Raw genomic sequence first — 72089 nt, forward strand, 5'->3', positions numbered from 1 at the left:
TGGCGGACGGCAGGTCACATGACTCCTAAAGAGCAATAATAATAAATTATGGTAATCTACAAACCCACTGCCCCATCAATGAAGGATTCGGTGACCGCCAGGCGGCGATGGATCCTGCTGGGTGCGGCGCTCCGGCTCTTTGTGTAGAAATAATCTGCAGTCGGTATTTGTGACAAGGACGTGATAGATAACAAGAGTCAGGACAGAACGCCGCCAAGACTTTATTACATGTTTTATTTATTTATTGCAGGAAAACTCACACGAATATAAAAAAAATCTTTTCTTTTTTTTTGGAGTTTCCTCAAGGACGGCGATGGAAACCAAAGGTAGAAAAACGGCCGTGAAATCAAGGACTGAATAAATATCTGTAGGAGACTGGACGTGTAAACTCTGAGCACATATATATATATATATATATATATATATATATACATACATAGCAAATAAACATATAACATAGCGATCTATATAGTTTATTATTATTTTCTTTACCAAATTTTCCACATATGTTCCATGTATCAGTTCTACCGGGACCCCCCCCCCCCAAACACTTGAGTCCGATACTAAATTCTACATCTCCAGTGAATTGTACATGTAAGTCTATGGGCAGATAGTCTAGGCCTTGTTGCCCTTAGCAACCAAACGGCTCCAGAATAAAGGCTGGGAATGGTGGCTAAGGACAACTAGGCCGCCATTGAGCGCCAATGATTCAGGTTGTATCTGTGAATGCGCTAGAGAGACAATAAAACTAGTGTAGGGTTTAGGACAAGGATAGGGAACCTCCGGCCCTCCAGCTGCTGCCCTTGGCTCTCCGGGCATGATGGGAATTGTAGTTATGCAACAGCTGGAGGACTGGAGGTTCCCAAACCCTGGATCAAGAAGTAGATTACATAGAGGCCCAGATTTATCATTCTAGTTGTATGAGGACCAAACGTCTCCCTGTATAGACGCATCAAGGACCCCTTTGAGGTTGCCATGGTGACGGGGGGGGGGGAGGATTTATTCGGAGCAGAGCCTGGAATCTATGAAAGTCATGAGTTGGTGTCAATCTCTGCTATAAATAATTTTTTTTGTATAAATTACAGTAAATTTCTTTAGGCTCCTCCTACTAAGCCCCACCCACTTGTCACGCCAAAATGGACAACTTTTTGACATCACAAAGCTGGAGTAATAGCGAAGTCTCTCTGAGTGTGTGATCTCGGCCTTACATTCTGTATTATCACACGTCTGCAGAGCTGATCATTGGGCCCCACAGTCATATAGTCAGGGCCCTTTTCCTTCTTGTCGTCTGTTTTTACCCCGATATATGATGTATATGTGGAAGAGGTGACAGGACCATGTGACCCCTGTGGACGGGAACGTATGGGGAGCGACATTATCCATCTATACAAGGCCCAGATTTACTATTTTCTTCCTGACAGTTTAGTGTCAGTATTTGCAACATGATTTTGGCGCACGTCTTCACGTTACAAGAAGAAACCTGAACCCATGGTGCCTTTACACAGACAGATTATCTGACAGACTATAGAAGTCAAAGCCAGGAATGGATGTGAGAGGAGGAGAAATCTCTGTCTTTCTTGCATGACCTGTTCTCTGTTTATAGTCTGTTCCTGGCTTTGGCTTCAATGATCTGTCAGTGTACACGCACCATTACACTCTGGAGAATTTGTTTCTGCAATGAGACCTGACTGCACAATACCCGGTGTGACGGGCACCATCCCAGAACGAGATCACCGGACAAGGCACTAAAAGGGTTAAAATCAGAGGCCTGCAGAATTGTGAATGCAGCTCTGGATGTGACTGGAGTGCAGGCTATAGATGAGCTTTTACCTATGTTTGTTCCCGTCCTCATATAGATTATGTTAAGACACTGAAGACGATGCTTCACGTAGCTCACAGCAGCAGAATTCAGGAAAATCTAGTGCAAAAAAAAGCTGCATACAATGCTCAGCCAAGGGAACTCCAGAATCTCTCACACTATTAGGCTATGTTCTCACATTGTACGAACAACGGCCGTTCTTGTCATAAAAAATACACTGTGTGAACATAGCCGTAGGATGTGTCCCCACTACGGGATCTTAGGGAGAAACAACGTCCGTCAATTGATCATGACCATTATTTGCGCCCGTCGTCATTATTAATAGACGTCTGCCTTTGCCGTTAAGTGACGTCCATTCCGGTAGTGGGGACACGGCCTTGTGCTGGGATTTTTATCACTTTTAGTCCCAAAATGATGCAGATAATATAAACTGTACAGGAATCTTTTCTCTCAGTGCAAATTCAGTACAATAATAACACTGGCTTATATATCACATATACAGCAAAGAACGCCCCGAGGTCGGCCAGCAACGGCCAGCCCCCTCCTGCAGGCTGGATACAATATATCACCTGTATTTACAAAATATTATCTGTAAAAATTGCATCCGGCCGCCTGTCGAAAAAGATTTATATGACTTAAAGCCGGGATAGGAGAACATAGAGGAGGACACAGCTCCATTCAGTATAATAGGGACCCTCCAGATGTGCGGATGAGATAGGAGAACATAGAGGAGGACACAGCTTCTGCTGCATAGCTCCATTCAGTATAATAGGGGAGGTCCAGGTGTGCGGCCGGGATAGGAGAACATAGAGGAGGACACAGCTCCATTCAGTATAATAGGGACCCTCCAGATGTGCGGATGGGATAGGAGAACATAGAGGAGGACACAGCTTCTGCTGCATAGCTCCATTCAGTATAATAGGGACCCTCCAGATGTGCGGATGAGATAGGAGAACATAGAGGAGGACAAAGCTTCTGCTGCATAGCTCCATTCAGTATAATAGGGGAGGTCCAGGTGTGCGGCCGGGATAGGAGAACATAGAGGAGGACAAAGCTTCTGCTGCATAGCTCCATTCAGTATAATAGGGGAGGTCCAGGTGTGCGGCCGGGATAGGAGAACATAGAGGAGGACAAAGCTTCTGCTGCATAGCTCCATTCAGTATAATAGGGGAGGTCCAGGTGTGCGGCCGGGATAGGAGAACATAGAGGAGGACAAAGCTTCTGCTGCATAGCTCCATTCAGTATAATAGGGGAGATCCAGGTGTGCGGCCGGGATAGGAGAACAGAGAGGAGGACAAAGCTTCTGCTGCATAGCTCCATTCAGTATAATAGGGGAGGTCCAGGTGTGCGGCCGGGATAGGAGAACATAGAGGAGGACAAAGCTTCTGCTGCATAGCTCCATTCAGTATAATGGGGGAGGTCCAGGTGTGTGTCAGGGATAGGAGAACATAGAGGAGGACACAGAATTATACCAGGGTCGTGCCTCCTTCATTCTTGAGATTGTTGGGTGTCCAAGAGGTGGAGCTCCCACTGATCATACTACATTTCCCAGCATTCTATCATCTCTTATAGGATTGGAAAGCCGCTTTATCTATGTCAGTGCAAAATTTATTTGCAACCATTTTAGGTCCGACACCTTGTGGCTTCACAGCTTCTGTGTCAGATACAAAAACCTGTCGGTTCACATAATATTGGAGCCAAACCACTAACCTCACCTCCTCATATAACATGTATACAGTTCTGATGGTGCACAGTACAGAGGACACATAACATGTATACAGGTCTGATGGTGCACAGTACAGAGGACACATAACATGTATACAGGTCTGATGGTGCACAGTACAGAGGACACATAACACGTATACAGGTCTGATGGTGCACAGTACAGAGGACACATAACACGTATACAGGTCTGATGGTGCACAGTACAGAGGAGGACACATAACACGTATACAGGTCTGATGGTGCACAGTACAGAGGACACATAACATGTATACAGGTCTGATGGTGCACAGTACAGAGGACACATAACACGTATACAGGTCTGATGGTGCACAGTACAGAGGACACATAACACGTATACAGGTCTAATGGTGCACAGTACAGAGGACACATAACATGTATACAGGTCTGATGGTGCACAGTACAGAGGACACATAACACGTATACAGGTCTGATGGTGCACAGTACAGAGGACACATAACACGTATACAGGTCTGATGGTGCACAGTACAGAGGAGGACACATAACACGTATACAGGTCTGATGGTGCACAGTACAGAGGACACATAACACGTATACAGGTCTGATGGTGCACAGTACAGAGGAAGACACATAACACGTATACAGGTCTGATGGTGCACAGTACAGAGGACACATAACATGTATACAGGTCTGATGGTGCACAGTACAGAGGACACATAACATGTATACAGGTCTGATGGTGCACAGTACAGAGGACACATAACATGTATACAGGTCTGATGGTGCACAGTACAGAGGACACATAACATGTATACAGGTCTGATGGTGCACAGTACAGAGGACACATAACATGTATACAGGTCTGATGGTGCACAGTACAGAGGACACATAACACGTATACAGGTCTGATGGTGCACAGTACAGAGGACACATAACATGTATACAGGTCTGATGGTGCACAGTACAGAGGTCACATAACATGTATACAGGTCTGATGGTGCACAGTACAGGACACATAACACGTATACAGGTCTGATGGTGCACAGTACAGAGGACACATAACATGTATACAGGTCTAATGGTGCACAGTACAGAGGACACATAACATGTATACAGGTCTGATGGTGCACAGTACAGAGGACACATAACACGTATACAGGTCTGATGGTGCACAGTACAGAGGACACATAACATGTATACAGGTCTGATGGTGCACAGTACAGAGGACACATAACACGTATACAGGTCTGATGGTGCACAGTACAGAGGACACATAACATGTATACAGGTCTGATGGTGCACAGTACAGAGGACACATAACACGTATACAGGTCTGATGGTGCACAGTACAGAGGACACATAACATGTATACAGGTCTAATGGTGCACAGTACAGAGGACACATAACATGTATACAGGTCTGATGGTGCACAGTACAGGGGACACATAACACGTATACAGGTCTGATGGTGCACAGTACAGAGGACACATAACATGTATACAGGTCTGATGGTGCACAGTACAGAGGACACATAACACGTATACAGGTCTGATGGTGCACAGTACAGAGGACACATAACATGTATACAGGTCTAATGGTGCACAGTACAGAGGACACATAACATGTATACAGGTCTGATGGTGCACAGTACAGGGGACACATAACACGTATACAGGTCTGATGGTGCACAGTACAGAGGACACATAACATGTATACAGGTCTGATGGTGCACAGTACAGAGGACACATAACACGTATACAGGTCTGATGGTGCACAGTACAGAGGACACATAACATGTATACAGGTCTGATGGTGCACAGTACAGAGGACACATAACATGTATACAGGTCTGATGGTGCACAGTACAGGGGACACATAACACGTATACAGGTCTGATGGTGCACAGTACAGAGGACACATAACATGTATACAGGTCTGATGGTGCACAGTACAGGGGACACATAACATGTATACAGGTCTGATGGTGCACAGTACAGAGGACACATAACACGTATACAGGTCTGATGGTGCACAGTACAGAGGACACATAACATGTATACAGGTCTGATGGTGCACAGTACAGAGGACACATAACACGTATACAGGTCTGATGGTGCACAGTACAGAGGACACATAACATGTATACAGGTCTAATGGTGCACAGTACAGAGGACACATAACATGTATACAGGTCTGATGGTGCACAGTACAGGGGACACATAACACGTATACAGGTCTGATGGTGCACAGTACAGAGGACACATAACATGTATACAGGTCTGATGGTGCACAGTACAGAGGACACATAACATGTATACAGGTCTGATGGTGCACAGTACAGGGGACACATAACACGTATACAGGTCTGATGGTGCACAGTACAGAGGACACATAACATGTATACAGGTCTGATGGTGCACAGTACAGAGGACACATAACATGTATACAGGTCTGATGGTGCACAGTACAGAGGACACATAACACGTATACAGGTCTGATGGTGCACAGTACAGAGGAGGACACATAACATGTATACAGGTCTGATGGTGCACAGTACAGAGGACACATAACACGTATACAGGTCTGATGGTGCACAGTACAGAGGACACATAACATGTATACAGGTCTGATGGTGCACAGTACAGAGGACACATAACACGTATACAGGTCTGATGGTGCACAGTACAGAGGACACATAACACGTATACAGGTCTGATGGTGCACAGTACAGAGGACACATAACATGTATACAGGTCTGATGGTGCACAGTACAGAGGACACATAACACGTATACAGGTCTGATGGTGCACAGTACAGAGGACACATAACACGTATACAGGTCTGATGGTGCACAGTACAGAGGACACATAACACGTATACAGGTCTGATGGTGCACAGTACAGAGGACACCTCCTCACCCTCCATTCATCCTGTCCCCCCCCCTCATCTATTCCGCACATTCAGTAACATTGTACTTATAAGTTGGTCACTAAGAGAAGAAATCGCTCTATTCCCCCGAACAGATTTTTGCTTTTCTTTCTTTTTTTATTTTTTATTTCGGGAATCAGAAGCGTCGTCTTTTTCCCTTAGTTACAGCCTGACCTTTCACCATTATTATGCTGTGAGTTCTTTTTATATTAAAACTCTGCGACCTTTCTGTGACCTCATCGAGTTCGTCCCACGGTTAAATATTATAAGATGAAACACAAAATAATAATTGGAATAATTAAAAAATACGATAAGTGGTAGGAGGAAAGAGAGCGCTCCATGTACATGAGGTTAGGAGAACACCAGGGGGCGCTGCAACAATTGCAGATAACCAGGGGGCGCCACAACAATTGCAGATAACCAGGGGGCGCCACAACAATTGCAGATAACCAGGGGGCGCCACAACAATTGCAGAACACCAGGGGGTGCCAAAACAAGAACAGAAAACCCGGGGGGGAGGGGGGTACCACAACGAGTACAGAAAACCGTAGGGCGCCACAACAAGTACTGAACACCAGGGGGCGCCACAACATGTGCAGAACACTGGGGGGGGGGGGCACCGCAACAAGTGCAGAACACCAGGGGGCGCCAGAACAAGTACAGAACACCAGGGGGCATCGCAACAAGTACAGAACACCAGGGGGCGCCACAACAATTGCAAAACACCAGGGGGCGCCAGAACAAGTACAGAACAACAGGGGGCACCGCAACAAGTACAGAACACCAGGGGGTGCCACAACAATTGCAGAACACCAGGGGGTGCCAAAACAAGAACAGAAAACCGGGGGGGGGCAGGGGGTGCCAAAACAAGTACAGAAAACCGTAGGGCGCCACAACAAGTACAGAACACCAGGGGGCGCCACAAGTGCAGAACACCAGGGGGCGCCACAACAAGTACAGAACAAGAAGTACATAACACCACCATTTAGATTCTGGGCGAAGAAACATTTTTGAAAGATCTTTTTTATATAAATATATTATTCCATAGTGGGATCGGCCCTTATTCCTTTGTTTTTCAGGTGGCAATAGAGGAGCATCCCTTTGGCTTGGTTCACACTACGATTTTGCACTTTGATCAGTACGGGTCTGAACACTGAAAGGTTTTTTTTAAACAACAGTAATACTTTTATAAGGGTGCGTTCACACGTACAGGATCTGCAGCAGATTTGAAGTTGCAGATTCAATGCAAAGTAACTCTGGGCCATCAAATCTTCTGCAGATCCTGTACGTGTGAACGCACCCTGAAGAGGTTTCCTAGGAGGGATTTTTTTTCTTTAAAGAGGTCAGGCTGCCTTAAAGGTAAAAAAGGATACAGAATGCCGGGGTCCCTGGTGAGATGCCATATAGGACATGCCCTCTCGGTCCCTCGCAGTAGTGACCCCCGCTGAGGGAGCTTTGCCTATATGTTGGCACATCACTAGGAGATGGCGAGCATAGGACTTGGACACTATTAGAGAGGCAGAGGAGGGGAATCGGGCAGGATTGTATTGCATTGTGATTTGCAGGGAACACTGACCCATATACAAATATATTTATTACAGCTCAGGGACATATGAGAAGTTTTGATAATTTGGGGTCTCCCTGCTGTGACCCCTTTCTTCCCATCTCTGTATAATGGAGATTGCAGTGTAATGCTCCTGTGGCTCCTCGGGACCCTGATTGGTGGGTGAGGGTCCCTGTGTCAGACGTATGACGGTGCCCATGTAAGCGCTATTCTCCTTTGCAGGGGGGTAACCAGAGGACCCCGGCTTCAGCATCTGAACCCCCCCCCCAGGTGCCATTTATAATACTGGAGTGGTCTTATGTGATGAAGGTGCAGGACCTGGGCCGGGGGCGCCCACCACCTCAGCCCCCCACAACTTTGCCCCTTTTATCTTTCCCTTTTCGTAGCCTCAGGCTTCTTGTGCTCTAAATGATTTATCCTCCGCTTGTTGGCGATTGGTATAAAATGGGCAGCACTGACAGCACAGTCCCACCAGTCCCCATTACTGGACCTAGCTGCATGGAGATGCCCACTGGAGACGCTCCCTGAAGCTTCCCCATACCATGGCGGTGTACACAGCTCTTTGTCCATAGTAATGGGAATGCATATTTGTTCCTGCTTGTTGAGTCCTGGCCGGGTAGGAGCGCGGGTTGTCCGTCCTCATACAGCGTGCTGGTGTAGCTTGCGGCAGAACACATGACGGACGCTTAGCATTCAGCTCCAGCAGGTAAGCAGGCCTCACTCTCACCTCCCCCACAGCTATACAGAAAATGATGGCACCTTCTCCAGCATGATGGACTTGGCTTGTGGACTTGGGATCCAGAAATCCTCTTCGCCATTTTTCTTCTTTTTCTTTGGCGCGGGTTTCAGCGTTTCACCTTTTCTGGTCCGACAACAGCAAAAGTGACAACAGATGAAGGTGGTGATAAGTAAGAGGAGTAAGGGGAGGGCGAGCAGCACCCCCAGGCAGATGCTGTTGTATATCCCCTGCTCGTGCTTATCCTGGATCATCCGATAGATCCTCTGGAAGAAGGCGCTGATCGGCTCCATGGTGGGAGAGGAATCCCGAGGCCTGAGAGTCTCTGACCGGGCTGAGCAGATGATAGGCAGGCGATGCAAACATATGCAGTCATCCGGTCATTGGAAGAGATGTCACAGTTATTGCTCCATACGGAGACTTCACCCTGAGGGGTTAAAAGGAGAAGACGGATCAATGTTACATGAAGAAGAGCGATGAGCATGTTATGTATAGTGTGGCCGACATTGTGCAGCCGCATGTACCGCAGGTGGCATGTGCTGCGGGTGGCATGTGCTGCGGGTGGCGTGTGCCGCAGGTGATGTGTGCCGCGGGTGAGGTGTGCCTCGGCGGCGTGTGCCGGAGGTGTCGTGTGCCAGAGGTGGAGTGTGCCGCAGGTGGCGTGTGCCGGAGGTGGCGTGTGTCGGAGCTGGCGTGTGCCGGAGCTGGCGTGTGCCGCAGGTGACGTGTGCCGCAGGTGACGTGTGCCGGAGTTGGCGTGTGCCGCAGGTGGTGTGTGCCAGAGGTGGTGGGTGCCAAAGGTGGCGTGTGTCAGAGGTGGCGTGTGCCGCAGAAGGCGTGTACCGCAGGTGACGTGTGCCAGAGGTGGAGTGTGCCGCAGGTGACGTGTGCCGCAGGTGGCGTGTACCACAGGTGGCGTGTACTGTAGGTGGCGTGTGCCGGAGGTGGCGTGTACCACAGGTGGCGTGTACTGTAGGTGGCGCTTATTGCTTTTATAGACACTTTGGGGGGCACAGATCATCAGGTGCCTCTGGCATACACCACAGAAAAGGGTCAGATTCACCCTTCTTTGTGGCGTACATCTGGAAAGGGGGAGGCCACACCTCCTTCCCTCTTGCCACTCCCTCTGCCCGCCCATTAGGAGGCAGGGAGGAGGCGTGGCAGATTTATCATGATTTATGCCGCTCCTGAGCAGGTGTAGATTTGTTCGGCAGTGCCACAGGGCCGGCCAGCCGTACTAAGAAGTGTGCGCCTCTTAGTAATTCTAGATGAGGAAAAGAGGGCGGAGTTTTATTTAAAGGAGAAATCCGGCCTCCTGTTTTTTTTAAGCAGGGGCGCAGGGGAAAATAACAAAGGGTATTAACTCATCTCTCCCTGTGTCTCTTCCAGGTTCTGGGTTCTCCAGCGTTGCAGACATCACCACCCGGCTTATGGACTGGCTCCTCAGCCAGTCAGTGACTGGGGCGGGACAGTGCTTCAGTCACCGAATGGCTGAGCGGCCAGTCCATCAGCCGGGATGGGTATTTCCCCCTGAGTTGTGATTACACCGCCCGGCCAGGGTCCCAGGGCTGGTCAGGCGGCGATGCTTCATTGTTACTCTCTCCTCTGCCACCTGTTAACAGTTAGATGAGGGCGGACTTCTTCTTTAAGTCTTATAAATGTCCCCCCTTACGGTGCAGATCTCCACTCCAGAAAGACAGGTGCAACAGGCGCAGCCAACGCCAATAGGATTGCTAGAGCTTGTTTTCCCAGGAAGCAAACAATATTGATAGGGACTAGAGACGAGCACAATTCAAGCATCCTCCAGTCTGTCCGACATTTCATCATCGATGGCTGAAGACATTGGATGTCGCCCTAGGGCGTCCTGGTGGATATAGTCATAGGCCATAGGCTGTATCCATGTTTTCCAGGACTCCCTCGGGCCGCTTCTCCAACAGACGGTAATCACATGCCGCACGCTCGGGTTCAGACAGTTTATAGTAACCCTCTCTGGTGCCCCCTACTGACCATAGCATCTCCAACCTCTGTCTCTAAGGCTGAGCAACCTGCTATAGGTGGTGAGTGCAAGGAGGCTACTCTGCCTGTCTCTATCTCTGTGGAGCATTGCATGGCCTGTAATACCCCCCTCACCTTAGTAACTTCTCACTGCAAACTTCAATGATTGTGACCAGGACGGAGCAGTATATGGCGGTATCACCCTGTGTAATATGCGGAGCGCTTCCTGTTTATAAGTGTTCCCCATTCTTACTGAGGTCTGGGAGTATTACACATCCTGTTTGTGTCGGGGCTGGCAGGGAACCAGCGCTCTCATGTTTACTCACCAGCTGGAATCTGTCTATGAGGGGAAAGAGAAGTCAAGTGCTCCTAGAGATCTGACAGCGATCCGGGAGACTCGGTAACGTTACATTACTGAGCGGCTCTGAGAATCACAAGGTCTTACAAGATGCTCATTATTTTGCAGGGTTTTTTGTTTTTACTTTGTTGCAATGAAAAAAAAATGTTAAGAGCTGAAAGACATCAGATTGTAGGTGACTGCGGATGACAGAATGGTCGCCAATTAATCCACAAATTAACAGAATGGTCATCAATTAACTCCTCAACAACCTGAGCATTTTTTCTTCCTTTTTTTTTCATCAACTCGAATCATAAATGTATGATCTGTATGATCTGAATAGACATTTCACTGGGGAAAGCTGTCTTTGTCACTAGTGCTGCAGTGTCCCCTGATGTCTATATATCACATGTTACTATTAGAATAGACATAACACTGGGAGATGGGGGGGGTACCTGTCTGTGTCACTAGTGCTGCAGCCTCCCCTGATGTCTATATAATAGATGTTACCATTAGAATTGACATTACACTGGGGGAGCTGTCTGTGTCACTAGTGCTGCAGCCTCCCCTAATGTCTATATAATACATGTTACCATTAGAATAGACATTACACTGGGGGAGCTGTCTGTGTCACTAGTGTTGTAGCCTCCCCTGATACCTATATATTACATGTTATCATTAGAATAGACATTACTCTGGGGGAGCTGTCTGTGTCACTAGTGCTGCAGCCTCCCCTGATGTCTACTTAACACGTTACCATTAGAATAGACATTGCACTGGGGGAGCTATCTGTGCCACTAGTGCTGCAGCCTCCCCTGATTTTTATAGAAATTAGAGTAGGCTGCAGTGCTTGTGACATGGACAGCTCTCCCCAGTGTAATGTCTATTCTACTGGTGACATTTATTATGTAGATATTAGTGGAGGCTGCAGCACTAGTGACACAGACAGCTCCCCCAGTGTAATGTCTATTCTAATGGTAACATTTATTATATAGACATAAGGGGAGGCTGAAGCACTAGTGACACAGACAGCTTCCCCCAGTGTAATGTCTATTCTAATGGTAACATGTATAATATAGACATCAGAGGAGGCTGCAGCACTAGTGACACAGACAGCTTCCCCCAGTGTAATGACTATTCTAATGGTAACATGTAATATATACACATCAGGGGAGGCTGCAGCACTAGTGACACAGACAGCTCCCCCCAGTGTAATGTCTAGTCTAATGGTAACATGTAATATATACACATCAGGGGAGGCTGCAGCACTAGTGGCACAGACAGCTTCCCCCAGTGTAATGTCTAGTCTAATGGTAACATGTAATATATAGACATCAGGGGAGGCTGCAGCACTAGTGACACAGACAGCTTCCCCCAGTGTAATGTCTATATAATACATGTTACCATTAGAATAGACATTACACTGGGGGGAGCTGTCTGTGTCACTAGTGCTGCAGCCTCTCCTGATGTCTATATAATACATGTTACCATTAGAATAGACATCAGGAGAGGCTGCAGCACTAGTGATACAGACAGCTCCCCCCAGTGTAATGTCTATTCTAATGGTAACATGTATTATATAGACATCAGGAGAGGCTGCAGCACTAGTGACACAGACAGCTCCCCCCAGTGTAATGTCTATTCTAATGGTAACATGTATTATATAGACATCAGAGGAAGCTGCAGCACTAGTGGCACAGACAGCTTCCCCAAGTGAAATGTCTGTGGGTTTATTAAATCGTATAGTTATAAGGATTATGAGAACAGCCTGGGTCCCGGGTGCCATACTTCTCTATTTGGAATTCCTGTCTGGCACAATACAGAGAACAATATGTAATAGTAGCTGATACAAGGGGCTTATTCATGTATGATCTCCTAACACAGTAACTGCCCCTCTATTTCTCCCTCCTCTCTTTGCCTCATGTCGGAGCTCCTATCCCCTGCTGGAACGCTGCACAAAATAAGTTTAGTTTTGCAGAACATTCTAAGAAAAACACTAAAGATCTATGGGGCTTCACCGTCATGCGGCGGCCCGGCACCACGGCGCTGCCTTTCATGCCTCTCTGGGGCCGTTATAAAACATAGATGCGTCTCAGTGGTTCTAAACTTGTAACAACCGGTATAAATAAGATGGAGGGAAGTGATTCAGCTCTTATTGAGTCAATGCTTCACTGCTTACAGAGTGTAAATAACACCTTATACAGAGGCAGAAGAGGGGCGCAACGCTCTGCAGACCGCAAATAAAAATTCATTTTGCTTTCCCAGCCTGAGGCCTGTTAGCCTGTGCTTAAAAGGGTTGTTCACATAAAAAAAACTTTATTTCAAATCAACTGGTCCCAGCAAGTGCCAGAGATCTGTAATTCACTTCTATTAAAAAAGTATTCCAGTACTTATTAGCTGCTGTATGCCCTGCAGGTAGTGGTTTATTCTCTCCAGTCTGACACAGTGCTCTCTGCTGCCACCTCTGTTCATGTCAGGAACTGTCCAGAGCAGGAGACATTTTCTATGGGGATTTGCTGCTGCTCTGGACAGTTCCTGACATGGACAGAGGTGGCAGCAGAGAGCACTCTGTCAGACTGGAGAGAATTCACCACTTCCTGCAGGACATACAGCAGCTGATAAGTATGGGAAGACTGGAAATTTTTTAATAGAAGTAAATTACAAATCTCTAGCACTTGCTGGGACCAGTTGATTTCAAACAATTTTTTTTTAAACACAACTCCTTTAAATCCAGGTCTGACTGCTATGGGGCTCAGCATCACTGAGGGGCAGGACGCCTGGAAAGAACATTTAACTACTCAGCAATAGAGATTAGCAAAAAATACGAGAGTTAAAGGAAATCTCCACCTTCAGGGACATTTCCTTTGCAGGCAGCTAAGATCCTGGGCTTTCTGTAGTGGTAGCGTGGGCTGCGGTGCTAATGGGCTCTGCCGAGGCTACAGACAGGAAGGGCCATAGTTTAAAGGGATGCTAATAACAGGATTAAAGGGATTCATGTAAACAGCGCTACTCTTATCCTTAGTATTGCAGATCAGTTCCATTGAAGTGAATAGAGCTGCTCTGTGATGCCATACACAACCTGAAGACAGGGGTGGTGCTGTTTTTGGGAAGAAAGCTGCCATGTTTATCTAATCCTGGATAACTCCTTTAAACTACCAGTCTACTCAGCCACAGATGACAGCAGAGGCCAATCCCCATTTAAACCTATAGCGCTGCCGGCTAAAGCGATAACCTTTACAGAGCAGTGTTAGAGGACTCCCTTATGTTGGGGGAGCCTTAGGGCCCTATTCCACCGGACGATTATCGTTCAGATTATCGTTAAATCGTTCGAATCTAAACGATAATCGTTCGGTTGAAATGCAGTAACGATTAACGACCGAACGAGAAATCGTTGATCGCTTTATAAGACCTGGACCTATTTTTATCGTTGCTCGTTTGCAAAACGTTCGCAAATCGTTCGCATTGAATAAGACATCGTTCGGTCGTTCGCAATAGATACGAACGCAATAGCGAATAAATACGGAAGAAGAAACGATCGCAATTACGATCATAAGTAACGATTATCGTTCCATGGAAATGAGTGAACGTTTTCAGGTCTTTCGCAATAGCGGTCGTTTGAGATCGTTAATCGTTAACGATTATGCTAACGATAATCGTCCGGTGGAATAGGGCCCTTAGACTCTGCCTATTCTATCAGCAGACTGTACGGAGAAGGATTCACTGATCCCTGCTGAAGGTCGCTACATCGTATGCAAAACCCGCTGAGAACCCGCTCACCCTCCGCAGCAGAAAGGTCAGAGCTTTTCGATGTTTTCCTTCCACTCGTAATAAACTCAAAGTTTTGAAATGATTATGTTTGGGGAACGGAGCAATAAAAGGTCGTAAAGGAAACATTGGCGAATTTGATCAATTTTTCCAGAAAGCCGATACATAATCTGGACGTCAGGCGGCCGTGAAGAATTGCTTCTCCGTGTATTTTAATTGCCGCTCGATAGTAATGGTTATTTTATAGCATCAATGTAAAACCAGTCAGAGCAGAGGCCTGGTTATTAGAACCTACAGATCAGCGGATGAAGACGGCGGCAATAAGGAGGAGAAGTGTGCGGAGCCCTACCTGCATCTCCAAAGGTCTCCCAGAAACCCCCTCAGTATTTAAAGGAGACAAACACACTTTCCTTGGATGCTGTAAAAGCTGAATGCTGCCAGACAGATCCTCAGATGAACGGAAAGTCATCAACTCTATTCTCTACAGTTTTCTAGTACTTATCAGCTGTTGTATGTCCTGCAGGAAGTGGTGTATTCTCTCCAGTCTGACACGGTCTGCTCTCTGCTGCCACCTCTGTCCATGTCAGGAACTGTCCAGAGCAGGAGAGGTGGAGCCTCTAGCACACAGTGTAGGTTATAGGCAGTTCAGTGGCTGTGCCCTCCGCCATGGACCATCCCCATTTATTCGTGAAAACTTCTTTAGTAAATTCTCATAATCTCTTTATCCAGCCGTGGTTGTTCCAAATAAGCTCATAACATGGTTGTGTTCTACAGGGGCCCAGTATTGTGTACAGTGTCGGACTGGCCCACCAGAGGATCCCCCGGTGGGCCCCCAGCTTTAGAACCTGCACTGACACTGACTGACAAGTTGTTTCTCACTGGTTCTTCATTGGTGGGCCCCCAGGTACCCCAGTCCGACACTGATTGTGTACGATCATTGAATGTCTATTGCCTTGCTTTTTGTATAGGGGTTTTTGTAACTTTTAAAAAAAATTTTATTGATGCCCTGTGGATAAAACATCTGGTAAATGGGGGTCCGACACCTGGCACCTATCCGGTGTCTGTCAGTGCCATGGTGTCTGCATACATAGTGGAGCAGCAGACAGCTCCGTACATTGTATAGTGGCCGTACTGGGTAACTGCAGCTCTGCTTCCATTTGCTTCAATGGGAAAAGAGGAAATGGAGACGCTAGTTTTTCTTTCTGGCAGAATCTTACGCAGTGTAAGGACACCCATGAAAACATAGGTTATCCTTCTTCCTCTGACCTCCCAGTTATCCTCACAGGATCCTTCTTCCTCTGACCTCCCAGTTATCCTCACAGGATCCTTCTTCCTCTGACCTCCCAGTCTTCCTCACCGGATCCTTCTTCCTCTGACCTCCCAGTTATCCTCACAGGATCCTTCTTCCTCTGACCTCCCAGTTATCCTCACCGGATCCTTCTTCCTCTGACCTCCCAGTTATCCTCACAGGATCCTTCTTCCTCTGACCTCCCAGTTATCCTCACAGGATCCTTCTTCCTCTGACCTCCCAGTTATCCTCACAGGATCCTTCTTCCTCTGACCTCCCAGTTATCCTCACAGGATCCTTCTTCCTCTGACCTCCCAGTCTTCCTCACAGGATCCTTCTTCCTCTGACCTCCCAGTTATCCTCACAGGATCCTTCTTCCTCTGACCTCCCAGTCTTCCTCACAGGATCCTTCTTCCTCTGACCTCCCAGTTATCCTCACAGGATCCTTCTTCCTCTGACCTCCCAGTCTTCCTCACAGGATCCTTCTTCCTCTGACTTCCCAGTTATCCTCACAAGATCCTTCTTCCTCTGACCTCCCAGTCTTCCTCACAGGATCCTTCTTCCTCTGACCTCCCAGTCATCCTCACAGGATCCTTCTTCCTCTGACCTCCCAGTCTTCCTCACAGGATCCTTCTTCCTCTGACCTCCCAGTTATCCTCACAGGATCCTTCTTCCTCTGACCTCCCAGTCTTCCTCACAGGATCCTTCTTCCTCTGACCTCCCAGTTATCCTCACAGGATCCTTCTTCCTCTGACCTCCCAGTTATCCTCACAGGATCCTTCTTCCTCTGACCTTCCAGTTATCCTCACAGGATCCTTCTTCCTCTGACCTCCCAGTTATCCTCACAGGTTCCTTCTTCCTCTTACCTCACAATTATCCTCACAGGATCCTTCTTCCTCTGACCTCAGGAACAGTCGGCTCTAGGTTTCGCTTGTGAGGAGCCGTGTAATAGAAACGTGTCCTTGCTGCCTTGGGATTGGAGGCTCCTTGATCTGGATCTGGCTGCATCACCCGGCTCATTCATCACATGATTTCTCACAGTCCTTATAGCCGGTGTTCCTTCTCTATAATATAACCCACGGCTGGACCGCCACCAAGGCCGTGAATGTTATAACTCGGACACATTGTGGTCATAGCCATAGACTATGCTCAGGACTACTCTCCTGAATGTGTATGGGGGTTTATGGAGGGAAGGAGACAGGTGGCCGCTCAATGCGATTATTAAAACTTCATCATTCAGGAAAGTTGCGCTGTATTTACTTTTAATGAGTTCCTCTGTTTATTGCCCGGGGCGCCGTGCGAATCCTGATGACGGCTGCTTTATTAATAACTATGATCAAGACTTATTACTATTCTAAAGTGACAAAAACTGCACACCATGTGCTTGGATGACAGCGGCAACTGAAGGCGAGGACTAGGAGTCATTACAGGATAGGCAGCAATAGAAGGAACATTACTGAGGACCCCGTACATACAGCGACATACAGCGATCACAGGGGGGTATATAAAGGTACTGTACATACAGTGACATATCACACAGGGTATATATATAAAGGTCCTGTACATACAGCGACATATCACACGGGGGGGGGGGGTATATAAAGGTCCTGTACATACAGCGACATATCACACAGGGGGTATATAAAGGTCCTGTACATACAACGACATATCACACGGGGGGGGGTATATAAAGGTCCTGTACATACAGCGACATATCACACAGGGGGTATATAAAGGTCCTGTACATACAACGACATATCACACGGGGGGGGGTATATAAAGGTCCTGTACATACAGCGACATATCACACAGGGGGTATATAAAGGTCCTGTACATACAATGACATATCACACGGGGGGGGGGGTATATAAAGGTCCTGTACATACAGTGACATATCACACAGGGGTATATAAAGGTCCTGTACATACAACGACATATCACACGGGGGGGGGGGTATATAAAGGTCCTGTACATACAGCGACATATCACACAGGGGGTATATAACGGTCCTGTGCATACAGCGACGTATCACATGGGGGGTATATAAAGGTCCTGTACATACAGCGACATGTCACACAGGGGTATATGGATAAAAGACCCTGTACACACAGCAACCTATCACACAGGAAGTATATGGAGAAAGGACCCCGTACATACAGCAACCTATCACATGGGGTATATAAAGGCCCCCATACATACAAAGGATGGCACAAAGGGTATATTGATTAAGGACCCAGTACAGCATTGATATGTCACTCAGGGGATATATGCCATCTCCCATCCCCCCGAACATACAGTGACCTATCACACAGGGGGTATATAAAGGACCCCGTACATACAGTGACATATCCCACTGGGGGTATATGGAAAAAAAAACCCGTACAGCAGTGACATGTCACTCAGGGGGTATATAAAGGTCCGCATACATACAGTGATATATCACACTGGGGTATATGGATAAAGGACCCTGTATATACAGTGACCTATCACACTGGGGTATATGGATAAAGGTCCCCATATATACAGTGACCTATCACACTGGGGTATATGGATAAAGGTCCCCGTACTTACAAAGGATGTCACACAGGGGGTATATGCTGTCTCCCGTCCTCGCCGTACAGTGCATAGGAACATTAAGCATGGCTCTGGCTGCGGCCTATCCCAACCAGAATAAAAGGCTTGGTTAGGGCTTTTCCATAATTTGTCGGTGGATGATCGGGAGAGCCCCATACATCTTATCCTTACCTACCCACTTGTGGCCAGTATGGCTGACAAATGTATAAGGTGTATAGGGACCTTAAAGGGGAACTACCAGCAGGTGAGATGAAACTAACCTGCTGATATGTCCCTATTGCACAGGAGACGCCAAGGAGGAAGCTATGTCTCTTATAGTATGTCTCTTATAGTGTGTCTCTTATAGGGTGTCTCTTATAGGATGTCTCTTATAGTGTGTCTCTTATAGTGTGTCTCTTATAGTGTGTCTCTTATAGTATGTCTCTTATAGCATGTCTCCTATAGTATGTCTCTTATAATGTGTCTCTTATAGTATATGTCTCTTATAGTATGTCTCTTATAGAATGTCTCCTATAGTATGTCTCTTATAGAATGTCTCTTATAGAATGTCTCCTATAGTATGTCTCTTATAGCGTGTCTCTTATAGTATGTCTCCTATAGTATGTCTCTTATAGTGTGTCTCTTATAGCATGTCTCTTATAGCGTGTCTCTTATAGCGTGTCTCTTATAGTATGTCTCTTATAGTATGTCTCTTATAGTATGTCTCTTATAGTGTGTCTCTTATAGTGTGTCTTTTAGAGTGTGTCTCTTATAGTATGTCTGTTATACTGTGTCTCTTATACTGTGTCTCTTATAGTGTGTCTCTTATACTGTGTCTCTTATACTGTGTCTCTTATAGTATGTGTCTCTTATATAGAGGAACATGGCTACTTTCCTCCAGAAACAGCACCACAGCTGCCCCATAGGTCGTATCTAGTACTCCACTATAATGAATGGGATGCAATACCCACACCCGACCAGGGGAGGCGCTATGTGTGGAATAATTGTTTTTGTAATCCAAATCAGTCTAGTCCTGCAGTGAATGTCTCAGATCCCCCAATGGGAATGATGTACATCACACACTGGATTCCTCATTCACCTACAATGACAGTGAGTGGAAAGGGTTAAAGAATATGGGTTTAGCACGGCGGATTTCCCGGCCGATGACAACAGTTCTGTACTAACCGGAGGGAGAAGCCCCAGCAAACAGGATTAAAAAACCAAATATGTGAGAATTAGCAGCTGAGAGAGAACATTGTGTAACCTGCTGCCGCGGCCGTCATCTGGGGAATAGCAACGGCCTGAATCACCGCCGAGCCCTGGCCAGGAATGTGCCTCCTATCTGTGTGTTACCAGGACACCGCAACCAGACTGTGTGCTCTCTATACCTGTGCAACCAGACTGTGTGCTCTCTATACCTGTGCATCCACTATGGGGGAGATTTATCAAAGGGTGTAAAATTTAGACTGGTGCAAACTGCCCACAGCGACCAATCACAGCTCAGCTCCCACAGCAACCAATCACAGCTCAGCTTTTCTTTCAGCACTGCCTAAAGCTGAGCTGTGATTGGTTGCTGTGGATAGTTTGCACCCGTCTAAATTTTACACCCTTTGATAAATCTCCCCCTATGTGTTCTCTCTATACCTGTGCATCCACTATGTGGTCTATATACCTGTGCATCCACTATGTGGTCTATATACCTGTGCATCCACAATGTGGTCTCTATATACCTGTGCATCCACTATGTGGTCTATATACCTGTGCATCCACAATGTGGTCTCTATATACCTGTGCATCCACTATGTGGTCTCTATATACCTGTGTATACACTATGTGGTCTATATACCTGTGCATCCACTATGTGGTCTATATACCTGTGCATCCACAATGTGGTCTCTATATACCTGTGCATCCACTATGTGGTCTATATACCTGTGCATCCACAATGTGGTCTCTATATACCTGTGCATCCACTATGTGGTCTCTATATACCTGTGCATCCACTATGTGTTCTCTCTATACCTGTGCATTTACTATGTGGTCTCTATATACCTGTGCATCCACTATGTGGTCTCTATATACCTGTGCATCCACTATGTGGTCTATATACCTGTGCATCCACTATGTGGTCTCTATATACCTGTGCATCCACTATGTGTTCTCTCTATACCTGTGCATCCACTATGTGGTCTATATACCTGTGCATCCACTATGTGGTCTCTATATACCTGTGCATCCACAATGTGGTCTCTATATACCTGTGCATCCACTATGTGGTCTATATACCTGTGTGTCCACTATGTGTTCTCTATATACCTGTGCATCCACTATGTGGTCTATATACCTGTGCATCCACTATGTGGTCTATATACCTGTGCATCCACTATGTGGTCTATATACCTGTGCATCCACTATGTGGTCTATATACCTGTGAATCCACTATGTGGTCTATATACCTGTGCATCCGCTATGTGGTCTATATACCTGTGCATACACTATGTGCTCTCTATATACCTGTGCATCCACTATGTGGTCTCTCTATACCTGTGCATCCACTGTGTGCTCTCTATATACCTGTGCATCCACTATGTGGTCTCTCTATACCTGTGCATCCACTATATGGTCTATATACCTGTGTATACACTATATGGTCTATATACCTGTGCATCCACTATGTGGTCTATATACCTGTGCATCCACTATGTGGTCTATATACCTGTGCATCCACTATGTGGTCTCTCTATACCTGTGCATCCACTATGTGGTCTCTATATACCTGTGCATCCACTATATGGTCTATATACCTGTGCATCCACTATGTGCTCTCTATATACCTGTGCATCCACTATATGGTCTATATACCTGTGCATCCACTATGTGCTCTCTATATACCTGTGCATCCACTATGTGGTCTCTCTATACCTGTGCATCCACTATATGGTCTATATACCTGTGCATCCACTTTGGGGTCTATATACCTGTGCATCCACTATATGGTATATATACCTGTGCATCCACTATGTGGTCTATATATACCTGTGCATCCACAATGTGATCTATATACCTGTGCATCTAATATGTGGTCTATATATCTATCTATCCCGTGCAGAGCATGCAGCAGTTGATGTGGCTGCAGAAGTTGGATGCCGCCCTATGGAGTCCTGGAAAACACGGACACAGCGATAGACTCTAATCCTGAGCAGCTGCTAGAAGGAGGAGGAGAGAACCGCGTGGCTAAGTCTTCTCTCCCTACTCTCAGTCCCATTGACTTCCATGGGGATTCTACCACAGTCACATGACCCAGAGATGAGAGAGAACACACTCAGTGCGCACTTCTCCCGACTCATCTCTACAAGACGTCAAAGGATTTTCAAGGTGACAAAGTTATTCAATAGTTATACAGAGGTCACATATGCCATGCTGGGCCTTGTAGTTCTCTTACCTATAGGTAACAAATTCATCATCACATTCAGCGAGACATAAGAGCCGTGCGACCGTCCTGCCGGAGAAGAACAACGATTACACACTGGGCAATCACAGGAGTCACCCCGACCCCCCGCTGTGACAGAACTACAACTCCCATCATGCCTGGACAGCTGAAGCTTTGGCTGTCCGGACATGACGGGGAAAGCTGGAGGGCGGTGAGTGACGCCCCCCTGGTAGATGCTGTATGTCGTGCTATATACCGTATATACTACATCAGTGTATTTGTTATATACTGTATATACTACATCGGGGGTGTGTACGTGTTATATACTGTATATACTACATCGGTATATGTGTACGTGTTATATACTGTGTATACTACATTGGTGGTGTGTGTATATGTTATATACTGTATATACTACATCGGTATATGTGTATGTGTTATATACTGTATATACTACATGTGTTATGTGTATATGTTATATACTATATATACTACATCGGTATATGTGTTATATACTGTATATACTACATGTGTTATGTGTATATGTTATATACTGTATATACTACATCGGTGTATGTGTTATATACTGTATATACTACATGTGTTATGTGTATGTGTTATATACTGTATATTCTACATGTGTTATGTGTATGTGTTATATACTGTATATACTACATGTGTTATGTGTATGTGTTATATACTGTATATACTACATGTGTGTTATGTGTATGTGTTATATACTGTATATACTACATGCGTGTTATGTGTATGTGTTATATACTGTATATACTACATGCGTGTTATGTGTATGTGTTATATACTGTATATACTACATGTGTTATGTGTATGTGTTATATACTGTATATACTACATGTGTGTTATGTGTATATGTTATATACTGTATATAATACATGTGTGTTATGTGTTGGTTGTTATTTCTCTGACTTTTCCTATGTAGATGAAGCAGGAGAAAACATTGAGGAGACGTCTCCATAAATCCGCAGCAATCTATACAATAAAGCGACGGCTGGTGGCATTTCCATAAATCTCCATTTATTATGGTGTGATGACAAAGTCTCCGCTTCCATAGAGCCAGGTGCTTCCCAGATGTTCTATCACCTTGTCCCCCACTTCATGAATAGTTATATACACTGTATATATAGAGAGGAGAGCGGGGGAGGGGCTGCATCTGGGTCCTGAAGAGATGGGGGGGGGGGGGGGGGCTAATGCACTACAGGAGCCTAGAGCAGACGTATAGAGAATGCTTATAAACTCCATAGCATTTGTGGCTTTCCAGCTATTACTCAACTACAACTCCCAGCATGACCTCCCAGCCGTCAGAGTCACTGGGGTCCATGTGGTGTCAGTATAAGGACACAAGGGTTCTCTATCTGACCAACCCAAAGTTATTAAAGGGACAGTACATCACAAAATGACTTATGGGATAAATAATGGTTTTATGTTAAACAGATTTCATAATCATTTTTGGGGACATTTTCTCTCTATATTATATAATAATCCTGATATCCTGCAGTTCTCATTCTCACCACTGGGGCTAAAACTAAGCTGAGACTTCCTGCTGTGTCTGTGGTGATAAGAGGAGGCTGCAGTAAAGTGATCTGTACAGCATTGCAGCGTCATGTGACACCAGTAGATAGAGGAGACAATAGCAGCTCCCTGTGCAATGACCTCTTCACAGGTCAGAGCGCTCAGTAATGTCTCACATTCATCTTAAGGGACAGAGTCTGTCTATTGTTGTCTATGTCCACGAGCCTTGCGGTAAAGCATGTCACTTAATGCGGTTAACAGAAGCCCAGGCAATATGGCCGCCCCCATAACAGGAACTGTCCAGAGCAGCAGAGGTTTTCTATGGGGATTTGCTGCTGCTCTGGACATTTCCTGACATGGACAGAGGTGGCAGCAGAGAGCACTGTGTCAGACTGGAGAAAATACACCACTTCCTGCAGGACATACAGCAGCTGATAAGTACTGGGAGACTGGAGATTTTTAAATGGAAGTAAATTACAAATCTGTATAACTTTCTGACTTCACTTAATTTGCAAAAAAAAAAAAAGTTTTCATTGTGTCTTATATTTTCAGCACATTGTCCAAAATCCGGGCGTCTACCTGAGAATAATTCTTCTTTATTGCAGACATCCATATTGTTTACCTCCTGAATCCCTCGAAGTGACAGCGTTATGACAAGTGAATGCGAGAAGTCGGCACGAAACATCGAGAAAACGTCATAAATGTCAAAACTTGCTGTAAAAGTGACAAATCCGTAAAGTGAAGAGTCAGGATGGGAGAGGGGTAAGATGCGTCCCGAGCTGTCACATCCCGTCCGTCCAGTGACAGGCGGGAGAATCGCCACTGTCCATACAGATTATTACTAGTCCTGTCTGTAGGGGGCGACGCTATTACAGCTCAATGCAAGAGGCGGCCACTCATTGTGGTTCATACAAGGACTATACTGCAAGGGCAGCTGTATGGCACTATAGCCAAGGGGAGCCGCCATACCAACCAAGCCTCAATACCTGGGGGGGGGTCACAGTACAGGGGTAATACACACAGTGATGTCACAGTACAGGGGGGGGATAATACACAGTGATGTCACAGTACAGGGGGGATAATACACAGTGATGTCACAGTACAGGGATAACACACACAGTGATGTCACAGTACAGGGGGGGATAATACACACAGTGATGTCACAGTACAGGATAATACACAGTGATGTCACAGTACAGGGATAATACACACAGTGATGTCACAGTACAGGGATAATATACACAGTGATGTCACAGTACAGGGATAATACACACAGTGATGTCACAGTACAGGGGGGGATAATACACAGTGATGTCACAGTACAGGGGGGATAATACACACAGTGATATCACAGTACAGGGATAATACACTGATGTCACAGTACAGGGGGGATAATACACACAGTGATGTCACAGTACAGGGATAATACACACAGTGATGTCACAGTACAGGGGGGGATAATACACACAGTGATGTCACAGTACAGGGATAATACACACAGTGATGTCACAGTACAGGGGGGATAATACACACAGTGATGTCACAGTACAGGGATAATACACACAGTGATGTCACAGTACAGGGATAATACACACAGTGATGTCACAGTACAGGGATAATACACAGTGATGTCACAGTACAGGGGGATAATACACAAAGTGATGTCACAGTACAGGGGGGATAATACACAGTGATGTCACAGTACAGAGATAATACACACAGTGATGTCACAGTACAGGGATAATACACTGATGTCACAGTACAGGGGGGATAATACACACAGTGATGTCACAGTACAGGGATAATACACACAGTGATGTCACAGTACAGGGGGATAATGCACAGTGATGTCACAGTACAGGGATAATACACACAGTGATGTCACAGTACAGGGATAATACACACAGTGATGTCACAGTACAGGGATAATACACACAGTGATGTCACAGTACAGGGGGATAATACACACAGTGATGTCACAGTACAAGGATAATACACAGTGATGTCACAGTACAGGGATAATACACACAGTGATGTCACAGTACAGGGGGGATAATATACACAGTGATGTCACAGTACAGGGGGGGATAATACACACAGTGATGTCACAGTACAGTGGGGATAATACACACAGTGATGTCACAGTACAGTGGGGATAATACACACAGTGATGTCACAGTACAGGGGGGATAATACACAGGGATGTCACAGTACAGGGGTAATACACACAGTGATGTCACAGTACAGGGGGGATAATACACAGTGATGTCACAGTACAGGGGGGATAATACACACAGTGATGTCACAGTACAGGGATAATACACACAGTGATGTCACAGTACAGGGGGGATAATACACACAGTGATGTCACAGTACAGTGGGGATAATATACACAGTGATGTCACAGTACAGGGGGGATAATACACAGTGATGTCACAGTACAGGGATAATTTGTGGGCTCGCACACCTCCTATCGCTCATCTTACCTGTGGAGACTTTGGCGCGGTTGAGCCCTTTAGCAGCTGCCCCTATAGTTACACCTATAGATCCTGTACCCGGCTGTAGACATTACTGAGCTGAAGTGGAGAGGCGCGGCCAGGGACGGTTTTAGGCTAAATGTGGCCCTGGGCAAAGTTGAAGGTGGGGCCCCAAATTCTGAAATGTTGTAGCAATAATTTAACCCCTTAAGGACAGAGCCTGAAATGGCCTTAAGGACCGGAGCAAATTTTATGAATTTGACCAGTGTCACTTTATTCATTAATAACTTCGGGATGCTTTTACCTATCCGGCTGATTCTGAGATTGTTTTCTCGTGACATATTGTACTTCACATTTCTTGTAAATTGGAGTCGATACTTATAACGAATCTTTATGAAAAAACCCAAAATAGCGTGAAAAATTGTGAAAAAATGCATTTTTCCAACTTTAAAACTTTTCTGCTTATACAGAAAATGGTTATACCACATAAATTATATATTAAATAGCATTAGCAACATGTCTACTTTATGTTGGCGGCATTTATTAAACTATATTTCATTTTTTTTAGACAATAGGAAGCTTAAAACATTAGCAGCAAATTTCCAAATTTTCAGTAAAATTTCAAAATCAGATATTTTTAGGGAACTGTTCAGGTTTAAAGTGTATTTGAGGGGACTGTGTGTTAGAAAGCCTCACGAAGCACCCCATTTCAGAAACTGCACCCCCTAAACTCTGCAAAAGCACATCCAGAAAGTTTTTTAACCCTTTAGGGGAGTCACAGAAATAAAAGCTAAGTGTGTAAGAAATTTGAAAATTTTAATTTTCTGTGCAGAGATTTTATTGTAATCCAATATTTTTCATAATTATAAACCTATTACCAGAGAAATGCACCCCAATATTGATTGCCCCATTTCTGCAGTTTATAGAAATACCCCATATGTGGCCCTATTGCGCTATTTGACGCAACCACAAGCCTCAGATATAAGGGAGCGCCTAGTGAATTTCAATGGCTCCGTTATTTTTGGTCATTTTTGACTGTACCACTTCAGGTTGGCAGAGGCTCTGGGGTGCCAAAACCTAAAAAACACCCCTAAAGGGACACCATTTAGAAAACTACACCCCTCAAGGAATGTAACAAGGGGTGCGGTGAGCATCTGGACCCCACAGGTGCTTCACAGATTTTCCAAACAATATGGCTTGAAAAAAGACTAAAGTATTTTTTACACTAAAATGTTGTTCTAGCCTTCAATTTTTCATTTTCACAAAGGGATAAAAGGAAAAAAAAAGACACAAAATGTGTAGCGCAGTTTCTCCCGAGTACGGAAATACCCCACATGTGGACATAAAGTGCCAAGCGGGCGCAGGACGAGCCTCCAAAGGGAAGGAGCGCCAATTGGCTTTTGGAAGCTGGATTTCACTGGAATGGATTTCAAGGGCCATGTCGCATTTACAGAGCCCTCGTGCTGCCAAGACACTGGAAACCCCCCACAAGTGACCCCATTCTGGAAACTACACCCCTCAAGGAATCTAACAAGGGGTGCAGTGAGCATATGGACCCCACTGGTGACGGGCACAAATGTGGAAAAATGTGACGTGAAAGTGAAAATTTTCATTTTTTCACTTTCATGGCACAAATGTGCCCGTCATCCAGGGGTCCATATCCTCACTGCACCCCTTGTTAGATTCCTTGAGGGGTGTAGTTTCCAGAATGGGGTCACTTGTGGGGGGTTTACAGTGTTTTGGCAGCACAAGGGCTCTGTAAATGCGACATGGCGTTCATCATCCATTCTAGCCAAATCCAACCTCTAAAATCCAAATGGCGCTCCTTCCCTTCGGAGGCTTGCCCTGCACCCACATGGCGCTTTATGTCCACATGTGGGGTATTTACGGACTCGGGGGAAATTGCTCTACACATTTTGTGTGTTTTTTTTCTCTTTTAACCCCTTGTGAAAATGATAAATTCAAGGCTAGACCAACATTATAGTGTAAAAAATTTTATATTTCATTTTCACGCCACATTGTTCCACATTTGTGCCCGTCACCAGTGGGGTCCATATGCTGACTACACCCCTTGTTACATTCCTTGAGGGGTGTAGTTTCCATAATAGGGTCACTTGTGGGGGGTTTAACTGTCTTGGCAACACAGGGGCCTTTTGAATGCAACATGGCCCCTCGAAATCCATTCCATCCAAATCCAGCCTTCAAAAACCAAATGGCGCACCTTCCCTTTGGAGGCTTACCCTGCACCCGCATGGCGCTTTATGTCCACATGTGGGGTATTTCCGTACTCAGGGGAAATTGCTCTACACATTGTGTTTTTTTTTTATCTTTTAACCCCTTGTGAAAATGAAAAAATCAAGACAAGATCAATGATTTAGAGTAAAAATTTTAAAAAAATTACACTAAATGTTGGTCTAGCCTTGATTTTTTTCCATTTCCACAAGGGGTTAAAAAAGAAAATGAACACAAAACGTGTAGGGTAGTTTCCCCTGAGTACGAAAATACCCCACATGTGGACATAATTTGCCATATGGGCACAGGGCAAGTCACCAAAAGGACAGAGCGCCATTTAGAGGCTGGAATGGGGGATGGAGGCCATGTCGCAATTACAAAGCTCCTGTGCTGCCAGAACAGTAGAAACCCCCGACAAGTGACCCCATTCTGGAAACTACACCCCATAAGGAATCTAACAAGGGGTGCAGTGAGCATATGGACCCCACTAGTGATGGGCACATGTGTAGGACATGTGCCGTGAAAATAAAAAATGCCATTTTTTTCATTTTCACGTCCCAAATGTGGCCGTCACCAGGGGGCCATATACCCGCTGCCCCACTTGTTAGATTCCTTATGGGGTGTAGTTTCCAGAATGGGGTCACTTGTGGGGGGTTTCTACTGTCCTGGCCGCACAGAGGCTTTGTAATTGCATCATGGCATCCTCTAATGGGAATGGCGGCCATACCTACTTAGCTGGGGAAAAGGGACAATTCTAATTTATTTGGGGGTATTAGGCCAATTATTAGTTTATAAGGTTGGAAAATGACAGGTGTCCATCAAACTCAACCTGTGTTGATCCAGAGGAAGGCAAAAACCCCTCGTGAGGCAGACGACAGTAGCCTCATCACAGGGGAAAAATTCCTTCCCGACTCCATAATGGCGATCAGAATAATCCCTGGATCAACGTGACCCCTGAAATAGGAATAAGGGACAGAATTTAGATAATGTAGAACCCCAATGACGTGTAGTGCGCCTTGGAGCGATCCAGTATGCAGAGGCCGGGGGGATCAGGACAGGTGTCACACTGGTAAATGGTGTCCTTCCTGATCCCCCTGTTACGCCACACTCTGCACTTCTTCTGGGGTCTCCTGTTCTCCAGTGTGGGGGACGTCACCTGGAAAATGTTGTCCTGGTGCGATACGGGGTCCTTCATATCCAGAAGCGCTGGGTCCGCTCCATGGCTGCTAAATATTAGGGCTCTATTACTGCTTCTGATATGTTCGGATCGTGCCGCAAGCTACAGTAGCTCGGGCAGCGAGGGACCGGAAGAGGGGGTGCTGGTATAAAAGTTATCCCCGTACGGGTGGTGGTGACCTTTATCCAGCAGTGGGAAGATCAGTTCCCGGACGATCTCCCCACTAACTCCGAGGATGGGGGGGGGGGGCATCTGGCGGCTGGATTCGAGTGTCCCTTCCTTCATACACTCTAAGGGTACGTGCACACTGCGGAATCGCGAAGGATAACCCTTTGTGCATTCCGCAGCTGGCACCCGCCGGCGGACTGATGCAGGCGCACGTCTCCGTCCGTGTCGTAGACTCCATTCTATGCACGGGCGGATTCCGCTCTGCGTCCAACGTGTTGATGGAATGACGGATAATGGAATCCGCCCATGCATAGGATAGAGTCTATGACACAGGCGGAGACGCGCCCCTGCATCAGTCCGCCGGCGGGTGCCAGCTGCGGAATGCACGAAGGGTTATCCTTCGCCATTCCGCAGTGTGCACGTACCCTAAATCTGTAAGTGTACCCTGAGGTACTCTCACAGAGTTTGTAGAATTTCACGCCATACCGTCATCTCTTATTGGGACGGTACTGGCGGAAAAGACGTGTCTGGGGGGCAGCGTACGCTACGCTACTCCCAGACACGTCACTGGATGATGAGGAGGATGAGGATGAATGGAGGAAAGAAGGATCCCCCCAATTCATCCTCACTGGCTGTTTCGGTGTCGGAGGCAATAATAATGTATGCGTCCGACACCGAAAACACCCTGGGGGCCATCTTTATATGGGGATTGGTATATGGGGTATGTAGTGGTGTAGTGTAAAACTTTATTCAATGTAGTGTGGTGTAATGTAGTGTTTTTTTACGTGTTTTTTACAGTAAGTATACAAAAAAAACCTACGCCAAAAATGGTGTTGCTGATGAATGCCGCACTTATGTTCGGCACTTATAAGCAGACCGTGGCAGTAGGATATAAAAAAAAAACACCCTACGCCAAAAAGGAGGAGTTGCTGATTAGCAGCGCACTTTCGTGCGATGCTGATCAACACTCAGCGGCGATAGGGTGCGGAAAATAGAAAAAAAAAAATTGGGAAAAAAATTTTTTTTTTTACTACATTCTGAACATCCCTGTAGTGGCTGATACGTGTATTACACTTATCAGCCGCTAGGGGGCAGCAGAGCGCAAGATCCGAAAATAGACGACGCTGGAGCCGGAAAAATACGAAAATAGACGACGCTGGAGCCGGAAAGAGACGATCGGGACTCACGGAAGAAGCCGAAGTCCCAACAAGAGGAAGTGGACGCCGGGAACCCGGAAGACGCCGATCAGGACCCCGGGACAGGTGAGTAATGTACAAATACCTGCTCCGGACCCCTCAGCTACCTAGCTGAGGGGTCCGGAGCAGGTATTTATTACTTGTGGGGACTTTGATCGCCGTGAACGGCCGGCCGGCTGGCCGGCCGTTCACGGCGATCGGGCCGGTGGTACCGTGACCACCATTACTTTTTACAGTAATGGCGGTCGGTGCCGTCCTCGGACAGCACCGACCGCCATTTTTTTCCGGGTCATCGGGCCACCGATGGCCCGGAAAGGTTCCGATCGCCGCTATGGGCTTATCAGCCAATAGCGGCGATCGTCGGCATGGGGGGGGTTAACAACCCTCCATGCCGACAGGGAGAGATGGCCTGCTATGTATTATAGCAGGCTATCTCCCCCGATCGGGACCCGGCCGGCCGCGGCGCCCGTTTAAAGGGATGACGTACCGGCACGTCATGGGTCCTTAAGTGACAGTGATCCATGACGTGCCGGTACGTCATGGGTCCTTAAGAGGTTAAAGTGTAACTGTCATGTTTTTTTTTATTGCAGAAATCAGTAGTATAAGCGATTTTAAGAAACTCTGTAATAGGTTTCATCAGCCAAAAAAGCCTCCTTCTGTACTCAAGAAGCAATCTCCCAGCCTCCCCCCCTGACTTCTTATCTGTGCATTATCAGGCAAACACGTCTTCATTACAGAGAAGCCAGTGAAGACGGGTTCTGCTCTTTCCATTGTAAGCCTATGGAGGGGGGAGGGGCTGAGGGAGATGAGGGAGCAGGAAGAGGTAACATGAAGGTCAGCTGTTTGTAGACTCTCTGGGCACCTAAACCGCAGGATTCTGGGGTCAGAAAGGTCAGTGTTTATCTATGAACTCTCCATAGCCACATAATGGAGACAGAAATCCTGCTTCATTTGATGTGAGGGGGGAGGCTGGGAGATTGCTTTTTCACTACAGAAGGAAACTCTTTTAGTACATAAAACCTATTACAGAGTTTCTTAAAATCGCTTGAACTGTTGATATTTAATGTTTTCAGACAAATGACCCTGAAATGACAGATACGCTTTAAGGTCCCCATACACTTTAGTCAGGGGTACCCGCTGCTCGTGGCGGGTTCGGGTATTACATGGTCTGATACTCTGGAGAAGTTAGCACTAATCTAGCAGATCTTGCATACAGAACCCATAGGACGGCTCAATTATTGTGCAGCAAGGGCTGCATGGACATCATTAGCGATGTCCATGCAGCCCTTGCTGTATATAGTAAATAATAAAGCTATTACTTACCTGATCACATTCCCCGGTGTCCTCAGGCCTTGTCTGTGCGATACCCTGGTCACCGCAGCTGCAGCTCTCACTTCTGGTCCCATCTCTGAAGTGACTGAGAAATCACTAGCCAAGACAGGACAGCACTGCGGCCAGTGACTGGCTGAGTGGCCTGTTGCTTCAGACACGGGACCAGTAGTGAGAGCTGCAGCTGCGGTGACCAGGGTATCGCACAGACAAGGCCTGAGGACACCGGGGAATGTGATCAGGTAAGTAATAGCTTTATTATTTGAACCCCCCATTTATTGCCATCGGCCGTGTTACCTAATACATGTAGCTGGCAGCTGAGGATCGGCTCTTTAGCTGATTGTTGTCTTTATTACATGGGTGATATCGGCCTGATTCAGACAATTATTATTAGGGCTCTTAGTCACAGTCAGTCAGTCCAGAAGGTTGCAAGCCAGGACTGCCGCTAGTGTCGTATAAGACTGACACACAAAAAATGTTTATATGGATTGTTTAAAAAAAAAAATATATTGCTATATCAGGACCTAAAATTACCTCCATACTGTTACTGAATAAAACGCGCACAAAGAACAATATTATCACCTCTCCATGACCAACACATAATGACCCCAAAACACCAATATTACCACCATACAGTGACCACCACATAATGACTCTATATGCAGACCAATATTACTGCCATAGGGTGACTACCACATAATGACACTATATACAGACCAATATTACTGCCATAGGGTGACTGCCACATAATGACTCTATATACACACTATATACAGACTAATATTACCACCATACAGTGACCGCCACATAATGACTCTATATACAGACCAATATTACTGCCATAGGATGACTGCCACATAATGAATCTATATACACACTATATACAGACCAATATTACTGCGATAGGGTGACTGCCACATAATGACTCTATATACACAATATATACAGACCAAAATGACCACTGTAGAGTGACTACCGCATAAACCCCCCAAAACACACTGTATACAGACCAATATTACTGTCATAGAGTGACCACTACATAATAACTCTATATACAGACCCTTGGAAAGACAGATAGCCACCGGCACTGCTCAACTTAGGCTACCACATATACGGACCCCACAGGTGAATAGAGATTAGACGATGATTATTGGTTGGTGCTCACTACGAAAATAGATGCACCGGTGGGTGTCTGGCGTCCACGCTGAAGCCCACTATGCCCAATAATTTATGCACGCAAAGATATGAAATGAAATAAAAGAAGATCACATAAGCGGTGAGTGCCCTCATCTTTTTCTTACGAACTTGTCTATATACAGACCAATATTACTGCCATAGGGTGACCTCCACATAATGACTGAATACTATCTTATTTTTCCTGAATAAAACACACGGTATTACCTTAGTGACATCATCATACACTATACATAGGAGGAGCAGCCAATCACCGGCCTCAGTGGTCACCTGCAGCAATTACATAGGACTGATGAGACCAGAGAATAGCTGCAGCTCCTATGCAGTTGAGGGTACAAACACACGTACCGTATCCGCAGCAGATTTTACGATGTAAGTTCGCAGTGAAATCCGCTCCAGGTACCTTCCTATTCACTTCAATGGGATAACATACTCACAGCAGAATTGTCATCCCACTGTGAGTATGTCAAAGTCAGTGCCATTAACCCCCCGTAGCCCGGATACCTGCCCATTCACTTCAGCTTCCCCGCCGCACCGATTGGCTGAGCACCAGGAGACACCGGGAGCCCGCAAAGCAATCCAGAGCGGGGACCCGGTACAGTATGTTCCCGGGCTGCGGGGGTTAATATACAGCCATAGTGTTATATCAGTGTATACGACCATAGTGTTATATCAGTATATACAGCCATAGTGTTATATCAGTGTATACAGCCATAGTGTTATATCAGTATATACAGCCATAGTGTTATATCAGTATATACAGCCATAGTGTTATATCAGTATATACAGCCATAGTGTTATATCAGTATATACAGCCATAGTGTTATATCAGTATATACAGCCATAGTGTTATATCAGTATATACAGCCATAGTGTTATATCAGTATATACAGCCATTGTGTTATATCAGTATATACAGCCATAGTGTTATATCAGTATATACAGCCATAGTGTTATATCAGTGTATACAGCCATAGTGTTATATCAGTATATACAGCCATAGTGTTATATCAGTATATACAGCCATAGTGTTATATCAGTATATACAGCCATAGTGTTATATCAGTGTATACAGCCATAGTGTTATATCAGTGTATACAGCCATTGTGTTATTGCTCTTTGTTTTGCTTGGTTGTATTGTCTGACTGTCGGCTTTTATCTAAGGATTTGTCTGGGCCTAAAAGGCAGAAATTCTATTTGTACAAGTTCTTTGTTCTCTTATATTGGTATCCAGTCACATCCAGCACCTATCCCATACTACTAAGCTATAAGCAAAGATGACACAATCAGAGGGGTCGTCAGGGGTCACCTGGTCACAAAGAGCGTCACTCACTCCAAGAGCTGCGGCCCATCAGTCAGCTGCTGCCACAAAGTTATACAGATTTGTAATTTACTTCTATTTAAAAATCTCCAGTCTTCCAGTACTTATCCGCTGCTGTATGTCCTGCAGGAAGTGGTGTATTCTCTCCAGTCTGACACAGTGCTCTCTGCTGCCACCTCTGTCCATGTCAGGAACTGTCCAGAGCAGGAGAGGTTTCCTATGGGGATTTGCTGCTGCTCTGGACAGTTCCTGACATGGACAGAGGTGGCAGCAGAGAGCACTGTGTCAGACTGGAGAGAATACACCACTTCCTGCAGGACATACATCAGCTGATAAGTACTGGGAGACAGGAGAGAATACACCACTTCCTGTGGGACATACAGCAGCTGATAAGTACTGGAAGACTGGAAAGAATACACCACTTCCTGTGGGACATACAGCAGCTGATAAGTACTGGATATTTTTCTAATAGAAGTAAATTACCCTGGTTTCCTTTTCATTCTTGAGGCTGAGCACATTTTCCCAGCATAATCCTTACCAGACAGTAATATATTCTGCAAGGAGTCGGTGGGATAGAGAATGGACTAGACTCGGTGCAGGTCACAATGAGACTGTGAGAGATCAAACATGGTGTAAAGTGAAACTGGCTCAGTCGCCCCCGGCAACCAATCAGATTTCACCTTTCATTTTCCAAAGAGCCTGTGAGGAATGAGAGGTGGAATCTGATTGGTTGCCGGGGGCGACTGAGCCAGTCTCACTTTACACCATGTTTGATAAATCTCCCCCAGAGTCTATGACACCTCCTGTGCCGTGTGATGTGATCGCTGCACGTTGTGTCTGTTATCCACACAGCGCTCTTATGATATGGCGGCAGTGTGTGGTGTTGTGAGTTCTTGGGATTCTGAGAGAATTGAATGGGGTGCTGTGTCAGGTCTCCTAAGTGTATCTTCTCTCTATAGCACACTTGTTAGGCAGACTCCATTGTAGTGAGGTTAAACAGGTTTTATTCTGGTACGTTCTCCATACAGTAAAACTCCATCAGCCATAAACATCAGAATGAGACAAAGCTGAAATGATTCCTCACATAGGGAGGGTATCAGGTACCTGTATATATCAGTCCTATCCTGTAACACCCTCTGCTGCTTCCCTCCAGGCTGGAGTCTCTCTCTGTGGTAAATCCTGGTCTCTCTCTCTCTCCCTGTGGTAAATCCTGGTCTCTCTCTCTCTCCCTGTGGTAAATCCTGGTCTCTCTCTCTCTCCCTGTGGTAAATCCTGGTCTCTCTCTCTCTCTCTCTCTCCCTGTGGTAAATCCTGGTCTCTCTCTCCCTGTGGTAAATCCTGGTCTCTCTCTCCCTGTGGTAAATCCTGGTCTCTCTCTCTCTCCCTGTGGTAAATCCTGGTCTCTCTCTCCCTGTGGTAAATCCTGGTCTCTCTCTCCCTGTGGTAAATCCTGGTCTCTCTCTCCCTGTGGTAAATCCTGGTCTCTCTCTCTCTCTGTGGTAAATCCTGGTGTCTCTCTCTCTGTGGTAAATCCTGGTCTCTCTCTCTCTCTGTGGTAAATCCTGGTCTCTCTCTCTCCCTGTGGTAAATCCTGGTCTCTCTCTCTCTCTCTCTGTGGTAAATCCTGGTCTCTCTCTCTCTCTGTGGTAAATCCTGGTCTCTCTCTCTCCCTGTGGTAAATTCTGGTCTCTCTCTCTCTCTGTGGTAAATCCTGGTCTCTCTCTCTCTCTGTGGTAAATCCTGGTCTCTCTCTCTCTCTGTGGTAAATCCTGGTCTCTCTCTCTCTCTGTGGTAAATCCTGGTCTCTCTCTCCCTGTGGTAAATCCTGGTCTCTCTCTCTTCCTGTGGTAAATCCTGGTCTCTCTCTCTCTCTGTGGTAAATCCTGGTCTCTCTCTCTCTCTGTGGTAAATCCTGGTCTCTCTCTCTCCCTGTGGTAAATTCTGGTCTCTCTCTCTCTCTGTGGTAAATCCTGGTCTCTCTCTCTCTCTGTGGTAAATCCTGGTCTCTCTCTCTCTCTGTGGTAAATCCTGGTCTCTCTCTCTCCCTGTGGTAAATTCTGGTCTCTCTCTCTCTCTGTGGTAAATCCTGGTCTCTCTCTCTCTCTCTCTCTCTCTCTCATAAATCTTGGTCTGTAATGTTATTTTCTGGCTCTTTCTATAAATCTGACTTTCTCTATGTGTTTTTACCTCACAGTACAACAGGACCTCTTGTTAATTTCTGTCTTTTTCACACAACAGAATGCTGCTTCTTTTTACCTCATAGCACACACACTGACTCACAGACTCTGACTGAATCTCCACACAAGATCCTTCTTAGCTCCTCCCCCTTTTCCCAGCATGCACAGCACACATCTGCCTGTTAACTGCTTCACTGCTGGACAATTACCAATATTATGTGCTGGCACCACTAGCACTCTCTAACTGCCAGACAATGGTCATTATTACCCTTTACAGTAATAGTCAATATTACCCTGGGCCACATGTCTATGATCGCTGCACGCTGTGTCTATGATCGCTACACGCTGTGTCTATGATCGCTGCACGCTGTGTCTATGATCGCTGCACGCCGTGTCTATGATCGCTGCATGCCGTGTCTATGATCGCTGCACGCCGTGTCTATGATCGCTGCACGTTGTGTCTATGATCGCTGCACACTGTGTCTATGATCGCTGCACGCTGTGTCTATGATCGCTGCACGCTGTGTCTGTGATCGCTGCACATTGTGTCTGTGATCGTTGCACGCTGTGTCTATGATCGCTGCACATTGTGTCTATGATCGCTGCACGCTGTGTCTATGATCGCTGCACGTTGTGTCTGTGATCGCTGCACGCCGTGTCTATGATCGCTGCACGTTGTGTCTGTGATCGCTGCACGCTGTGTCTATGATCGCTGCACGTTGTGTCTGTGATCGCTGCACGCTGTGTCTATGATCACTGCACGTTGTGTCTATGATTGCAGCACGTTGTGGCTATGATCGCTGCATGCTGTGTCTATGATCGTTGCACGTTGTGTCTATGATCGCTGCACGTTGTGTCTATGATCGCTGCACGCTGTGTCTATGACACCTCCGCTATCGTGATGCTGTAGGTTCTAGTAACTTCTTGCAGACTAAATAACTGTGTAGGAGGAAATCACAATAAGACGTGTTCCCACACATGCCAAGTGTCTAATAACATAGTGATAGTCATACGGCGTCCCCCCCTCCGAGCTGCTACAGACGTCGTAACATTATACAGATGGGCCCAATCCCAAAGTCTGTAACAGGTCCCTCGACTACCATAAGGCACTAACCATAGTGCCCTCCTTCAGGCCCCCATACACAATGTACTCTCAGCATACAGTGGATGGGGGTCTCCCAATGCACATTGTACTGTCAGCATACAGTGTATGGGGGTCTCCCGATGCACATTGTACTGTCAGCATACAGTGTATGGGGGTCTCCTGATACACTGTATGCTGACAGTACAATGTGCATTGGGAGACCTCCATACACTGTATGCTGACAGTACAATGTGTATCAGGAGGCCCCCATACACTGTATGCTGACAGTACAATGTGTATCAGGAGGCCCCCATACACTGTATGCTGACAGTACAATGTGTATCAGGAGGCCCCCATACACTGTATGCTGACAGTACAATGTGTATCAGGAGGCCCCCATACACTGTATGCTGACAGTAAAATGTGCATCGGGAGACCCCCATACACTGTATGCTGACAGTACAATGTGTATCAGGAGGCCCCCATACACTGTATGCTGACAGTACAATGTGTATCAGGAGGCTCCCATACACTGTATGCTGACAGTACAATGTGTATCAGGAGGCCCCCATACACTGTATGCTGACAGTAAAATGTGCATCGGGAGACCCCCATACACTGTATGCTGACAGTACAATGTGTATGGGGGTCTCCCGATGCACATTTTACTGTCAGCATACAGTGTATGGGGGCCTCCTGATACACATTGTACTGTCAGCATACAGTGTATGGGAGCCTCCTGATACACATTGTACTGTCAGCATACAGTGTATGGAGGTCACCCAATGCACATTGTACTGTCAGCATACAGTGTATGGGGGCCTCCTGATACACATTGTACTGTCAGCATACAGTGTATGGGGGCCTCCTGATACACATTGTACTGTCAGCATACAGTGTATGGGAGGTCTCCTGATACACATTGTACTGTCAGCATACAGTGTATGGGGGTCTTCTGATACACATTGTGCTGTCAGCATACAGTGTATGGGGGGCCTCCCGCTACTCCACTGACAGATGGTGATGGTGGAGATAGGGGTCGGGGGTGACCCTTCTTACTCACCGATTATCGAGTATGCTCTGTAAGAGGCGGCTGATCCCGCAGGTGGGGGTCTCCCTTACCCCGTCCATCCGGCCACCATTGTTGGACAGCGAGCTGACGGGATATTTGGGTTTCTGCTTTTGTTTCTTTGTGGAATCTTATCTTTCTTCATTCTTGAGGATTTCAAGGCCGCGCTATGATAGCGTTATCAGGAAGGACACTATACTAGTGCGAACCCACTAGGGAGAGCGTCCGTGTGGGGGTGTCAAGGTCTCACTGACCTGCTGCTATACTAATGTAAATTTAAAGGGGATTTTCTTTTTTTACTTTAAAATCAACTGGTATCAGAAAGTTATATATATAATTTACTTCTATTAAAATATCTCCAGTCTTCCAGTACTTATCAGCTGCTGTATGTCCTGCAGGAAGTGGTGTATTCTCTCCAGCCTGACACAGTGCTCTCTGCTGCCACCTCTGTCCATGTCAGGTACTGTCCAGAGCAGCAGCAAATCCCCATAGAAAACCTCTCCTGCTCTGGACAGTTTCTGACATGGACAGAGGTGGCAGCAGAGAGCACTGTGTCAGACTGGAGAGAATGCATCACTTCCTGCAGGACATACAGCAGCAGATTTTTTTATAGAGGTAAATTACAACTTGCGGGGACCATATATTGCTTCTGGACAGCGGGGTCTCAGTATAACGTGCTAAAGTGAAGGGTAAAGGGGGCAATAACATTCAGAACCACAACATGCAGATGAGGGACGGGGCAGACAGGAGACTGGGAGGAATATAGGAGTCAGGGATGGCTCCAGGTATCTGTGGGACCCTCATCCATCCACTGTGCACAATCACTAACATACACAAACACACACATTACTGACTGACACACACACATTACTGACACACATTACTGACTGACACACACACATTACTGACACACATTACTGAAGGGCACACACATTACTGACTGACACACACACATTACTGACTGACACACACACATTACTGAAGGGCACACACATTACTGACTGACACACACACATTACTGACTGACACACACACATTACTGACACACATTACTGACTGACACACACACTTTACTGACTGACCATCCTGGTTAGATCAGCCCCCTATCCTGGTTAGATCAGCCCCCCCCCCCCCATCCTGGTTAGATCAGCCCCCCCCATCCTGGTTAGATCAGCCCCCCATCCTGGTTAGATCACCCCCCCTATCCTGGTCAGATCAGCCCCCCATCCTGGTTAAATCACCCCCCCTATCCTGGTTAGATCAGCCCCCTCCCCCCATCCTGGTTAGAACAGCCTCTCATCCTGGTTAGATCAGCCCCCCCCCCCATCCTGGTTAGATCAGCCCCCCATCCTGGTTAGATCACCCCCCTATCCTGGTTAGATCAGCCCCCCCCCTATATTGGTTAGATCAGCCCCTCCATCCTGGTTAGATCAGCCCCCCCCCTATTTTGGTTAGATCAGCCCCTCCATCCTGGTTAGATCAGCCCCCCCCCCCTTCCTGGTTAGATCAGCCTCCCCCCATTTTGGTTAGATCAGCCCCCCCCATCCTGGTTAGATCAGCCCCCCCATCCTGGTTAGGTCAGCTCCCCTATTCTGGTTAGACCAGCTCCCCCCCCCCCATCCTGGTTAGATCAGCTCCTCTATTCTGGTTAGACCAGCCCCCCCCCCCATCCTGGTTAGATCAGCCCCCTCCATCCTAGTTAGATCAGCCCTTCCATCCTGGCTAGATCAGCCCCTCCATCCTGGTTAGATCAGCCCCTCCATCCTGGTTAGGTCAGCCCCCTCCATCCTGGTTAGATCAGCCCCCTCCATCCTCGTTAGGTCAGCCCCCTCCATCCTGGTTAGATCAGCCCCCTCCATCCTGGTTGGATCAGCCCCCTCCATCCTGGTTAGTTCAGCCTCCCATCCTGGTTAGATCAGCCCCCCCATCCTGGTTAGATCAGCTCCCCTATTCTGGTTAGATCAGCCCCCCCCATCCTGGTTAGATCAGTCTGACCATCAATGAATCAGCACCGAGAAGCCTCAGGACTCCAAGCTATGAATATTCCAATAGATAAACTCCATAATGCTCTTCAGCTTTCATAAAATCCAAAACTTTAATGGATATTCATCATAAAATATCCAACGTGTTTCGCACTGAGAGGTCCTTATTCATGGCTCTTGTCCCAGTGGGTCAATACATTCCAGAGGGGTATACAGGAGGACGATACACGGGTATATAATCCTGTGTGTAACCGGCGTCCTCAGAGCGGCGTGGTTATAGCACGGTGCCGCTGCCAGCATTCTAAACATCAGAACACTGGGCTCTCTCCCTCTTTGGGCCCCTGGAGGCACTGGGGCCCCGACACTTGCCTGGCTAAGCCCTGTGCTGACGCCGGCCCTGATACGAGTTCATTCATTTACATTGTGTAACATGCGGCTGCCAAGTGTAAAGAAAGAATAATACAAAAAAGTCATTAAATGCCAAAACATACGGAGAGAAGTCGTCAGCACTGTGCATGGCTCATACTACGAGGGGTAAGGTGCATGGCTCATACTGCGAGGGGTACGGTGCATGGCTCATACTGCGAGGGGGATACGGTGCATGGCTCATACTGCGAGGGGGATACGGTGCATGGCTCATACTGCGAGGGGGATACGGTGCATGGCTCATACTGCGAGGGGGATACGGTGCATGGCTCATACTGCCAGAGGGGTACGGTGCATGGCTCATACTGCCAGAGGGGTACGGTGCATGGCTCATACTGCGAGACGGGTATGGTGCATGGCTCATACAGTGAGAGGGGTACGGTGCATGGCTCATACAGTGAGAGGGGTACGGTGCATGGCTAATACAGTGAGAGGGGTACGGTGCACGGCTCATACTGCGAGGGGGATATGGTGCATGGCTCATACTGCCAGAGGGGTACGGTGCATGGCTCATACTGCGAGGGGTACGGTGCATGGTTCATACTGCGAGGGGTACGGTGCATGGCTCATACTGCGAGAGGGGTACGGTGCATGGCTCATACTGCAAGGGTTATGGTGCATGGCTCATACAGTGAGAGGGGTATGGTGCATGGCTCATACTGCGAGAGGGGTATGGTGCATGGCTCATACTGCAAGGGGTATGGTGCATGGCTCATACAGTGAGAGGGGTACGGTGCATGGCTCATACAGTGAGAGGGGTATGGTGCATGGCTCATACTGCGAGAGGGGTACGGTGCACGGCTCATACTGCGAGGGGGATAAGGTGCATGGCTCATACTGCCAGAGGGGTACGGTGCATGGCTCATACTGCAAGGGGTATGGTGCATGGCTCATACTGCAAGAGGGGTACGGTGCATGGCTTATACTGCGAGAGGGGTACGGTGCGTGGCTCATACAGTGAGAGGGGTACGGTGCATGGCTCATACTGCGAGAGGCGTACGGTACATGGCTCATACTGCGAGAGGGGTACGGTGCGTGGCTCATACTGCGAGAGGGGTACGGTGCACGGCTTATACCATGGGGCACATGGTGCATGGCTCATACTATGTGGGTTATGGTGCATGGCTCATACTATGGAGAATATTGGGCATGGCTCATACTATGTGGGATATAGTGCACGGCTCATACTGCCAGAGGAATACGGTGCATGTCTCATACTGCCAGAGGGGTACGGTGCACGGCTCATACTGCCAGAGGGGTACGGTGCACGGCTCATACTGCCAGAGGGGTACGGTGCACGGCTCATACTGCCAGAGGATTACGGTGCATGGCTCATACCATGGGGCATATGGTGCATGGCTCATACTATGGGGGATATGGTGCATGGCTCATACTATGGAGAATATTGGGCATGGCTCATACTATGTGGGTTATGGTGCATGGCTCATACCATGGGGCATATGGTGAATGGCTCATGCTATGTGGGATATGGTGCATGGCTCATACTATGTGGGATATGGTGCATGGCTCAAACTGCCAGAGGGGTATGGTGCATGGCTCATACTATGGGAGATATGGTGCACGGCTCATACTATGGGAGATATGGTGCACGGCTCATACTATGGGGGATATGGTGCACGGCTCATACTATGGGGGATATGGTGCATGGCTCATACTATGGGAGATATGGTGCACGGCTCATACTATGGGGGATATGGTGCACGGCTCATACTATGGGGGATATGATGCATGGCTTATACTATGGGGGATATGGTGCACGGCTCATACTATGAGGGATATGGTGCATGGCTCATACTATGGGGGATATGGCGCACGTCTCATACTATGAGGGATATGGTGCATGGCTCATACTATGGGGGATATGGCGCACGTCTCATACTGTGACTCATTACCATACATTCTGCATTTCTCTTTAATACACATGTAAGGAATACAATTACTGAACAATTCCAGCTTTCTCTACCGCTAATCTGAGTAAATATGGAAAATAGCTGCCATTATGTTTAGTCACAGAAATACTAAGATGATGAGGTCGGTGGATGAGGAATGACGCCTAAACCCTAAACGTGCCCAAACATTAGGAAAGGAGAAGGTAGAGAGGCCAATAAAGTTATTTACCCAGTATACTTACAGATTAATTATGATACTGTGTATAGATATACCATATACTTACAGATATACAGTGTATAGATATACCATATACTTATGCATATACAGTGTATGGATATACTATATACTTACAGATAAAGGCTATGTTCACACTACGTAAAAGTACGGCCGTTGTTGCCATCCGCAACAACGGCTGTACTTTGTACAGGTGAACACGCCGCATGGTTTTTTATGGGATCCCGCTGGAGCGTATACACATCGTATACGCTCCGGCCGGGATCCCTCGCGGTGCCGCAATGAACTGACATGTCGGCTGTAGAAACCCATGTCGGTTCACACAATGAAGCGAGCGGCTCCGGCCACTTGCTTCATTGTGTGCTATGAGGAGTTATGATGCGGGCGCGCGCTGATGCTCCCACATCAGAGCACTGTGGCCGGAGAGATCACTTCGGTACCGGCCGGGATGATCTTTGCAGGGACCGGCCGTTCTGTGAGCCAGCCGGGTCACGGAACGACCGGTCTCTTACCAAATGTGAACATAGCCTTACTGTCTATGGATATACTATATATTTATAGATATACTGTGTATGGATATACTATATATTTACAGATATAGGCCGGGTTAACACTACGTATAACACCGGCCCCTCTATGACCTGGACGGGTCACAGAACGGCCGGTGTTACTGAAGATCATCCTGGCCAGTACTGGCCGGAGCCGCACGCTCCATTGTCTGATCTGACAGGTTCTCTGCGGCCGCTATTGAATGAATAGCGGATGCAGAAAACGGACATGTCAATTTTTTGTGCGGCCAGATGGAATCCCGACCTGAGTGTATACTATGTGTATGTATAAATTTACTATGTGTATACTCTCCGGCCGGGATTTCATCTGGTCGCACAAAAAATTGACATGTCCGTTTTCTGCGTCCGCTATTTATTCAGATCACACAATGGAGCATGCGGCTTTGGCCAGTACTGTCCGGGATGATTTTCAGTAACACCGGCCGTTCTGTGATCCGGGATTTATGCAAAACATACGTTGTGTGAACATAGCCATACAGTGTATAGATATACTATATACTTATAGACATACTGTGTGTCCTTATAGATACACTATGAGACCACGGCTTACAGATATCTACGAGGAGGTGACCTGTCAGATCGGATCCCACACATGGGCCAGTGACGGCCGTGATAGACCAGATCAGGACACACAGGGCAGCACCGCTTGTGATGGTTTGTACCGGCTACAAATACAGAGTTTCTTTTAGTAAATGACTTTTTTGGGAGTTTTCCTTTGAACATCCATGAAGTAACCGGGATGTGCTGAACGCAGGTTCGGGGCGATATATACTATCCGCGTATCCACTGGTCAGTCCCTGCGCCGCGGTTCACACTCCAAAAATATATGACGCAAATTTGGAAAGTCGTAAAATATGGAGAGCAATGGAAGAGCCGAGTGAGTTTATATAAGAATGAGACACTGAGCTACAGGGTAGGTTGGCATTGTTATTGGCATGGATCTGTGATTGGGAATATATAGTGGAAGAAGTCATCGTGCGGGGCAGAGGAGAGCTACACCGGCGCTTTATGTCTGCGGCTGATGAAGAAATAGTCATTGTTATTGCAGGAATTAGGAATTGGCAGCACTATCAGAGCGTAGAGCGGGCGGCTGGGCACAGCGGGAGGGAGATGTATGTGCTCGCAGAGGTTTATGAGCCAATTACATGTAACACTGAGCAGAACAATGTGTGGAAGAGATCACAAAAACTGGCAATTAGTAATCACATTAATATAGAGGGGAAAAACACAGTGTCCCCAAGTGGCATTTATGCCAGGGTTGTGGTGTAATGCCAGGGAGGAGAACCATGAGATGGGCTCATAGGTCAAAAATCGGACTCCTCATACAGAGCCGGACAGTAGTGGTCAAAAGGCTCATATAACGTACTCAAAATTCATAGGTTATGCTTTAAACTGCCATAAGAAGTCCACCTGGTTGTCCTTGTTGGGAAACTTTCTTGACCTGAACAATCCCTAATTATGAACTGATTCTCTACTCTTAAGGTGGTCGGAGCTGGTGGACAGTGTTGAGCAGAGTTGCCGAAATGTTTGGGTTCAGCAACGTACTCAGAAATTGACTTCTGCATCCGGAGTTGGATACTGCCCTAAGGCGAACATTCAGGTTTGGAGAACGTTCCTGACTGTTTAGGTTTGGAGAATGTTGCTGAATGTTGAGGTTTGGAGAACGTGCCTGATTGTTCAGGTTTGGAGAACGTTCCTGAATGTTCAGGTTTGGAGAACGTTCCTGACTCTTTAGGTTTGGAGAACGATCCTGACTGTTCAGGTTGGGAGAACGTTCCTGACTGTTCAGGTTTGGAGAATGTGGCTAAATGTTTAGGTTGGGAGAATGTTTCTGACTGTTTAGGTTTGGAGAATGTTGCTGAATGTTGAGGTTTGGAGAACGTTCCTGACTGTTCAGGTTTGGAGAACGTTCCTGACTCTTCAGGTTTGGAGAACGTTCCTGACTGTTCAGGTTTTGAGAACGTTCCTGACTGTTCCGGTTTGGAGAACGTTGCTGAATGTTCAGGTTTGGAGAACGTTCCTGACTGTTCAGGTTTGGAGAACGTTCCTGACTGGTTCAGGTTTGGAGAATGTTCCTGACTGTTCAGGTTTGGAGAACGTTCCTGACTGTTCAGGTTGGGAGAATGTTCCTGACTGTCCAGGTTGGGAGAATGTTCCTGACTGTCCAGGCTGGGAGAACGTTCCTGACTGTTCAGGTTTGAAGAATGTTCCTGAATATTCAGGCTTGAAGAACGTTGCTGAACCCGAACAGCTCAGCGACTCTGCTCACCCCTACTGGAGTATTATTGGGGGTATTACAGGTGTAATAAGGCGTTAACAAGGGTTCCGGAGCTCCTGTCTGTCCCATAGCAGTGTAGTCTCTTGTAGTCTCAAGTAGTTTTGGAAGAATGTAAGAGAAGACCTCTGGTTATGGGAGTGAACTACATCCCCAGATATAATAGAGAACGTAAAATTAATCTGTGTTTCTTAGTTTCTTTACTTCTGTATTCAGAGGAGTAATTGTATCTGATGGCCATAACACGTGGCTGCTGCGGACAGCTGTATACAGTATATAGGTAGTACATCCCTCCTCCAGAAGCAGATCAGATGTACTGAAACAGAAGATGTTGTGTGTACCCGGCATATTCATGTGTTTTTCCCTTATATCATTACTGTTAAACTTCTTTCTCTCTCTATATTGAGCTGTGCCGCAAGCTCCGACCAATGGGCTGCGCCCTCCCGCTGCTCTCCGCTCCCCCTCCCCTCTTATAGCATGAGCCTCATATATACGCTAAGACGCCTGCTTCTCCCCCCTCCCCCTCACTTCTCCTCTGAATGTTAAGTAAAGTGCAAAAATGAGCTTTTTAATGGTTGAGGAGGTTTGTAAACATTTACCGAGACATTGCCGGCGGGGAAAGGGGAATACGGCAGCAGGAAAGCAAAGGAAAGGTCAACAAAACCACAGTGAAACTGCACCCAAAGATTGCAGCTTTGAAAGGACTCCCCTCCAGGAGACAACTTTTAACACAATTTTGGTTGGTTGTTTCACTGTATAATCAGGGACGCTTTAAAGGGGTTGTCCGGCGATAAAAAATTATTCACAGAATAACACACATTACAAAGTTATACAACTTTGTAATGTATGTTATGTCTGTGAATGGCCCCCTTCCCCGTGTTTCCCCCCACCCACGCTAGACCCGGAAGTGTGGTGCATTATACTCACCGCATCTCGTGTCGTCCACAGTCTCCGATCGTCAGCAGTGACGTCTTCTTCGGGAGGCCAGCGGATCTTCCCGAGTGCCGGCCGCCCTCTGCAGCATCATCCGAAGCTCAGCCGCGATTGGCTGAGCATAACTGTGCTCAGCCAATCGCGGCTGAGCGGCTGATGACGCGGCCACGTCATCAGCCGCTCAGCCGCGATTGGCTGAGCACAGTTATGCTCAGCCAATCGCGGCTGAGCTTCGGATGACGCTGCAGAGGGCGGCCGGCACTCGGGAAGATCCGCTGGCCTCCCGAAGAAGACGTCACTGCTGAGGATCGGAGACCGTGGTCGGCACGTGACAGGTAATGTATAGCGCACCACACTTCTGGGTACACGGGTGGGGGTGGTGGGACACGGGGAAGAGGGCCATTCACAGACATAACATACATTACAAAGTTGTATAACTTTGTAATGTGTGTTATTCTGTGAATAATTTTTTATCGCCGGACAACCCCTTTAACTATAGGGCACTTTCCTCAGGTCACATGACAGGGCCCCTATGCATCCCCGCTGACTGATCTTTGTAGTTAACTCTCCAGGATAGACATTTACACACAGCGATCAGCGGTGCACGGGGGCCCTGTGAGTGATATCACAGGGCCCACCTTACGTAGCAGGAGGAATTCATACCTTCCTCCAGGATCCGGCCAGAGGGTCCTAACTTTACAATGATGTCCCGTCCGTCCCGAGACCGCCCCCATTTGCCCCCCACCGGCATAGGGTGCAGCAAATGGTGCTTGCTCCGCACCAGCGCTTACAGTTTCATGCAGGACTAACAGTGGCAGAGCAGAAGCCAGCCATTGGCTCTCCACCCCGCCAATTACACCTGTGGCCTCAGAACCATTTGGCCTCCGGCCACATGAGGCCGCTCCCTCCCCCAGAGCTCCGGCGCTGCTCAGGAGTGACGTCACTTAAGTGCTCCCGTGGGGACACCACATACCGGGTGAGGGGGCTACCTGCTACCTAACTTCTATATAGATGCACAGAAAGGGGGGCCTGACTACTATGTGGGGGCACAAAGGGGCCTAATTACTATAGGGGGGCACAAAGGGGCCTAACTACTATATGGGGACACAAAGGGGCCTAACTACTATATGGGGGCACAAAGGGGCCTAACTACTATATGGGGGCACAAAGGGGCCTTACTACTATATGGAAACAAAGGGACTTTTTACAGATGGGGACTTTGTATAGAGGTGAAGATGGTGCTAGAGCGAAGAGCCCAACATGTTTTGTCTGACAGATTCTGTGGGGGCGAGTTATGGCCGAGATGTCTTCTCGATGGCCGTGCCAGATGGAGAAGGGAAGAGAGAGCAGCAGCGGGTTACGACGATCTTTGGTTGTACGACCTTTGTCACGCCCAAAATCAACATTTAGTCCCAGTCTTAAAAAAATTGTCAAAGAAGCCTTAAGCCGGTCATGGGCAACTTACATAGAGGTCATGGCTGCAACAATCCAGCGCATTGCAGTCTTATTATGTTGCATGTCGCAATATACTAACATGTGGCACCGCAGTGCAGCTCTGTGATCTATGTGTCACAAGACCAAAGTCCCCATGGGGCCCTATCCTATAGTAAACAACTAAAGGGGACATGCTGCAATTGTGTCACTGACACTTTTATTGGTGGTGCCAGAATTTGGGCCCCCATTGTATAGTTAAGGACAGACCCCAATCGCTCGGCTGTTGATAGCCTATCCTGACGACACACCTCCATCAATGGGCTGTTGATTTCTTATGCTAAGGAAAGGCCCCCATTGATCAACTGTTGATAGCCTATCCTAAGTCAGTCCCACGTCAATTGGATGTTAATAGGCTATCCTAAGGATGTTAATAGGCTATCCTAAGGACACATCCCCATCAATCGGCTGTTGATAACTTATGCTAAGGATAGACTCCCATGAATTGGCTGTTGATAGCTTATGCTAAGGACAGACCTCTATGGATCAGCTGTTGATAGCCTATCCTGAGCACAGACCCCCATCAATCCGCTCTTGATAGCTTATGCTAAGGACAGTCCATTAGTGTAACCCTGGAAGACCCCTTTAACACTCCCAGGGTGAATAAATCAGACATCCCTGCGTTTCCCTTGGTATTCAGTGCAGAAATACCAATTTAACGCTGCTTGCATTTCATATTGAGGGAATTACAACAATTACTGTAATCTATGAAGCTAGCGGGACCTGAGAAAAGCAGATGACCTTCATGAGAGTGACCGACATGAGGACCAAGCGCCCTGACTAGTCACCCAGAGACACAGCCACGCTTTCTCACGTACAGTAGAATTCTGCATAAGGTTGTGTCACCCGGCAGCGGCAGCCAGGAGAGTACAGCTTGTTTTATAGGTAACCGAGAAGGAAAGCAACGTGCAGTAAATCCGCCACTGCTGTAAAACCAACACGTAGTGACTGAGGCGACAGACGTGCAGAGATTCCCAATGATTTCAGCTCCGGTGGCCGAGCAGCAGATGTTCATGACTTCACTTTGTATCAGGTATTTTTTTTTTAGTCATCAAACATCTGTTTTTTCTCATGGCAGCATGTATCCGAGTGACAGCCGGACGGCGGGGAACAAAAGCATCGGGAGGCCTATTACTCATCGGGATAAATCCTCATCTGGATCATGGTCAATTTCACACCCTGGTCGGGAGGGTTCGCCGATTTCCTCATGTAACCCTTTAGATCAGGGATGAGGAACCTTTGGCCCTCCAGCTGTTACAAAACTACATTTCCCATCATGCCTGAACAGCCAAAGCTTGGCTATAGCTCTCCAGGCATGATGGGAATTGTAGTTTTGTAACTGGAGGGCCACAGGTTCCCCATCTCTGCTCTAGATCAAGTTAGTTACAAGTAGTTGAATGGACTTGCTGAATTGTTAGGGTTCTGCAACGTTCCCTGAACCAAACACCAAACACCTGGCCTTTGACTTCCGGCAGCTGGAGAAGTTGGCTTCTGCCCCATGGCGGCCAATAAAACATGGATACAGCCATAGGCCATAGCCTGGATCTCTGTAGGCCTTCCTACAGCGACGGCGGCTTGGAGAATGTGGACTAGATAGATTGGGACTACGCACCGTTTATGATTGCGAGACCAAAGGCGGCCTAGTCGTACTGCGTGGATCTGCGATGCCCTGGCCCCTGGGGGCCACTTCCGCAGTGCTGGTGTTATGAGCGGGCAATGACCGGGGCAGCTGCAGGGGTTATACTTGTCACGGTATAGGCCTGAGGGCGGCACAGCTGTAGGGCCGGTCTGTGGAATATGCGGGTGATGATGGGCATGCGATTCTTCGCTGCACCTAGTCAGGGCACCAGTTAGTGGACACCAATGCCAGGGTTCAGTAACAGCGGTTTTATTATAGATGAGGTAACTAGTAGCAACAGTTCTGTCCGGATGCAACCGGGTATATAGCAGGCTTTGACAAATAAAGCAGGAGTGGTGCTGCATAGGCTGTGAGAATACGTGCCGGATGATGGGAGTAGGAGTATGAGAGAAATAGCGTTGCTGGGTGGATTCGCTTGAGAGTAATACTTGCTGTGAATCCTTGCAGCGATGGGGAGAGATAACGGAATGACACCCAGATGAGAGAGAAGACTCCGGACACTTGAGCAGGCAGATACAGCCGAAGACTTGAATATAGCAGAGCACCTGATCCACACTTCTAGTGGTGAAGTGGGAGCTGCAGAGAAGAAGCCCAACTCCTCTGAGGCAGGAGAGGGACGACACACACCCTCCTTGCTTGGAAGCAGGGGGAAGACTCACTTGTTAGGAGGAAGTGGGAGATCACATGGTTGCTCCTGGCCAGAGCTAGTCGGCCATTGGAGGAACCATGGTTACAGGTCACATGATCAACAGCCTTGCATACCACTGTACAATGCAATAATACACAGGAATACATGAGAATACACATGAGAATGCACATTACCAGAGAATACTAGGGGAAAACCAGCAGCAGTTGCAGTGCAAACACTTACCAGAACAGGCATGGGCACAGCAATAGAAATGGCCATAATAGGAGTAGTAGTCTGCATGTTCTGGGACACTGCAGATCACTCTGCATTGCAGCTGAATGATCCACTGCGTATATGTAAGTAATAGACTGGAGACGCAAAGTAGAAATCACAGACCGATTGTCCGACGTTCCGGTGGTGACACCTTTTTCTAGGAGTCTGTGCGTGAGGAGATGAGTCTTGTAGAGAGGGTATGATAGGTGGGCAGGTAGACCAGGAGGGGGGCATGCGGAGAACCGCTGGCTGGTGACGTCAGTCTGGTGACAAATGGCAGCAGCATTCCTGGCCCGGGGGATCCAGCCAGCCTAGGTCGCAGTTCGGCCCCATTCACTAACCATCGCAGCAATGCAGAGTGATCACCACTGCGACCTAGGCTGGCGGGAACATGATAGTTGCAGGAAAACGGATATCTTAAGTTGTGAGTGACAGGTAACTGTCTCGGCCACTTGTGGATCTCAATGTGACTGCATTCACGGATCTTGGGAGTAACAGTGCGATCCACACGGTGCAACATGGAGATCTTTGGTCGTGTGACCTGCGTTGTGTAGCCCCAGTCCTAAAGGGAATGATCTGTCAGCCCTAAGACTGCCTGTAAAATATGGATACAGCAATATGCCATAGGCTTACTGTACTCTGCTATAGGCTGTGCTGTACTCTGCCATAGGCTGTGCTGTACTCTGCCATAGGCCAGAGGCCGTATCCATGTTCCCCAGGACTCCTTAGGGCTGCAACCAACTTCTGAAGTGTTTGGGTTCAGAGAACTTTGATGAACCTGAACAGTTTGGCCTCTCGCTCGACCCTAGTCAGCAGTTATAAGCCCCACGGAGAGGTCAGGAAGGTTCTGACAACTGCCCCACAACAAGTATCCATTGGGGGTATTGTGGTTAGGTACCGGGGCTCCCTATAGTCAGTGCTCACCTGGTCACCCCTTCCCTGTTATAAATGACAGCTCTAGTGTCCACTCAGGAGATCACTAGAGCTGCCAATCATAACTGAGAGGAGGGGTATGGGAAGCTCTTAAAGGAATTTTCCAGGAAAAACTATTGAGCCTATCCACAGAATAGGCTATGAATAGTTGACTGTCTGAGCGGTGACACCGGCCCCCCAGCCGATCAGCCGTCCACAGTGCATCAAGAAGTGACCCAGAAGCAGTCCGCTCCATGCCCCTTGTAGCCTCAGTGCCAGGTCCCACAGCCTCAGCTCCTAGGTAAACAAATAGGCTATCAATACTAAGGCTCCAGGGCACCTACCCAACAAGACCCACCTCTTGGGCACTTGCCTTGACAGTGTCCAGCCTTTTCAGTGGCATTTAAGTTGTAAGTGTGAACCATCGTTACATTCCCCTTCCTGACCTTTGTATAGGACTGTCAGCCGATTTGATGGCACAAAACTCACGGACTTCCCTTAAAGGGGAAATCTTGGAATCGAGCCAGAGAAAAGTGTTTGCTTTCAGCGCCCCCGAGGCTGCCCCTGGTATTACAGCCAAGAATGGCGGGGTCTGGGGATGAGGAGCGGACCCCGGTATCCCTGCACAGCTCCCCCCCCCATTCTTCTATCAGTATTACCATGTAAATAGGATTCCTCTGACTGTAATGAGATAATGTGTGGAGGAATATGGACCTGTCATCTATCAGCATCAGTTTCATCTGCAGTCATCAGGGTCATTCATCAGGACGGACGTCTCCAGTCTATTTGTGGCTGTAATATATATATATATATATATATATATATAATCATACTATACACATCTCTCTGTATACTGGGCAGTGCTGTATACTATATTCATCTCTCTGTATACTGGGCAGTGCTGTATATATGGTGTGCCCCTGGAGGTGTTATATCGGAGGGACGGCCGGTCACTTGCTAGGTGTTGTAGTGTGACACCACTCCTATGGTGGATGGCCGAGATACAGCCGGACCTTATTATGTTGTCACGTGACGGCAGTGCCAGGTGGGCACACAGGTGTGATGGCACACCTGCTTTTAGTGTGTAAGGCTGGTTGTACCCTTCTCCCCTGTGGTCAGTGTCCTGCCGGGTCCCGAGTTGTCATGTTGGTAGAGTTGTGCTGAGGTAGAGTAGCAGAGAGGAGGATGCCGGGAGAGTCTCAACCCATGTAGTACTGTGTTCTGCCGGGATGTTGGAGGATGAGGTAGAATACTTAGAAGAAGAAGAAGAATAATAAGAAGACCTGTGCCTGTGTATTAACCATTGACTTTAGTCTTCACACCACCTTATGCCCACTAGCTTTGGCCGAACCGTACTAATGGGTGACACAAGCCCCAGTCCTTTTTACCTGGGCTGAGCGGAATGCTGAGGGTTTCCTGCTGACACCCATTCTGTGAGACAGAGTTCCTTGGCTACTGCAACTTTGCTCCACCCGGATCAGTTCCTGGCTCTGTGGATCTATAGTGGATACTGTCCTGCTCTGTGACTTCTCCTTGTCCACGGCGTGGGTTGAGTTTATCTTTCGGCTGGTCCTCTCCTAAGAGGTTTAACACTGCATAGTGATTGGTGTAGATACTTCTAAGAAGGTTGGTAACAGTGTACTGTCTTGCGTCCTACCCATGTGGGGTACTGGCTAAGACTGATCACTTGGGGGCCTGGCAGAGGGCCAGGGCCCAGATAGGACCGATGTGGAGAGCTATCTAGTTTGCGTCCTTCCTCCACACCATCCCGGACAGAAGACTTTTGCTCCTCCCCCACCCTGGGACTAACTTCCTCTACAGCGTGTGATTCCTCTACAGGTGCGCTGTGATTGGGTGAACAGAGTGCAATAGGAGAACAGAGAGGAAAGGTGATAGGAAAGAAGAAAGCAGAAATCCTACTATTCTACAGATTCTGGTAACACATAAACACAATAACCCTTTACGATCCTTCAGCTGTACAGCTTCCATACACGAATACACAATACAGCGACATCTAGTGGCCAACTCTTAATACTACTTTCATCATAATAAGACCACAAAAAGTACAGACTTTTGTAAAGGATGTATATAACAGTAATACCCCTAGTGGGACACCACATATACTATGCTAATCTCTCTGTATACCGTGCAGTGCTGTATACTATACTGATCTCTCTTTATACTGGGCAGTGCTGTACACTAATGTCTCTGTATACTTTGCAGTGCTGTATACTATACTAATTTCTCTGTATACTGTGCAGTGCTGTATACTATACTAATCTCTCTGTATACTGGGCATTGCTGTATACTATACTAATCTTTCTGTATACTGGGCAGTGCTGTATACTATACTAATCTCTCTGAATACTGGGCAGTGCTGTATACTAATCTCTCTGTATACTGGGCAGTGCTGTATACTAATCTCTCTGTATACCGGATGTCATCCCTTCTATACATATGTATATAGGGGTGCAGCCTCCATATACGCACACGTGTTTTCCACCAGTTTTACTCCTGGAGTTCCCCCCATCCCCCCGCACCCACGCTGGCAGCCATAGTGTTAACTCTTGGGCACGGACGCCCGGTTATATTTTTGGCTGCCGCGCTCAGATTGCCCATATTTGGGATTAGTAGAATTTTCTACTTTAATGGGATTTTTCCTCTAAATTGTTGTGGCAGGAGGATCTCCGGGGGAGCAAGGTCAGTGCCTCCTGTGATCCCCGGGGGAGCGAGGTCAGTGCCTCCTGTGATCCCCGGGGAGCGAGGTCAGTGCCTCCTGTGATCCCCGGGGGAGCGATGTCAGTGCCTCCTGTGATCCCTGGGGGAGCGAGGTCAGTGCCTCCTGTGATCCCCAGGGGAGCGAGGTTAGTGCCTCCTGTGATCCCCGGGGGAGCGAGGTCAGTGCCTCCTGTGATCCCCAGGGGAGCGAGGTCAGTGCCTCCTGTGATCCCCGGGGGAGCGAGGTCAGTGCCTCCTGTGATCCCCGGGGGAGCGAGGTCAGTGCCTCCTGTGATCCCTGGGGGAGCGAGGTCAGTGCCTCCTGTGATCCCCGGGGGAGCGAGGTCAGTGCCTCCTGTGATCCCCGGGGGAGCGAGGTCAATGCCTCCTGTGATCCCCGGGGGAGCGAGGTCAGTGCCTCCTGTGATCCCCGGGGGAGCGAGGTCAGTGCCTCCTGTGATCCCCGGGGGAGCGAGGTCAGTGCCTCCTGTGATCCCCTGGGGAGCGAGGTCAGTGCCTCCTGTGATCCCTGGGGGAGCGAGGTCAGTGCCTCCTGTGATGCCCGGGGGAGCGAGGTCAGTGCCTCCTGTGATCCCTGGGGGAGCGAGGTCAGTGCCTCCTGTGATCCCCAGGGGAGCGAGGTCAGTGCCTCCTGTGATCCCCGGGGGAGCGAGGTCAGTGCCTCCTGTGATCCCTGGGGGAGCGAGGTCAGTGCCTCCTGTGATGCCCGGGGGAGCGAGGTCAGTGCCTCCTGTGATCCCCGGGGGAGCGAGGTCAGTGCCTCCTGTGATCCCCGGGGGAGCGAGGTCAGTGCCTCCTGTGATCCCCGGGGGAGCGAGGTCAGTGCCTCCTGTGATCCCCGGGGGAGTGAGGTCAGTGCCTCCTGTGATCCCCGGGGGAGCGAGGTCAGTGCCTCCTGTGATCCCTGGGGGAGCGAGGTCAGTGCCTCCTGTGATGCCCGGGGGAGCGAGGTCAGTGCCTCCTGTGATCCCTGGGGGAGCGAGGTCAGAGCCTCCTGTGATCCCCGGGGGAGCGAGGTCAGTGCCTCCTGTGATCCCCGGGGGAGCGAGGTCAGTGCCTCCTGTGTCTTTATACAGATGAGATGTTCGTCAGGCGAGATGTTAGTGAAACAGGCGGCTGCGTCGTCGTCTGTTCCTGCACATACACAGCCATTGTATACAGGGGAGGAGGGGGAAGGAAAAGAACGTCATCCTCCGCCTCTGTATCCCATGTGCTCTATACACACAGCAATGTGACTGCAGGTAAATATTAACCCCTTAGGTCACTGGCTGCTGCCTCCTGCAGCGTCCCCCTCCACTAATAGGACATAGAAAATTATTGAGCAGACGCTTCACTCGTACAGATGGGTCAAATGTTGTGATCAGACAAGATCGTTGTGTTCAGACCCCGACTGATCACTAGAACAAGTGAGAGAAGGGCATAGCTGAGTGCTTCTCTCTCTGAGATGGTCTCATAGACTTACATTACATGGTCACATGGCACAGATCTGGGAGACAACACGCTTAGTGCGCACTTCTTTCAGCACGTTCTAGTGATCGGTTGGGAACAGGTCCCTACAACATGTCAAAAGACAGTGCCTATTTAAAGGGGTACTCCAGTGAAAACAAATATTCTAAATAAACTGTTGCCAGAAAGTGTCAGACATTTGTATTTTATTTTTATTTAAAAATCTCCCGTCTTCCAGTACTTATCAGCTGCTGTATGTCCTGCAGGAAGTGGTGTATTCTCTCCAGTCTGACACAGTGCTCTCTGCTGCCACCTCTGTCCATGTCAGGAACTGTCCAGAGCAGCAGCAAATCTCCCATAGAAAACCTCTCCTGCTCTGGACAGTAATATAGAGTAATTATCAAAAGACTGACCTCCAAAGATATATCTGCCAGACCGCGAGGTGTGAACATAGCCTAAAGGTGGTGTCCATATCTACCCGTCCAATAGCTTATGTGACACCTGGATGAGCATTAGGAAAGTAACAACCCCCCCCCCCCCCATACACACATATATAGAAGATACACATGAACTGCTGAGGGGCGGAACTTTAAGGGTCTGTTCTAACATTCAGGTTTTTGATGCAGTTTCTGAAGCCAAAACCAAGAGTGGATGATTGTTGGGGAACAACGGAGACTCTATGAAGGGTTAGCCTCAATGTTGTGGCAGCCGCATGTATAAGAGATGCCCGTGGGCGTGCGTCATGCAGCGGCTGCGGTGTTACTTTTAAATCCATACACTACGATCAATGGTTGTATCTGCAGGTGTCACTCTATAGCCGGGATGGGGAACCTGACGGCATGGTCAGGCATGTTGGGAATTGTAGTTTTGCTACAGCTGGGGGCCCGAGGTTCCGTATCCCTGCTCTATAGGAAACAACCTGATCTATTCACAGCACCTATATATATATATATATATATATATATATATATATATATATATATAAAATTCAAAAATAGCATCTGGTGTGAATAAAGTGTGAATTCTTTTTGGAAGTGCGGTCTCCATCTTCTCTTTGTGTGTATATATATATATATATATATATATATATATATATATATACATACAGCTCCTAGATTATATACAGCCATGCATGTAAAGTGGCCGCCACACACCCTGCCACCATATCGCCCTGCTCCTGACCAGCTGCACTCAGTATATCAGTATATCAGTATAACAGTATATCAGTATATAAGTATAACAGTATATAAATATATCAGTATAACAGTATATAAATATATCAGTATATCAGTATAGTGCTTCTTCTTTCTCCCATCTGATACCTGTATACTCCTGTTATAGTGACATAAGCGAAGGCATTTAGTAACATAAACAAACAGAACAACGTTCTCCATTTCTTACTATTACACACTGACAAGTCACGTAACACAGGGACAGGCCTGGGGTATCTGGGGCCCGCCAGAGGGGATGATCCTGGGGGCCCATCAATGAAGAACTAGTGAGAAACGACATGTCAGTCAGTCTGAGTGCAAGTTCTAAAGCTGGGGGCCCACCGGGGGATCCTCAGGTCTTATGGGGGCCCCTCCAACACTGACAACGTCTTCCTCATAAGAGGAAATGACTATACATGATGGCAATAAAGCCAGAAAGTTCTATAGCAGCAGAATAAATCGAACTCTCTAGAGGACTCTCTGTACCACTCTCTGGAGGACTCTCTATAGGACGCTCTATTAGACTCTCTATAGTACTCTTTAAAGCACTCTCTATAGAACTCTATATAGGACTCTAAACACTTTTTATAGCACCCTCTATAGGACTCTATATAGTACTCTCTGTAAGTCTCTGTAGCACTCTCTATAGCACTGTCTATATGACTCTCTATAAGTCTCTATAGCACTCTCTATAGGACTCTTTATAGAACTATCTATAGCACTCTTTATAGCACACTATATGGCACTCTTTATAGTACTCTCTATAGCACTCTTTATAGCACACTCTATAGGACTCTTTATAGCACACTTTATAGGACTCTTTATAGTACTTTCTATAGGACTCTTTATAGTACTTTCTATAGGACTCTCTATAGCACTATCCATAGTACTCTCTATAGCACTCTTTATAGCACACTTTATGGCACTCTTTATAGGACTCTCTATAGCACTCTCTATAGCCCTCTCTATAGGACTCTTTATAGTACTTTCTATAGGACTCTTTATAGTACTTTCTATAGGACTCTCTATAGCACTATCCATAGTACTCTCTATAGCACTCTTTATAGCACACTTTATGGCACTCTTTATAGCACTCTCTATAGGACTCTTTATAGCACTCTCTATAGGACTCTCTATGGCTTTCTTTATAGTACTCTCTATAGCACACTTTATGGCACTCTTTATAGCACTCTCTATAGGACTTACCTCGCAGGTTACATCCAGACGCTGCAGGAATCTTAGTGAGTAACTTTCCTTGCTGTGCGTCTCCTCGGTCGGGGATAGTGTGGGTCTGTGTGTCTTGTGCTGTCAGTCTCCTCATAGGTCTGTGCTGGTCGCCTCCCTCGCCTCTCCCCTGTACGCTTCCTCCCCCCCCCCCCTCGCTCGCTGGTACCTGTGGCTTCTTGTGAGTAATTCTGCCCTGTCTGACGCTTCCTTCTCCTCTGTATTTCTCATGCTTCTGCATGCCATTGCATATCTGTAGATGGCCGCCTGCCAGGAGGCCAGGACTGATGTAAGAGCCTCGGTGTTTGGGCCCGGCCGGGGACAGACACCGCCACAATCCTGAGGAACCTCATACTGGTGAAACAACTCGGGAAACTTCATGGAGATAATTAGGAGGAAATCGCATCTAACTAATAGTGGGCAGGTATAGAATATCCTCCGCCATATGGTGCAACACACATATAACATGTCCCAGCATCACAAGACACAGAAGACCACTTATAACCTATAAGACCACCTATAACCTATAAGACCACCTATAACCTATAACACCACCTATAACCTATAAGACCACCTATAACCTATAACACCACCGATAATCTATAAGACCACCTATAACCTATAACACCACCTATAACCTATAAGACCACCTATAACCTATAACACCACCGATAATCTATAAGACCACCTATAACCTATAAGACCACCTATAACCTATAACACCACCGATAATCTATAAGACCACCTATAACCTATAAGACCACCTATAACCTATAACACCACTGATAATCTATAAGACCACCTATAACCTATAACACCACCTATAATCTATAAGACCACCTATAACCTATAAGACCACCTATAACCTATAACACCACTGATAATCTATAAGACCACCTATAACCTATAAGACCACCTATAACCTATAACACCACTGATAATCTATAAGACCACCTATAACCTATAAGACCAGGGGCGTAACTACCACTATAGCAGCCATAGCAGCTGCTATGGGGCCCGCCGCATCAGGGGGCCCCATGGCCTGCTCCTGCAATACACTGGGCCCCCTGAGATGTCATCATTTGCAGCACCGGGTGGCCCTGCTGGTCTCCTGGGTTTTGCAAATGTCCCTTTAACTGCAAGCACTCCTGACCAGAGCAGTTATGTAGTTATGACTTCACTTGACCGTTTAGTGGTCAGTCGGGGGGGGGGGGGGGGGGGCAATCAAAAGTTTGCTATGGGGCCCAGCCATTTCTAGTTACGCCCCTGTATAAGACCACCTATAACCTATAACATTACCTATAACCTATAACACATCCTATAATCTCTAAGAACACCTATAATCTATAAAACCACCTATAACCTATAACACCACCTATAACCTATAAGACAACCTATAATCTATAAGACAACCTATAATCTATAAGACCACCTATAATCTATAAGACAACCTATAATCTATAAGACCACCTATAACCTATAACACCACCTATAACCTATAATGGTGACGGGGAATTAATAACTGGGGATCAGGAGAAAGCTGAGTTACTTAATGGGTTCTTCAGTTCTGTATATACAAAAGAAGAGGATGGAGCTGTGGTGGGTGGGGCCAGTACTGAGGTGGGTGGGGCCAGTGCTGCTAACACCTGTAATGTACTAAACTGGTTTACTATAGATATGGTCCAAGATAAATTAAATAAACTCAATGTAACCAAAGCTCCAGGGCCTGATGGATTACACCCCAGACTTCTTAGGGAACTCAGTTCTGTAATTTCTCTACCCTTGTGTGAAATATTCCGTGATTCTTTGCTTACTGGTATTGTGCCGAGGGACTGGCGTAAGGCAAATGTAGTGCCGATTTTCAAAAAGGGCTCTAGGACTTCACCAGGTAACTATAGACCCGTTATGGGGAAACTATTTGAGGGGCTTATAAGGGACTACATCCAGGAATATGTAGTGGCTAATAGTATATAAGGGACTACATCCAGGAATATGTAGTGGCTAATAGTATATAAGGGACTACATCCAGGAATATATAAGGCTAATAGTATTATAAGTGATAACCAGCATGGTTTTACCAAGGACAGAAGCTGTCAAACCAACCTAATATGTTTCTATGAAGAGGTAAGTAGAAGCCTGGATGGCGGCGCGGCTGTGGGTATCGTGTACCTGGATGGGGGGGGGCGGCTGTGGATATTGTGTACCTGGATGGCGGCGCGGCTGTGGGTATCGTGTACCTGGATGACGGCGCGGCTGTGGATATCATGTACCTGGATAGCGGCGCGGCTGTGGGTATCGTGTACCTGGATTTTGCTAAAGCGTTTGACACAGTTCCTCATGGACGTCTGATGGGTAAGTTAAAGTCTATCGGTTTGGAAAGTTTAATGTGTAACTGGATTGAAAACTGGCTTAATAATCGTACCCAGAGAGTGGTGGTCAATGATTCCTACTCCGAATGGTCCCCGGTAATAAGTGGTGTACCCCAAGGGTCAGTACTGGGCCCTCTTCTGTTTAACTTGTTTATTAATGATATTGAGAGTGGAATTAACAGCAATGTTTTATCTTTGCAGATGACAACAAGCTTTGTAGTACAGTCTATGGAGGATGTGCAGATGTTACAGGCTTTGTAGTACAGTACAGTCTATGGAGGATGTGCAGATGTTACAGGCTTTGTAGTACAGTCTATGGAGGATGTGCAGATGTTACAGGATGTGTAGTACAGTACAGTCTATGGAGGATGTGCAGATGTTACAGGCTTTGTAGTACAGTCTATGGAAGATGTGCAGATGTTACAGGATTTGTAGTACAGTACAGTCTATGGAGGATGTGCAGATGTTACAGGCTTTGTAGTACAGTACAGTCTATGGCGGATGTGCAGATGTTACAGGCTTTGTAGTACAGTACAGTCTATGGAGGATGTGCAGATGTTACAGGCTTTGTAGTACAGTACAGTCTATGGAGGATGTGCAGATGTTACAGGCTTTGTAGTACAGTACAGTCTATGGAGGATGTGCAGATATTACAGGCTGTGTAGTACAGTCTATGGAGGATGTGCAGATGTTACAGGCTTTGTAGTACAGTACAGTCTCCGCCTGGAGAGACAAGGGGGCCCTGCCTCCGCCTGGAGAGACAAGGGGGCGCTGCCTCCGCCTGGAGAGACAAGGGGGCGCTGCCTCCGCCTGGAGAGACAAGGGGGCCCTGCCTCTGCCTGAAGAAACAAGGGGGCGCTGCCTCTGCCTGGAGAGACAAGAGGGCGCTGCCTCCACCCGGAGAGACAAAGGGGCGCTTCCTCCGCCTGGAGAGACAAGGGGGCGCTGCCTCCGCCCGGAAAGACAATGGGCGCTGCCTCCTCCCGGAGAGACAAGGGGGCGCTGCCTCCGCCTGGAGAGACAAGGGGGCGCTGCCTCCGCCTGGAGAGACAAGGGGGCGCTTCCTCCGCCTGGAGAGACAAGGGGGCACTGCCTCCGCCTGGAGAGACAAGGGGGCACTGCCTCCGCCTGGAGAGACAAGGGGGCGCTTCCTCCGCCTGGAGAGACAAGGGGGCACTGCCTCCGCCTGGAGAGACAAGAGGGCGCTGCCTCCACACGGAGAGACAAGGGGGCGCTGCCTCCACCCGGAGAGACAAGGGGGCACTGCCTCCGCCTGGAGAGACAAGGGGGCGCTTCCTCCGCCTGGAGAGACAAGGGCGCACTGCCTCCGCCTGGAGAGACAAGGGGGTGCTGCCTCCGCCTGGAGAAAAAAAGGTTCAATCTCCGGAGGCGACAAGCCTTCTTTACAATGAGAACTGTGAATCTGTGGAACAGTCACCACAGGATCTGGTCACAGCAACAACAGTAGAGGTTTCAAAACAGGAGAGACAAGTTCTTAGACCAAAATAATATAAATGCATATGTATAGAACCTATCACCCCTCCCCCTTCCCTGTATCCATCCCCTCCCTGGTTGAACTTGATGGACATGTGTCTTTTTTCAACCGTATTAACTATGTAACTATGTAACCTATAGGAACACCTATAATCCGTCAGAACACCTATACTCTATAAAACCACCTATAACCTATAAGACCACCTATAATTCATAAAAGCAATTCTGGTGCAGTGCAGGTGCTGTCCCGGTGGTGCAGGTGCTGTCCTGGTAGTGCTGGTGCTGCCATGGTGGTGCTGGTGCTGTCCCCGTGGTGCTGGTACTTGTGCTGTCCCGGTCGTGCTGGTGCTATCCCGATGGTGCTGGTGCTGTCCCGGTGGTGCTGGTACTTGTGCTGTCCCGGTGGTGCTGGTGCTGTCCCGGTGGTGCTGGTGCTGCCATGGTGGTGCTGTCCCGGTGGTGCTGGTGCTGCCATGGTGGTGCTGTCCCGCTGGTGCTGCCATGGTGGTGCTGTCCCGCTGGTGCTGCCATGGTGGTGCTGTCCCGGTGGTGCTGGTGCTGTCCCGGTGGTGCTGGTGCTGCCATGGTGGTGCTGTCCCGGTGGTGCTGGTGCTGCCATGGTGGTGCTGTCCCGGTGGTGCTGGTGCTGCCATGGTGGTGCTGTCCCGGTGGTGCTGGTGCTGTCCCAGTGGTGCTGGTGCTGCCATGGTGGTGCTGTCCCGGTGGTGGTGCTGCTGCCATGGTGGTGCTGTCCCATGGTGCTGGTGCTGTCCCGGTGGTGCTGCTGCTGCCATGGTGGTGCTGTCCCGGTGGTGCTGCCATGATAGTGATGTCCTGGTGGTGCTGGTGCTGCCATGGTGGTGCTGTTCCGGTGGTGCTGCTGCTGCCATGGTGGTGCTGTCCTGGTGGTGCTGGTGCTGCCATGGTGGTGCTGTCCTGGTGGTGCTGGTGCTGCCATGGTGGTGCTGTCCTGGTGGTGCTGCTGCTGCCATGGTGGTGCTGTCCTGGTGGTGCTGGTGCTGCCATGGTGGTGCTGTCCCGGTGGTGCTGCCATGGTGGTGCTGTCCCGGTGGTGCTGGTGCTGCCATGGTGGTGCTGTCCCGGTGGTGCTGGTGCTGCCATGGTGGTGCTGTCCCGGTGGTGCTGGTACTTGTGCTGTCCCGGTGGTGCTGGTACTTGTGCTGTCCCGGTGGTGCTGGTGCTGTCCCAGTGGTGCTGGTGCTGCCATGGTGGTGCTGTCCCGGTGGTGGTGCTGCTGCCATGGTGGTGCTGTCCCATGGTGCTGGTGCTGTCCCGGTGGTGCTGCTGCTGCTATGGTGGTGCTGTCCCGGTGGTGCTGCCATGATAGTGATGTCCTGGTGGTGCTGGTGCTGCCATGGTGGCGCTGTCCCGGTGGTGCTGCTGCTGCCATGGTGGTGCTGTCCTGGTGGTGCTGGTGCTGCCATGGTGGTGCTGTCCTGGTGGTGCTGGTGCTGCCATGGTGGTACTGTCCCGGTGGTGCTGCTGCTGCCATGGTGGTGCTGTCCTGGTGGTGCTGGTGCTGCCATGGTGGTGCTGTCCCGGTGGTGCTGGTGCTGCCATGGTGGTGCTGTCCCAGTGGTGCTGGTGCTGCCATGGTGGTGCTGTCCTGGTAGTGCTGCTGCTGCCATAGTGGTGCTGTCCTGGTGGTGCTGCTGCTGCCATGGTGGTGCTGTCCCGGTGGTGCTGGTGCTGCCATGGTGGTGCTGTCCCGGTGGTGCTGCCATGGTGGTGCTGTCCCGGTGGTGCTGGTGCTGCCATGGTGTTGCTGTCCCGGTGGTGCTGGTGCTGCCATGGTGGTGCTGTCCCGGTGGTGCTGGTGCTGCCATGGTGGTGCTGTCCCGGTGGTGCTGGTGCTGCCATGGTGGTGCTGTCCCGGTGGTGCTGGTGCTGCCATGGTGGTGCTGTCCTGGTGGTGCTGGTGCTGCCATGGTGGTGCTGTCCCGGTGGTGCTGGTGCTGCCATGGTGGTGCTGTCCCGGTGGTGCTGGTGCTGCCATGGTGGTGCTGTCCCGGTGGTGCTGGTGCTGCCATGGTGGTGCTGTCCTGGTGGTGCTGGTGCTGCCATGGTGGTGCTGTCCCGGTGGTGCTGGTGCTGCCATGGTGGTGCTGTCCCGGTGGTGCTGGTGCTGCCATGGTGGTGCTGTCCCGGTGGTGCTGGTGCTGTCCCGGTGGTGCTGGTACTTGTGCTGTCCCGGTGGTGCTGGAGCGCATTATGGATATGGGGAGCGCACTATGAATAACCCCACATATTAGGACCCCCATTATTTTGAGTTTGGAACAGATTTAATAAAGAAAAACTTGACAGAATCTAGCGACCTACTTTTCCTCCCATTCGCTGATGTAGATGGAGCCTGAAAGGTGCAGGTAGATGGTACAGATAGTGGCATAAAACAAGGCCTCACCGGTCCCGGCCCCCCATGTGCTGCTGACGGCCGTATATGCAGGGGGGCACTGTTCCTTTATCCAGAGGGGTATCCTGTGTGATGCATTTCTGTGTATTACTTTATGGTTTCTATTCACTGACAGCAGCATATACTGAAGGAGTGAGGTGGGTAACCCCTATGTCTGTGTCGTTGGAGCCGGTCTGTCTGGGCTCCTCCCCTCTCTAAGCCTATCAGGGCTCTAGCATGGTCTTTTCATCCCTCTCCACCAATCATCTGCCGGGTTACCTCAGGCTGCCTCCACCAATGGGAGACTCTTCCTGAGGTATATAAGGGGTGTAGAGCAAGTCTGGGGTGTATTAGTCGGTTGTCACTCTGTGTCTTTGCCGTGTTCTGTAGTTGAGTTTCCCAATGTTTTGGGCAGACAATGGAGCCTGTATCGTTTCCATATGTATCATAAAGAGGAGTTACGGTAGAGAGGGGCCACCAGTGTCATCTGGGCGGGGCTTAGTGGCCATCAGTGTCATCTGGGCGTGGCTTAGTGGCCATTTTGTCCCATCTTCCCACCTACATCAGTGCTGTACTCCCTGCCCCCTCACTGGAATGGGGCGCCCCTACTGCAGTGTAGACCGGGATTCATCTTCTGTGGTGCAGGTGCGGTCGGGCAGTGACGTTGCCGCATCCGGCTCCTACCGCCCCATCCAGGGGGGCAGGGACTATGGCGCAAATGTAGGCGGGAAGACAGGGGCACAATGGCTGCTAAGCCCCGCCCAGGTGACTCTCCACCAATGAGGTGGGGGTGGGGGGTTTGGAGACAATATCACGTTAGAGAACTTCAGCCACCAGTAATCCGAGCGTTCGGGTTCAGAGGATCGCAGCGTGCTCCATATTCATCTCTATCGGGTAGAGACCCCATCTCTTTTATCAGGTAGTAAACTTAGAAAATTTACTAACAACTGAACAGGTAAAATTACAGCTGTCAGTAAAGGCCCGATTACCGGCCGGATTCAGACGATATTGGCCGTTATGGCCGATAATCGTTTAGTGTAATAGAAGGCAATGATCAGCCGATGTGCACGATGTCGGCTGAGAGTTGCGTCGTTTGTCTTTTAACATTGTTGAAAGATAAATGAATCATACAGCATCGATCTGCTGCCGCCGCTCCGTGGTATAGGAGGCAGCAGACCGGCGCCATCTGCTAACTAATATACACGGCCATCGTAGTAGATATAATATAACTAATATACACGGCCATAGTAGTAGATATAAGTAATATACACGGCCATCGTAGTAGATATAATATAACTAATATACACGGCCATAGTAGTAGATATAATGTAACTAATAAACACGGCCATCGTAGTAGATATAATATAACTAATATACACGGCCATAGTGGTAGATATAATATAACTAATATACACGGCCATAGTAGTAGATATAATATAACTAATATACACGGCCATCGTAGTAGATATAATATAACTAATATACATGGCCATAGTAGTAGATATAACTAATATACACGGCCATCGTAGTAGATATAATATAACTAATATACAAGGCCATAGTGGTAGATATAATATAACTAATATACACGGCCATAGTAGTAGATATAACTAATATACACGGCCATCGTAGTAGATATAATATAACTAATATACAAGGCCATAGTGGTAGATATAATATAACTAATATACACGGCCATAGTGGTAGATATAATATAACTAATATACACGGCCATAGTAGTAGATATAACTAATATACACGGCCATCGTAGTAGATATAATATAACTAATATACACGGCCATCGTAGTAGATATAATATAACTAATATACAAGGCCATAGTGGTAGATATAATATAACTAATATACACGGCCATAGTAGTAGATACAACTAATATACACGGCCATCGTAGTAGATATAATATAACTAATATACAAGGCCATAGTGGTAGATATAATATAACTAATATACACGGCCATAGTGGTAGATATAATATAACTAATATACACGGCCATAGTAGTAGATATAACTAATATACACGGCCATCGTAGTAGATATAATATAACTAATATACAAGGCCATAGTGGTAGATATAATATAACTAATATACACGGCCATAGTGTCGCTTTATGTTATTCTCAGCTTTATGTTTCCAGATGAAGTCTCTGCCGCTGGTCTGTAATCTCCGCAGATATCTGACCTAGATGGAGATGTCAGGAAGTCGCTCGTGTTCATCGTACAGGAAGACGACGCGAAGACGTTAGTTCCGAAGTGATACAAACACTTCAGAAGATGAAACCTGTACAGCTCAGCAGCTTTATTGCAGTTTTGTTATATTTGTGATAATAGTTTTGGATACTTTTATTTACACGCATCACCTTTGGTTCATCAATGTCATATGAGACTGAGGAGGCCTATCCTGTGTATATGAGACTGAGGTGGTCTATCCTGTGTATATGAGACTGAGGTGGTCTATCCTGTGTATATGAGACTGAGGTGGTCTGTCCTGTGTATGAGACTGAGGTGGTCTATCCTGCGTCATATGAGACTGAGGAGGCCTATCCTGCGTCATATGAGACTGAGGTGGTCTATCCTGCGTCATATGAGACTGAGCTGGTCTATCCTGTGTATATGAGACTGAGGTGGTCTATCCTGCGTCATATGAGACTGAGCTGGTCTATCCTGTGTATATGAGACTGAGGTGGTCTATCCTGCGTCATATGAGACTGAGGTGGTCTGTCCTGTGTATATGAGACTGAGGAGGCCTATCCTGTGTATATGAGACTGAGGTGGTCTATCCTGTGTATATGAGACTGAGGTGGTCTATCCTGTGTATATGAGACTGAGGTGGTCTATCCTGCGTCATATGAGACTGAGGAGGCCTATCCTGCGTCATATGAGACTGAGGTGGTCTATCCTGTGTATATGAGACTGAGGTGGTCTATCCTGCGTCATATGAGACTGAGGTGGTCTATTCTGTGTATATGAGACTGAGGTGGTCTATCCTGTGTATATGAGACTGAGGTGGTCTGTCCTGTGTATATGAGACTGAGGTGGTCTATCCTGTGTATATGAGACTGAGGTGGTCTATCCTGCGTCATATGAGACTGAGGTGGCCTATCCTGCGTCATATGAGACTGAGGTGGTCTATCCTGCGTCATATGAGACTGAGGTGGTCTGTCCTGTGTATGAGACTGAGGTGGTCTATCCTGCGTCATATGAGACTGAGGTGGTCTATCCTATGTATATGAGACTGAGGTGGTCTATCCTGTGTATATGAGACTGAGGTGGTCTGTCCTGTGTATATGAGACTGAGGTGGTCTGTCCTGTGTATATGAGACTGAGGTGGTCTATCCTGTGTATATGAGACTGAGGTGGTCTATCCTGTGTATATGAGACTGAGGTGGTCTATCCTGTGTATATGAGACTGAGGTGGTCTATCCTGCGTCATATGAGACTGAGGAGGCCTATCCTGCGTCATATGAGACTGAGGTGGTCTATCCTGCGTCATATGAGACTGAGGTGGTCTATCCTGTGTATATGAGACTGAGGTGGTCTATCCTGCGTCATATGAGACTGAGGTGGTCTATTCTGTGTATATGAGACTGAGGTGGTCTATCCTGTGTATATGAGACTGAGGTGGTCTGTCCTGTGTATATGAGACTGAGGTGGTCTATCCTGTGTATATGAGACTGAGGTGGTCTATCCTGCGTCATATGAGACTGAGGTGGCCTATCCTGCGTCATATGAGACTGAGGTGGTCTATCCTGCGTCATATGAGACTGAGGTGGTCTGTCCTGTGTATGAGACTGAGGTGGTCTATCCTGCGTCATATGAGACTGAGGTGGTCTATCCTATGTATATGAGACTGAGGTGGTCTATCCTGTGTATATGAGACTGAGGTGGTCTATCCTGCGTCATATGAGACTGAGGTGGTCTATCCTGTGTATATGAGACTGAGGTGGTCTATCCTGCGTCATATGAGACTGAGGTGGTCTATCCTGTGTATATGAGACTGAGGTGGTCTATCCTGCATCATATGAGACTGAGGTGGTCTATCCTGTGTATATGAGACTGAGGTGGCCTATCCTGTGTATATGAGACTGAGGTGGTCTATCCTGTGTATATGAGACTGAGGTGGTCTATCCTGTGTATATGAGACTGAGGTGGTCTATCCTGTGTATATGAGACTGAGGTGGTCTATCCTGCATCATATGAGACTGAGGTGGTCTATCCTGTGTATATGAGACTGAGGTGGTCTATCTGCGTCATATGAGACTGAGGTGGTCTATCCTGTGTATATGAGACTGAGGTGGTCTATCCTATGTATATGAGACTGAGGTGGTCTATCTGCGTCATATGAGACTGAGGTGGTCTATCCTGTGTATATGAGACTGAGGTGGTCTATCCTGTGTATATGAGACTGAGGTGGTCTATCCTATTGGCTGTATGCAATGGTGTAACCCCCTATCCCCAGTGTTCACTCTCTTATATCAGCTTCTACAGGACGGTTCTTACACTCCGCACCCGTCTACCTCTGAGGCTTCTGCACAGTCCCTATAGCGGCACTTACCTCCAGCACCTGCTCAGCTCTCAGGACTAGGGAGGAGAGAACTTTTCAGTCCAGTTCATTTCTGCAGGTTTGCTGAAGTTTGAAGCAAAGTTCGCGGTCGCCCAAACGGCACTACAACAGCTGAATGATTGTGAGTGATTGTGAGTGATTGTGAGTGATTGTGAATGATTGTGAATGATTGTGAGTGATTGCGAGTGATTGCAGGTGCAGAGCTGATTTAGTGCGGCTCTCCTCAGGAGGTGTTCTTCTCCGGTCCTCAGTGTCCCCGCAGCCGCCTCCAGTCCACTCAGCCAATCATTGATTGAGATGGGACAGTGCCGCGGTCACTGATCAGACTGGAGGTGGCTGGGGACTCAGGAGACCCGTAGTAGGACACCAGTGTTTTTTATGACTATTTAATTGCCTGGCCGCCATTTTTATACACATCTTATGAACTCTATACTGACTGGCATAGAGGGAGGAGTTTCTTGGCTTTGGTCCTTAAGTTGCTCCCCCCCCCACTAACATTGGTGCCCTAGGCGGCTGCCTTCTCCTCCCCCTGCCGGTGATCTATAGCCTGTATTACATACAACACATGAATATGTTCTGTTCATCTCTCAGGAGGAAACGTGCCCGGTAGATATCCCCCATTCATTGTGCGTGGAGCGGGCACCAGGGAGGCATTAGAAGTGACGGCTCTGATATAGAGGACGGGGATATAATAACCGGCTGCTGCAGAAGTTTCGGCCCAATTGAAGCAATTTAGGGAAGAAGCATCATCTCCCGCGGTTTATGCCGGACATTTGCACTCGTGTTCTCTTTTGTCAGTTCTTTCTGCCGTTTTGGGCGTCTCCAGGGTGACTTCCACCTCCGCATCAGCGACTCCGTGCACCGAGGTTCGGGCGTACGACTGAAATAATCAATACTTCCTCGCTACAAACACCAGATTACAAGTTAAAAGGGCAAAAATTCTCATTTACTGTTCTACAATTTAAGATTGATCATATTCTCGTTCCGTGATGGCTGTTATCCCAATACCGTCTCTTCCCTAAATTTTGATCATTTAAAGTAAAACTCTTAGCAAAAAGTTAAAAAGTCAACTTTGCCTGGACCAGAGCCAAAATCCCAGGCCTCCAAACTTTACCCAAGATGCTACAAGCAGCCGCTCCTCTGTAGACCAGAATTTTGCAGTTTCAGCCGCGATCATTTAAAGGTGTATTCCAGCACTTATTTTTTTATATGTTGTCTTCCTATTATAAAACATACCAAATATCTTATACTCACCCTCCGCGCCCCCACGGCAGGGACACTTCTACCATGTGGTCACTTGAAGTGGTGGTAGGAAGGGGGGCGGCAGGGCTGGCGTTAGTGCCCTGTACAATGGACTCACCTGGCCACCGGAACCTGCGCCTGGCTCTTTAACTGTAAGCGCTTGTAAGGAGCGCTCACAGTTAAAGGGATTGTGTCACCTAGATTTTCTGCTACCGATTAGAGTCAGATACTAAAACTTCTTCTTTTATTCTAATCTGTTTCTATTTTCTGACTGTAATGTTTTTTATTTCCCTTTTTTGTACATTGTTATGGGGGGCGGCCATCTTGCCTGGGCTCTTAACAGCATTTAGTGACATGCTTTACAGCCAGGGTCATGGACATAGACAACAATAGACAGACTCTGACCCCTTGAGATGAATGTGAGACATTACTGTGCACTCTGTCACCTGTAAGGAGGTCATTCCACAGGGAGCTGCTATTGTCTCCTCTATCTACTGGTGTCACATGACGCTGCAATGCTGTACAGATCACTTTACAGCAGCCTCCTCTTATCAACACAGACACAACAGGAAGTCTCAGCTTAATTTAAGCCCCAGTGGCAGAAGAGGTTTCTTATGGGGATTTGCTGCTGCTCTGGACAGTTCCTGACATGGACAGAGGTGGCAGCAGAGAGCACTGTGTCAGGCTGGAGAGAATACACCACTTCCTGCAGAGCATAAAGCAGCTGATAAGTACTGGAAGACTGGAGATGTTTTAATAGAAGTAAATTACAAATCTTTGGCACTTTCTGGCACCAGTTGACTTGAAAGAAAAAAAAATGTGGTGATCAACCCCTTTAATTACGACTATGGACGCCTGTTATCAGTGTGAGGGTCTTACATCTACTTTACACATAGACTTGTATGAGATAAAATCCTTACTACCTGCTCGATATTCAGCTATACCTGAGTCCAGGCCTAATGGATGAGTCCAGGCCTAATGGATGAGTCCAGGCCTAATGGATGAGTCCA

At 47.7% G+C, this 72089-nt stretch overlaps 1 long non-coding RNA gene across 1 annotated transcript; it reads right to left on the minus strand.

Moving 5' to 3' along the window:
• Positions 1-9039: 9039 nt before the first annotated feature.
• LOC138799931 (uncharacterized) lies at positions 9040-59084 on the minus strand. The gene is made up of 3 exons (XR_011364332.1): positions 58967-59084; positions 22132-22188; positions 9040-9178 (listed from the first exon to the last, which is right to left on the minus strand). It is a non-coding gene; the product is annotated as an uncharacterized lncRNA (long non-coding RNA).
• Positions 59085-72089: the final 13005 nt, after the last annotated feature.

This window comes from Dendropsophus ebraccatus, chromosome 8, assembly GCF_027789765.1.
Source record: "Dendropsophus ebraccatus isolate aDenEbr1 chromosome 8, aDenEbr1.pat, whole genome shotgun sequence".
NCBI lineage: Eukaryota > Metazoa > Chordata > Amphibia > Anura > Hylidae > Dendropsophus > Dendropsophus ebraccatus.